Raw genomic sequence first — 71,337 nt, forward strand, 5'->3', positions numbered from 1 at the left:
AAATCAGGCTTTACACCAGTCCTCTTCATTAACTGATTAAATATCATACTGTAACTGAGGACATGAATGAACAAACAATATAAAAGAGGAGATAATCTTACTGGTGGTGTAACTCTTTGAGTTGGGTGAGTGATGTTTCCTCTGACCCCTGAAGCGTTGTTGGTCCTGATGTGCTGAATGTCTCTGGCTTTGGTACCAGCACTGGCTCTCGCTCCGGCAATAAATTTGGTTCGAGAACTGGCTCCGTAACTGGCTGTGGCCTTTCAGAAGGCAAGGTAGATGTTCTGTTACAATGCTTGCTTTAGCTTAAAATTCCACTTAGGCTACTTCTTTGCAAAACATTCTTAGTCTTAGGTGTGCGTTTTTATGTTTTTTTAGAAAATATTGCCGACTATCGGACAATTATAAATTAGGATTATGTTTGTGTCACCATTTTTTTTGGATGCTGTGATATGTATTAATATTCCTGCTTAAAAATGCTTTGGATCACAATCTGTTCAATCAATTCACAATATTTATTTTTTCAATTTAAACTTAAAACAAGTTTAGCAACTTTATTATAACAAGTGTTTATTATAAGAGGTGTGCTGAGTTTACAATTGTACCGTGGCTTTGTCAATTCCGCATCTGATATTCCATTTCCCTGTAGGGTACGAGCATCCACAAGGTTCAGGTTCAAGGTTCAAGGTTCTGTGTTCGGTCAGCACAGATCTTTTTTGAAGATTTTGTAATGTAACTGGATTTGGAAGATTGTATATTATTTCACCCCGATTCACATTTGCTATTCTTTCTAATTAAGACATTACATAACACAAAATATGCTTACATGATTCCACTCTTGTGGCATTCAAGATGTGTTGTATGGTAACTCTTAACAATATTTACTTGGATTCTTACTTTGGAAAAAGAAAAGCAGCACGCATCTGGACCATTGCCCCCTGCAGGAGAAATATAGAGGTAACAATACATATTAACAATACATTCAAAATATTAATTTAACAGTGCATACTAACAGTAAATGAACACTCTAAAACAAGCAATGTCCAATTGTTACTCAAAAGCAATATTCTGAGTTCAATAAAAGTTAAAGCGTGCTCTCAGTAACTTTTGTCTTTGTGCCATCTTGGACTTAAACTGACACCTAGTGGCTTGGATAGAGCATAATTTAAAATCAGTAAAAAAAACAACGACAACAAAAAATTACTGTGTGCACCTTTAAGCTCAATCGACAGCATTTGTGGCATCCCTTACAAGTCATGCCACTTCTTATAAATGTTTTCCAGAAGTTTGCAGGTCTTCACCAGAAGTGGTGAACCTCCAGCAAACCTTTGGCAACAATGGACAATTGCCGCAAGTTTGCCACAAAGCTCATTTGCATGTGAAATTTATATGTGGCGAATTTGCGGCAAGTTTCTGGCAAATTTGCCACAAACTCTTGATTTTCATAAAGGATAATTGATTACCACAAAATTTAAATTTGACTTGACCCTCCTTTTCTTTACAATAAGCACAAAGTTTAGGCACAAGTTGGTTTGGCGAAATTGCATGCACAAGTCACTATTCGGGTCAATTAATGTTCTTCTCTGTACTGTCTCCATTCTATTATACAGTCCATTCCCTGACATGCACCAGTGATATAAACAAAGATAGTATATTCATAAGAAGTTGGTAGTGTGAATAGACTGTATGCAATGAATTGGAAGAATAAAAATATGGATTTACATTATTTTTGTGCATCCTCGTTTAACGGGACATGTTCCTTTTATACGCATGGAAAATGTGGTTCAGGACATGGATGTAGACTCTGTTAAATTACAGAGAATGTAAGTATTATTAATAATTTTCCTCTACTGACACAAAAATAATATATATATATATATATATTAGAAATTTCTCACTGCCATTTTCAGAACACTTAGAATAAGGAAGCAATGATACATTAAAAGTTTTTTTTTTTTAAATGACTGAGGACATGATGTTGAAGACCCCTTCCAATATTCATTCAAATTTGATGAAGCGTTTACGATGTACATAACGTTTTCATAAAATTCAAAATGGCGGAGAGGTTATATGGTCAATGGTGTAAAAATTTGAATAATTGAAATCCACATCACCCAAGGAATCCAAAGACATCAAACTCAGAATTAAGGCAAACAGATCAAAAGTTAAAGTCTAAAATAGCCAATTTTGACATTTATTGACCCATAGGTGGCGCTGTCACCAAACTTTGCATGTTCCCTCATATCACAGTCCTGAAGCTTTCCAAATTTCGTTACAATAGGACAAAGTGTTGCTGAGAAATAGTCTCACTTCCTGTTTCACGTTGACCTTGTTAACTTCACATTGGCATAATCTTTACAGCTGCGCAAATGAAAATGGTTTCTGATCAGTTTTATTCGGCTCAGCCTTCAGAATATTTAGAGCTATTGTTTGAAGAATGTAAAAAGTTTAAACTGTAAACTTCATAATCCAAGATGGCAGCCACTGTAATGGGGCAGAGTTTTAATGTAAGGGGTTACTTTAATGTTTGAATCATCAGGAAGAGCGTAATCAGATAAAAAAAATATATATATATATATTTTCTTTCTAGGACAAATGGTTAAAAAGATACTCACGAAAGAGTACTGCATTTTTGACATGGTGGTAGTGCTATAGAGTTTGTCCTAGAGATCCTAAATTTGGTACGGAGGCAATTCATGCCTACCCCTATCAGTGTGCCAAATTTCTGCAGTTTCTTATGTATGGTTCATAGGGCTGCCATAGACTCCCAGCCAGAATAATTATAATAATAGTATCCCCTTCATGGCTTGGCCACTAATCATTGAAAAAAGAAACCTTGACCTTTAGAAAATGTAACAAACATATCATATATTTTAGTTTCAACAAACGTTTTCAACAGCGTTGGTCAGTGATGTTATTTGATGTTCTGTACTTTCAGAATTTGGGCATTATCTTTATTAACAATGACTCAAAACAGGAATAATCACAGTATCCTAACACTATTGACCATGTTTGAATGTATCTGTAGCACTTCTGTGTGGTGACTGTGTAGTTCTTTGATTATATGGTCATACACACACTGTTGAAAGTGGATAATTACATTTGTTATCTTCAGATACAATTTCTACTTGATCTAACCTTTAAAAAATATAATCAGGTTAATTCAGTCTTATGAATATTTTTTTTTACTTTAATAAGATCAGTTAATTAAAATGTTAGCATAATGAGGCACATCATTACAAAACTTATTTTTAAATTAACTCCTAAATAATATTAGTAATAATAATAATGTCAATTATTATTAATATAATAATTAATTAATAATAATTGTAAATTTTTATATAAAAAATAATAATAACTTTTATTATATTTGCTATTAATATAGAATGTATTAGCTAATAGTGATACAGATTAATCTCTTGCTTTGGCTTTAAAAATGTTGCCACCTATTAGCACCAATGTTTTCTTTTTTTTCTTAAAAAACAAAAAAAAAAAAAGACCAAAATTTGATAATGTTTCTTGACATTGTTTATTTCTGTATAGTAATGATATATTTTAAACAGGTTCAGATTAAATTGGAAATGTTTTGCTTAAATATGCTTTGAATACATAATGACAATCAACTGTGCAGTAAAAACAGCATTGTGAAAGAACTTACATATATATGTGTTTTTTTTTTTTTGTTTTTTTTAAATAAAAGCTTAAAAATGGTTTTAGAAATTGTTCAGTCCAATAGTTGAAAAGAGAAGAGCAGTTCACACGTTAGACACTGTCCATGGAGCTGCCCTCTGTTGCCATCGCCTTCAGGGTACGAGCATCCACAAGGTTCTTCAGTCTCTGAACCCATTTCTCTGATGGGTCAGCACAGATCTCCTTTGAAGTTTTTGTGATGAAACTGGATTTTGAAAGAGTAAATGGGTCATGATTTCACATAACTGATTCACAATTGCTATTCATTCCAGTTAAGACATTATAAACGATACTTACACAATTCCAATCCTGTGGCATTCAAGATGTGTTGTATGGTAACTCTCAACCTGCATTACTGGAATTCTTACATTGGAAAAAGAAAAGCAGCACACATCTGGACCATTGCTCCCTGCAGGAGAAACAGATAGGTAAAAAGCAATTAATTCAAAATATTAAATAAAATAACAGTGTATACAAACAGTATGTGAACACTGTAAATAGTGGAAACATGCAATTACTTAAAGGATCTATGTCTACCTGATCTAACCCTTAAAAATCACATTAGTTAGTGTTGGTTTCTAGGCTGATTTAGTCATATTAAGTATAATTTTTGACTTGCGAGAACCAGTTACCGTAAAAAGGTTACCTGACAAACCCATTTTGTAAAAACTATTTTTATATATATATATTTTTTTACAGTGAATTAAGTACATTTAATGATTTATAAAATGCCTTACAACTCTATTTACAATTGTTGGTTGGTTATCTAGCCATTCACAAAGAAAAATCCAGAAAGGGATAAAGAAAAAGACTAACATTCACTGCGAGTAAATGAGCAAATGGCGAAGAGCACCAGACAGGTGATGAAGATGCAGTAAGTTCTCATGTTTGAGTCTGTGGTCTGTCGTTGATCAGTGTATCTTGATGCGCTGTCAGTGGTTGGTTGTCTTGAATATGATCACCTAACAGATTCTATCCGCTTTATAAGGTGCGGGACCACGTGTGGGCCTGTAACTTTTCCACCACACAAATCTCCGGGTTCTGTCCAACGAGGAAGAGTTGACATCACATGCAAGGGGGAAAACCATTATGTGGTCTAAAGAGGTAGTACTTCCTGTAGTACCCCTCCTCAATTCTAAGAACTTAACCAAAATTGCTAACACAATTAATCAGAAAAATCTGGTTGATTATATTAAATTCCTTGAAGGATTCTCATAAGGACACTATTGCATCTATGACATATTAAGTCACTGTAATGTTGACATAAATATTGTCTATTTGTCTAGTTATGTTAACATTCAGTCATATTCAGAATAATTTAGCTTATTATTTGAATATACTGCATATTAATCATTATCAATGGACAACATTGTGTACGTACGTACTTCAAGTTTTTAAAATAAAAGTTTAAAGCTCAGTTAAGAAACTGTTAAGTGCAAGTGTTTTAAAAGCAAAGAGCAGTTCACGTTTAAGTCACTGTCCCCATATTGTCACCCCAAATTATTAAGAACCTTTGTAAGGACCCAATTGACTCAATGACATTTCAACATGTAGAAGCCAGTTTTATGCATATATGAACATTTGTATTTTCAGGTTGCATCTATTTAAAAAGATACCTCATACTCAAGAGCAATGCAATACAAGAAAAAGTCCCTTTCTGTAAACGCATGGTAGAAAATGAGTCTGGGGCTCGATGCAGGAAATTGTCGCTTTATTTTTCGGTGAAGGAGGAAAGGTGGTTGGACTGAAAGTGTTTAGTGTGGTTAACAGATCTGCACACAGTGTGATCCAAACTCATGCATATCAGCAGTTTATACCACACAAACAAATCGTGCTTTATCATGGTTTGTTATCATGTTTCAAATCAATTTTACCACAAACCTATGAAAGGACAATATGCTTAAAGTGAAAAGTCATCTAAAATATAAATTCTTTCTGAATTTAGTTACAATTATGTTCTTCCAAACACCTGTGACTTCCTCTCTGCAGTGGAATACAAAAGGATATTAGACCGAATGTTAGCCAGATTTAACATTCGCATTCATACAATGGCTTCTCAGGCTCATTATTTCTGGCGGGGCACAAACAACCACTTAACCCAACATATCAGGGGTTGTGTAAACTGAAAATTCTCAGTCATTTACATGTTTTTGAAACTTTGATTATCCCAAATGCTGTCCGTCATTTTGACAGATAAAAAAGGAAACAAGATATTAAGATGCGTATTTACAGGCACCATTGCCATTTACACCTGGTAAATGTGCATCGTTTCTGCCAATTATAATTGTATTTCATATAAGTGCATTAACATTACGTTTAGAGCAGAATTCTGTGATTTTAGTGGAGTAAAAATTATTAAAGAACCTCTCCAAACAAATACAACATAATTATTGCACATAAAAACTAATTACTCATGCAAATACAAAAATGACTAAAAGTATGCTTTCTCTCCAAAGCATGCTGGCATGATTATTGCAATCTCATTCATTTCCATTCTGTGTCATTAGAGCCATCATTGAGTCTGTGTCGTGTACTTTGCACCATCTCCTGGTGGATATATGTAATTAGTGTAAATCTCTGCCCATATTTGGATGACTTATGCCTTTAGTTGCAGCAATCTGAATCATAATACGATTGGTTTAGCATTCCATGATGCTGGACAATGTACTTCATAATTTAAGATCAAGTCATCTGACCCAGGAAAGCGAATGTGTTTTTAGCCAGATAGCACAGTATGTGATGTGTGAACATTGTACAACCCAATTCCAAAAAAGTTGGGGCTGGCTCAGGGACGGTCGAGGCTACAGGCGCTGGCTCGCTGACCGTGGCAGGCGTGGGCGCTGGCTCGCTGACCGTGGCAGGCGTGGGCGCTGGCTCAAAAGCCTGAATCAAGAGGGGTGGTTCCTCGGCAGCGAGTTTCTTCAGAACGAGACTCACGTACTCCCTCCACGTGTGCTCTCCGGGTTCCGGCGCTTCCCTCCGCTGGGATGATGGTAACCCGATCCAGTAGATCCAGTAGGAAGCGTCGTTGAACCCGGTGTGGATGGCGATCGTGGAGTAGAGACGTTAGTGCTCGCGAACGGTCAAATTTGCCTGGGCCAGTTCGGTGAAAACCGCTGCTAGATCCATTTTTGGTCGGTCTTTCTGTTAGGAGTGTAGGTGAAGGCAGACGAGGGACGAGGATCTACTTGCAGCAGTCTTTATTTAATAAAACCAGAAATGAGGACTAGACAGACTCAAAACCGGAACAAAGGAAATGCCTGCAATGGGGAAACAAAACATAAACACGGAAGGCATACATAGGGTTAACTGCGGGATAAACACTGACGGAAGGCACGGAAAACAGGCATCCACATACATCAAAGACCGACAGGGGAATGGAGAAACAAACAGGGTTATATACACAGACACAGGAAGATAACAAACTACATTCAGGTGCGAACAATGACAGAGTGTAGAGAACTGGGAACAATCGTGACGGTGACATGAAAAACACGGGGCAGACAACAGGGGATCGTGACAGTAATGATCTGTGCATCCAATTACATTGTGTGTGGGCTTGTTTTAACTGGAATCCCCTTCCCTAATGCTATGTGAGATTTTATGTTCTGTTTATTTTTCGTGAAATCATAAGCGAATACGAAGCTTGTAAGAAACACCTATTTACATGTAAACATGTATGTTAAAGACATTTAATTAGCTCACTATATTTTTGTCTGTGAGTAAAATAAACAGGTTGGTTGTATTCTACTCTTTGAGAGCTTCCCAATGACATATGACACATGGCTATTTGATTAGTTTGATGTTTTTACAGATTACAACAACAATGATAAAAATGGAAAACGTCTGATTTGTCGGCTAATTTAAAAGCACTTGTTTAGTTTGGTCATAATGCCTACACGCATTGCAAAGTACAGCCTCTAAGCTTTAAAATGATACCTATAAAAAATAGGTGTCATTGGTCAAGACTGTAGTTATTACTACTTTGATAATAATTTTTTTCTGAGCTTAAACATAACAATTACTCGGTTTTCTGTTTTGCGCTTACTTCTCTATAATCTTTGCAAATTTTAAAACAATACCCTGTGTGACTGCTGTGTGCATATTCCATTTCCCTTTTTGATTTGTAACTAGTAACACCTAATAAACAAGCATTAATAATAATAATAATAATAATTTATTAAGCAAATAGGTTTCCTAGAAATGAATGTCCACATATGTGGACAGAAAATCTATGTTGTGAAATTTTAAATAACGCTAAGCTATAGAAAGTCATTTTAGAATTGAATGCACTTAGCTGCATAGAAAGCTATAGGATGCTCCCTTGCTCCCTTGACCCCTATTTTGTGAATGACTTAACTTCCAGTTTTCTGTTTGTCTTTACTGGTCTTAGAACAGTTTGAAATGCACCTTATTTTCATCATAAGTCCATATAAAGCCTCTCAGCTTTTGGATGAACCCATTTATTCTCAATGTAAAAATGCAGTAAATATATCGCAATGCATTAACTAATGTTAATAAATAGAATAATTTTGCACAGTGATAACAAAATAAGATATAACAAAATGTATATTAAAATGAAGCGAAATGACCCACAGATGTATTAGAGTTGAATGTTATTCAAAATAATTAACATGTTTTTTCTATTTTTGACGAAATGCAGTACGAGTTTCCAAATATGTAGAGCGTTGAGGTGCAAATGTTTTTTTTTACAGATTTTTTAATGTGGCATATCAAACGAAACCAGAGACTCTCATCTTTAAAACCAAATAGGTTTCGATTAAAAAACTTAAAGAGATTTATTACCAGAGAAACATCTGTTGGCACTGTGTCCGTAGGTGCAGTGGCGGATTTAGGTATGGGCGACATGGGCAGTCGCCCAGGGCGACATCTTGCGGAGGGCGGCACAAGGCGACGGCACATTTCTACAGTGTAAAAAAATAACTGAGTTAAACATTGTAATTAATTAATCACATGATTTCATACAAGACCCCCCAATGTGCAAATTACCTTTTCACAAGTTGCATTCAGAGGGTCTGACACCCCCTAGGCCCCCCATAATTCGCACTGTGGATGCTATGTCCCTGAATGTAGCCCTAGTACTTATAAAATGAAAACTAGTATGATGGATAAAAATAGATATAGATTTTGCAACTCAGATAACGATTGTTTCTAACACAACCTCTGAACATGATGCCATGCACAAACATCCCTAATAATTTAATCTCAGCACAAAACACCACTACATGCACATCCATATCAAAAAGGCAAAAGTGACCGTGAATGCAAACCAGAAATAGGCAAATCATTAAAGTCTGTGCAACCACTGGCAGTGGTGGCTCAGTGGTTGAGGTTCAGGGTTACTGACCAGAAGGTCGGGGGTTCAAGCTCCAGCACCACCAAGATGCCACTGTTGGGCCCTTGAGCAAGGCCCTTAACTCCAGGTTGCTCTGGGGGGATTGTCCCTGTAATAACTGCACTGTAAGTCGCTTTGGATAAAAGCGTCTGCCAAATGCATAAATGTAAATGTAAATTTACAGAACAGTAAAACGATGACAACATTTTCATTTTTGGATGAACTATCCCTTTAACAGAGTGCATTTCTAGTGACATTTAGATTTTTCATTGCAGAGGTCCTTTATTTCTTATTGTCTTTTTATTTTTTCCATTCCATATCTTTTTCACACGTTTTAACTTTTCTGAGCTTCACTTATTATTGTTCCTCTTCACCAAATGCACACATTACATCACTTTCTCAAAAACCATCATACTTATTCACTGGGGAGGTTTGTAGACCTTTGTAAACCACAAATGACCACAAAGTGACATATCGCATCAAAGAGAAACATACATTAATATTTCCATTCTTAAAGGTGAAGGTGAGGGTGTGTCAAAATGTTTTAACTTTTCAACAAATGGAAACGTATAGTTATCTCTTATAGCAACAACTAATTCAGTAGTTGTTGCCTATTAAGTTTGGGATAAGAAAAAGTCTTATAAAATTAAAAATACACACTTCAACTTTTTGTTGTGCTGTTCATTGTGCCTCCTCTAAAACCTCCCAGTTTTTTGTGTAAAATCAATATGGAAGTCTAAAGCAATACAAGTAACATGCAGTTTATTAGGCTTCTCATTCTGAACCACGATTAGAATGTGAGTATGAACCACAGCACCACCACAACAAAATAAACAATACATGACCAGTTTAGCAGTATACTGTATATAGTGACTCATATTAATACGGCTTGAACCTAACAATTTAATAGTGTCAGTGATACATTCAGAATCACAATATTTTTGTTTCTCGTTACTCATTTTCTGCTTGCATATTCCTTCCTACCTGTTCTTGTAAAGTCTTACTCAAATATGAATGCATCTAGTAAGTCATTTTGGAAAGAAAGCATGCACAAAGAACATGACTCTAAACACAGACACATTTTTGCAAAAGCGAGATATGAAACCGCAGAGCTCTAAATAGAACCACGCAGGGAGGGCAAGATGATGAGAACTGCCATTGTATTTTCCCCTTTAACCCCACACAAGATACCTGGTACTCAAATGCCACTAAATTCCTCTCCTCTTTATGTACACTTACCCAAGACGTTAAAGAAATTCCATAAATGCCACACCAATTAACATTTATTTTAAAGAAATATAGCACAAACACTCTTTTCAAACAAAACTTTTGACAAAACTAAGTTTGTTAGGTTTCAAGTAAAATAAATAAATAAAAAGAATCATAAATGGTAGGTGAAATATTGTTCAAAAATAAGTAGAATATGTCCACAGTTATTATAAATTACACCTGTGGTTACTCTGCCAAAACATCTGAATGAATGAGAGGATCTGATCCACTAAAATCACATTGACATCAGCTGATTAAAAGTAGGCTTATATCAAAAATAGCCTATAAAAGTGAGTTCTGAGACAAGCTTGTTTGCAGATCCTTGATATTCACAATTCAAGTGTGAATTGAGTGTCCAAAAGCATCAAAATAGTCTACTCTTTGCTTTTGAGGGCCCACTATGCATATACTGAATTAATTTGGAACATTCTTAGTGCAAACGCATGTCTACGTCCTGAGTAAATAATGAAACAGAGGGGAATCATTTAAACTGCTACAAGTTAAGCCCACATGTTACAGATGCCTTTGGATTCACCGTTCACTTTGATCTCAGGAGAGCTGGTATGCTGTTTGCCACCAGAAAAGGATTTGACATTTTGTCAAAATCTCTCCAATACTACTTTTAAAAATGAGAGCCATGAACCTTTTGATCCTAAACACAAATGACTAGCCTGAAACATCAAAAACAGATGTCAGGATATCTATACAATTTAAGTGTCACAGGCTTGGACCAACAAAAGAAGCAGCCATTAGGCAGCGCTATTGCACCTCTTCTCATGAGAGTGGTTATGTTTCTACACAGACAGTAGAAAAGGGTGTGATTTACCCTATTATAGCTATAGATAATTATAGGTACACTATAGGTCAGGGTAAATGTGCATATTATTATAATTATAGACAAATTATAGGAATTAGTAAGAGTAAAGACCCTTACAGGTATATAGATATGGGTACATTCCCTCAAGGGTGTGTTTTACCCATGTTTTTGTAGTTCAAATGGTCAAGCATAGCACTCACAATGCCAAAGTCATGGGTTTGATTCCCAGGAAACACACAAACTGATGAAAACAAAACTGTACCTACAATTTACACTTTAATTAAAGCATCTGCCAGTCTGCTGCAGTAGAATCTAATTGGAATCAAACATAAACTTATGCGTAATTTCTTTGGATGAAACACCTCTAAAAAAACAAACTAAAACAACCTGTCATATCCTGTCACGCACACGAGCAATTTGTCTCTTCACACAGGATACAAGAGACTGATAAAATGGACTGGGAAAACAGGAATATGTCCATTTCTGAAGAAAGCTGTCTGTATTTTTGACTTTCCTCAACCCCTTCCTGATCTGTTTACGTAATATCTGCTGTCAGATTGACTGGGGTGTCTTTGGAAAGTAATTTTTACATTAGTTAGACATTGTTCAACATTGTTATCAATTGAACATGAACTTACCTCTCAACTACGGCTATGAGAAACAGACCTTTAAGGCTTACCTTTATCGAGCCCTTGTGAACCTAAATGTATCATCCATTGTAAAAAAAAAAATAAAAAAAATATTAAAGACAATTATATCTTAGACTATTAAACAAACCATGTACATTGTTGTATACGAGTATCTTTGATATTATATTGGAAAACATGTAAGAGGGTGTGATCACAAAGAACAATAGCTAAAGATATTTAACTGCATTGTCAAAATCTCCAAATATCTTCAGTACATACATTATAAAGGAAAATTGAATCCTACAGTTACTCATAATATTTTACAGTATGTCATATTATGGCACGTTTGCTGATTAATTGAATCAAATGATTGATGTGGTTGTGGTTTGATTATCTGTTTAAAACATCTTCATTTTCAAACAAAAATGAAACTTTTTAAAGGTTATGTGCAAAAAAAGTAACCACAAAAAAAAAAAAAAAATCCTGTCTGCCCTCACATTGCTTTATGAGGGCATGGGAAATTTCTAAACAAAGTGAACTGTTCTAGACACAAGCTATGCATTGGAATAGATTCAAAAGGACAGGAGACTGGTAAACAACTCAGTCAGAGGTATTTTGCCGACAAATACCAGTTTTAGCTGAGCCAGATTCTTTAGCCAACTGTGCTCTCAATTTAGGCATGTTTTAACACATTGGTTGGATTTTAGGATAGGTTGCACTTTACCTATTATTCCTACACTATCTATTTAATCTGATAAACCGTTACATTGCCTTGTTTGCTAATTCTAAATATATATACAAACACTTAGTAATTTTACATGGCTACATAGCCAATTCATCTGCAAATATTAAAGAGAAAGAAACTATAAACATGTCATTGCTCATGTGACATGTGTCACATGTCAACCGTTCATGTGCTTATTTGTTCTGGCTGAGGACCTGATGTCAAAGGTAGTTTAATGACTGCGATCCCTTAATGCAATTTTCCAACTTTAGATCCTCGTTTGGCCTGAGATGCCCTCTGAAGTCACGAGCAAAGCACGAATAAATGTGGGATTGATTTAACTATAGTAACTACATTATCAAAAGGACAAAAAACATTCTGGAGATTAATTCTATCAAAACTGAGCATTACAATGTATCTCAAGGACAAGAACACTTTATTACAGAAACTGTTAAAGAAACTAAAAAAGGAAAATACTGTCATTATATTTACTCACTCTTATGCAGTTATGTTATCCATGGAACACAAATGAGAATTTTCAAAGACTATTCATACATTTGTTTTTCATACAGAAATTTAAGTTAAATTAAATTTGTACCTCCACTGCATCTCCCAAATCCCATTCTCCATCATTTTCAATTTGCCATGTCACATTTGGTTATGACACATGAGAGGACAAATGCCGATTGCATCAATAAATAATAACATTAATTTTGTCCTGTTCCTCAAACAAAGCTATTTCAGAAGAAGACTTGAAATATAGTGTATGAGTCATATGGAGACAACTGTGCACAAGTCAGACTTTTGTAGTTTTATGTTGTTTTTTCTTGCAACCCAGTCTCATAGAATGAAAGTTACTATAGTATAACAACATTTTTACAAACTGACTTTTACGTGCCAAATTCTACTTTTCTCTGCAGTTTCCCAGTGAAATGAACACTAGAGGCGCTACAACAACTGTACGTTTCATTTACTTTCACAAAAATCATACTACGGAGTACTACGGTCGATTAGGACTTTATAAACACTTACGTTTTGCTCAATTACTCACACTGCTGTTACGATGCCGAAACACCTCTACTAAAACACATAATTTGTAAAACTATACATTTGAACGCTTGTATGACAGACCCACCCACATTTACAAACATATTCCAATGTGATTAGCTTCCGCTATAGCTCCCCTGACAAAATGTGTTAGACGTTGGACTCGTAGGACCTAGACTCGAACTCAGCCAAGCATGTTTGAAATGAAAGTAAAGCGAAAGTGTCATAGAAGCGACACAATTTGATTTGGTTGCTTCAAAAAATTTGCTTTTGATGTCGTATATCAATTTACATCACTACCTGTTAGGTTTAGGGATTGTTAAAGGTTAAGGATGTCTGTTTTGTTCATCTCTCATTTTCTTTTTTTAAAGCACTATTAGTTTGGGTTAAGTTAATGTTTAAAGTTAGGAAGGTACGTTTTACTCAATAAAACCCCAACTAATATGCACCTAAAAAAGACCTTGTCTGATTCATCTGACCATTTCACTCGTTTTTGGTGCCCCCTGCTGGATATGTCTTTATGGAACTGCAGCTAAACATGTAATGAAGCATGTAATTTTGTTTTGCGAAAATGTTGCCACAGTCACATAATGTTCATGAGATCAGGCTGCTTTTTTAGAGTTGGACAGCTGTTGTCTCTATGAACTGTCATTTTTGGTAAAAAAAAAAAAAAAAAAAGAAGCTGTTTGAAGATTTTGTCTTCCATGAAAATAATAACAGAAGGCAGTTTTGTATATATAAGCATAACACCATTTTTGGATTAACTATTCCTTTAAAGTTCCATTTTAGATTCAAATATTTACAAAAGGAGAAGCGAGTTAGGTTAACAATCTTTCAAAACATGTCCAAACACACAAATCTGCCTCTCTTTGCGACCCTTGACAGAGGAGTAAGGGCTCTGACCCTGGAGAGCACAGCTGGGAGTTTTTTTCAGCAGAGGAGAAATGAGTTTGGGAAAATTCCTCTGAGATGAGACCCTCAAAAACATTTAAACAAACCCTGACAAGACCAAAAGATGAGGGACACTAAAACTAGATGGATTCAACAATATATTGGGACAGAATGATCAGTACATGCTATTTTGATTACATTCTTGTCTTTAGATCTAGTACGGTAGATGTAGAAAGACAATGCGCAAAGGAGTTTTAATCAAACTTTTCAATTGCGTATTGAAGTTTGGTTTACTCACTACACAACACTACACGTCAACAATAATTTTTCTGAGTTAATCAGCTTTTGGAGGTTACATATTTTTACATTGACCCTGGAGATTTACCCAGAGATTTACAAAGTACCCAGAGCACAGCAGTAATGGTTGATAAATCTTTCAGTTGAAGCCTCATCCCTCTCAGATAGCTCAGATTACTCCCTCTTCTCCAAATGCATATTTTTGATATTTTTCATAATTTATCCCTTATGTGTTTATCTCCTCATCGGTTTTCTCAAACAAGTATAGCAGTAAAACTGCCAAAGGGAAAAATTACGTGTTGAACTTTGCACGCGCTCACAAGATTTTGCGAACATCTCTGTTCCATCTTCCACACATGCCTTAACCTCAAAAGTCAAAGGTCAATCTTTCGGTGCATCTACATCTCTGTGCCAGCGCACCTATAAAATTGTATATCCAATGGAAATTCCATCAAGACATTTCTTGGAAAAAAAACCTTTGAACACAGTGCATGTTTTAGTTGGTGTATAGATAGTAATGTAATGATCATATAGAAAGAAGTCGTCTCTGCTAAAAACAGATACTCAGTCAAACTGTAATGCATAGTAGTGATAGGTAAGACAGTGCCAGGCACAACTTCATAGATTTAAACAGATCAAATATGAGAAGTTAATGAAAAGAGCGAAAATAACATATGAATGTGATACACTGATACAGATACTGAGATACAGTATTAGATTTGAGCCGATGAGAGTCTCGGGAATTTGAGTAGTAAGGCTGTCAATTGCAATCGACTGGCTGTCCATCTGTCCATCAGTCCGTCTGTCTGACTGTCTGTCTATCGTACTATCATACTTTCACAGTAGCTTTAGCAAAATAATGAATCCAAAACACAGGGGTATTTGCAGGTTATAAGAAATAATGTGAAACAAAAACAAAGCAGAGCAGAGCAATTTTCTCAGGATGCTACCTATCATCTGTGATATTCACCACAACAACAGGAAGTGGGAAGAAATACATAACAACAAACTATAGCTCAGCAATGTGAAGACAGTGATATATATGAATAGACTATTATTTTGGTTATCTAGGCATGAGTGGGTTAGGTTGTATGTTTGGCCAGTGGAAACAAGACATTGCCTTTGTGCATCCTTCACCCATGCTGAGCAGAGAAGTTCAGTAGCCGGCCACGGCCAGATGAGGTTCCCTCACACTGCTCACATGGATATCGTTCACAGCCCACTCACAAAGATAGATTTCCACTGCATCCTGTTTTTTTCCCTCTAAACACTTGGATAAGAGAACAAATATGTAACCATGCAGATATCACAATATCAAGCTGCAAGTACAAATGTAACAGTATATGGAGAGGAGCTATTTTGGGTTGCTTAAAACTGTGTGCTTTGGAATGATAACTTTTAAAAAGCTGATATGATATCCAGCTAAGCTCTCGGAATATGTTGGAAGAATTTCTCAGACTCCTGGTAACAACAAATCCTTTACCTCAGAATTCAGGATGTTTAAAGAGACAATTTATCCAAAATGAAAATTCTGTAATCATTTATTCACTCTCATGTTGCTCCAAACATGTATGATTTCCATACTTATATGGAACACAAAAGGATATGTTACGCAGAATCTTAGCCTCCGTCACTATTCACGTTCATTGTATGGAAAAAAATACATACAAAGAAAGTAAATGAATACTGCACACAAATATAGACATCAAAACTGGTGCAATGCATCTTGAGGTGTCATATTTACATTTCTACAGAAGACATGGAATTTAGCGCATAAGTCATATTTACTATTTTTTATTATAGTTTAAGGGGCCATTTCAGTCATTGCTTGGAAATTATGCAAAATTTCTAATTTTATGTTCTAAAGAAAAGAGAAAATTATACGGATTTGGAACAAGATTAAGGAGAGTAAATGATGACTTATTAAATAATTTTTGGATTAACTATCCCTTTAAATCTAAAACGATTTCTTGTCATTGAAATTTCACATGTGTTACTTGTTGTCATACATTAGGGGGAGACAAATTCAAATAAAAACCCAGTTATGAGACAGTTCACACCATACAGTAGGTGTTTGGGTGATATCATCCTGATTGGATGATATCATAAAGAGCTCTTCAAAGTCAAACCCAAATGTAAGTAAGTAGAAGATATATACACTTTACTCATCTATGGAAATATCAATATCTTCAGTGGCAAGTAGGTCATTGGAGAAATATCCCCATGTTTCCTATCTATCCACGACCAACACAGACCAATACTGTTGGTAAATTTGCTGGAGATGATCACCGGTTTTGCTTAGAGACATTAAGAGACATTCTTCTTACATTCTTGAGAATAATCACATTTCTAGAGTATTTTCGGGTCCGAATAACACATTCAGGTGCTGAGTAACACACTCGTGAGGCCTCGTAACCTGGGTTCCACATTTCTGTCGGTCAGCTCATCATCAGCTCTATCCAGCAAGGGATCGCCATGTCTAAGATAATTAGAAACTTGGTGTGAGCTTTCATTAGTACAACAGCCTAGCCTTGACACTCGTGACACATTCTTCCAGTTTGTTAGTCAAAGGAAAATGTGAATGTACAAGATTCTGAGTCCTTTAGTCCTAGGGCTGTCAGTCTATTAAAAATTTGCATTTAATCACACAGTTAGGCTATATAAGTACTTATAACAATAGATAGGCACACAACTGTGTACAGAGGATAAAGGACCTTTTCTTAGCATCCACAGGCAGTCGGCCATTACAAATGATGTGCATGCACAGGGATTAGATTTCGCTAACAAAAGGTGCATCCCAAAATGCACACTTCTGCACTATTCCACGTCATATTAATGTGTAGTGCGAGTAGTATGTTAACACTTAAAATGATGTGTACTTTGCATACCAGGATGATGCACTTCTCAACCATTAAAACGTCATTGTTACTGTTGTAACCTCCATTACCCGAGGGAAGGAACGAGACGTTGTGTCGAATGAAGTGACGCCAAATGTACCTCTGAACCTGAGAAAAGGCCAATGTCAAGTTGGCAGACAGAATTTGCATGCTCCGTTCCGGACATATGGGTATAAAGGGAAGCGGGGCAGCAAGTGCCAGTCAGGATTTTGCACTGAGGAGCCGAAAATAAGGTACGGCCATTTACAGTGGTAGGTCTAGTGCTGTGGCAGGAGGGACACAACGTCTCGTTCCTTCCCTCGGGGAACCGAGGTTACAACAGTAACCATGACGTTCCCCTTCTGTTACTCACTCGACGTTGTGTCCCATATAAAAACGCCACGCACTGACCGTGTTACGTGAACTGTCGAGACAGGTGCCAGCAGGCTACTGCATGCTAGAGGCAACTGTGTCGCCTGCACGTAGCCCTCCCCAACGCCCCCAAAGAGATGTCACATACAGATCTTAGGTTCCCCGCACCCCTGAGGGGGGGAACAGGTGCTACATGACTAGCTTGGGAGCAAGTCCGGCAGCCGCGGCCTTCTCTCTCACCATGTCTCTCACATAGGACGTGAAGGGGCTGGGGCTATCTCACCGGGGGACAGGAGTGCTTTGGAGCTTTTCATCAGGAGTGCTTTGGAGCTTTCCTGGTCCTGGGAGACGGGGGCGTTGAGAAAGCGTGACTTGTCAACGTTGCGCATCTCAACCATGTTCAGCCAGAGGTGATGCTCCTGGACCACGAGGGTGGCCATCGGCCGCCAGAGTGCCTGTGCTGTGACCTTCGTGGCTCTGAGAGCGAGGTCGGTGACAGAGCGCAGTTCCTGCAGCACATCGGGGTCGGAACTAGTATGTGTGGCTATGAGCGGCGTCCTTACCAGAGTAACCGATCAAGTAGCCGTGAGGGGGGGACTCATCCCGAGCTCGGACGAAAGCAAGCAAGTGTGCTGGGGGGGGGGGGGGGATTTCGTGGGGATTTACCCGGCGAAACCGAGCCCGTCGTTATCCCCAAATCGCCTTCATCACCAGCCGGGTCGTCCTCAATCCCGTGGGAAGAAGGAACGACGCGGGGGCGGCTGAAGTGGCTTTCTCTTGTGATAAAAGAAAGCCGCGACCGCAATGTTGCCATGGCTATGTTCTCGCACTGAGAACATGAACCATTCATAAAACGCTGCCTGCGTGTGATTGCAATCCAGGCAAGCGAGGCAGCTTTCATGACCGTCAGAAGTGGAGAGAAATCAACCGCATCTAGGAACTACACAGAGGCGAAAAGACATCTTTAAAAAGACGCATCCTGAAAAGGACGTTTAACACCTGCTGTGTATTGCTCTTTTATTAGTGGGAACTCAAACTCTTTTAGAGGAAATAAACACTTTTTAGGAGGAGAAACACTCTTTCAGGCAATGAAAGCGCTATTGAAGCGCCCACGGGCGTAGACTGTACAGTGTGCAGAGAGAGAGAACACCAGCTGGAAACGTGCCGTAAATCCAACAGCAGTGCTTATTGCCAGTAGAGGTGAGTGAAACAGTGGTGAACTCAGCTTGCTGTTGCAAAACCGTTCGGCTTCGAAGAAAAATTCTGACTGGCACTTCCCTTTATACCCGTATGTCCAGGGCGGGGCATGCACATTCTGTCTGCCAACTTGACTTCGGCCTTTTCTCAGGTTCAGAGTTACGTTTGGCGTCCCAGGAATACCGCTTGTGTCACTTCATTTGACACAATGTCGAGTGAGTGACAGAAGGGGAACAGAGTGTGAAATGTTGGACACTTTATGCATTCAGCTTTCGGGGCTTACCCTACGTAGCGGAAGGGGTGGAGTTATCTGGCTGCATTGCTGGTCTGACTAAACAAATAATAAAGAATATAAGAACCCCCATGCTGTGTGACTATGTACAAGTGTTGAACTGAGTTTGATTTACACGCTAAAGCTATTGGTAAAAACACTGCATGTGTTTGAAACGTCACTTGACTTCAGAGGTGGCGGCAGCCGATTTTGCCGGGGCTTCAGCCCCAAATGTTTTGAGTGTAGCCCCGAATGTATTTTGAAAAGCTGACTGACAAATATGAAACCGGACAATAGACTATGTAAACCTCCAAAATCATAAGTTGCCTTATTTCATTGTGTTTTGGCTTTGCACATACTGCATACAGCCTGTAAAAATAGACATAGGCATAATCTAGCCTATAGAATAAGTTCCTTTGCTGTCGGTAGCCTATGGGCGACTCCGTTTCTTCCTCTCTGTTGAATATGCAGCAGGTAGGGGAGGAACTTGCACAGTCGTTGACATCAACTAACGTTACTTAGTGGCGAGATAACAGCAGTTAGCAGGAAAGACAGCAAAAATGAAGCAAATGAGGCTTTGGGGATTGAAGTCAGTGGGTAAGAATTCACATTTGTTTTTGTCCTGAAAGTCTGAAGATCATCATCTAGCTGGCTTTCACCCACAGTAGGCTAAACATCAAGAGGTCCACTACCGACTGTCATTACATGTTGTAGCCTCTAGACTCCTTGTTAGCGCATCTGCCTCTCACGCCGGAGACGTCGGTTCGAGTCCCATTAGAAGTGTGCTTTTCTTGTTTATCAGGTGTTGTTTCGCTAAGGATAACAATAAGCATTAGCATTAAATGTATGTGTGACTTGTTTTGTGATATTAGTTTGTAGTAAATATACACTTTGATTTGATTAAATGGTTTTGTAGAGTGTAGCAAAGATGAGCAACAGACTGAGGAGCCAGCAGCAGCAGCTGTGCCAGAATCAGGCATGGAAACTGCTAACAATTAATAAGTCACTTTACTTTAGAGAAAGTTAAAAGTGAAACATTGTTTATCCCAAAGCTCCTAATGAAAGGATTTTGACAGATGAATTATTCTCATAGAGATGATGATAATTATATACAGTTCGTTGCCATGGTGTGTCAATGTATTCATGTATTGCTTTAACTTAGGATCTCATACATCATTTTGACTATTGATTGATTTATATTCAATATTTTTTTACCTCACTTTACTCATTATAATATAACTCTTTTGTGATGACTTTATTGTAATGTACATGAAAATTCAAGAATCATGATAGATCTTAGGGCAATCCCACTGATCTGCTCTTCCCAATACATTTTCTTCAATGGTATTGGTCTACAATTTGACATATGTAGCACTTGATGAATTAGTTGTTTGAAGCTGATTTGCAATAAGTTACGTGCTGTATCTGTTCTTTTGCATCACAGATGATTCGAGGAGGAGAGAGAATAAGTTAGTCGAGGATACTAGAGTGGAAGGTTTAGGAACTGTAGAAACAGGCCCAGCAAGAGCAAAACTCAAAGAATACCCTCTCACCAGCTTTGCACTACAGGGAAGTGGTTGCTAATATGTAAATAAAATTGTCTGGGCTAAGCCCCGGATGTCCTTCAATCAGCTTTTAAACGGCGAATGCTTCTGTGTAGTAAAAATGTTTTACATGTTCCATTTGTGACAGTACTACATACATACATACATATTCACACTACATGGTTGAGTGCATAGTGTAGTCTAATGTCATTTCAACCTAAAAAAAAGTTAAGATTTCGACCAAAAGCACTGTGATAAATCAACCTAGTTTTATTTTCCACCTAAAAATAACAATGTTCTGTACTGACCAAATAATGAATGTTGATTCAACATTCTTTCAAAATTGATGACTGATACTGGCAGATACTGGCTAATTGATGACAGAAACTTACATGACATTATTGTGGCAAGTAAAAAGCCAAAATGTCTAGCATAAAAGCTGAAGTGCATGAATGGAAGAGAGCGCATGGGTCTCGAGATGTTTAAAAAAAAAAAAACTGTACGACACTGCATTATTTACAGCGGCCAAAGATGAAAAAAGAAAAGATATTCAGCGCATAACTCAGTGCATGGACCTCAAGGGAGAATTCTGCTTTTTCACTCCTTGACCCTGAAAATACATCCTCAAGACTATTTTCATTCACTTTACTTTTTCTCTCTCCATCTCTAATCAGTGTAAAACATACTTTAGAATGTGTAAAAGGAATATTCAAGTTAAGCTCAATAAACAGCATTTGTGGTTGATTATCACAAAAACATAACTGACTCATCCCTCTTTTTCTTAAAAAAATGGAAAGAAGCAAAAATCAAGGTAACAGTAAAACTCTTACAATGGAAGACAATTTTTGTAGAGTTTAATAGCAGATATGTGTTAAAAGTTTATAATTTTATAAAAGCACTTACATTTAAATTGTTCTGTGAAAACTTGTGTATTATTTGAGCCGTAAAGGGTTACAGGGTTAACTGTGTTTAGTCGTCATGGCAACGAAGTTGTAAAATTTGATATAATTTTACAAAGATAAGGTTTGTAAGTGGTTTATCACACTAAAAGCATGTTAACCTGCATACTGTTTATGTCTTGTGGCGATAATTTTTAAAGTATTTGAAAGCTTACAGATTGTCCCCATTCACTTCCATTGTAAGTGCCTCACTGTAACCCAGACTGTTTTTTTGTTTTGTTTTTTAAGAAAAAAGAGGGACAAGCCGAAATGAATGCTAATCAACATTGTGCCACAAATGCTGTCGATTAAGCTAAACTTCTATTGAACCTGGAATATTCCTTTAATTGACAGATCAAAATATGTTCGGGTGCCAACAAGTGTACATGGAAACAGTTGCATAACAGAGAATTATTGTGAAAAGAACTGAGAGTTTTTAATCTCTGATACATCTTATCTCACCATCAGCTATCTGTTTTCAGACTCTTTTTACTGGCACATTCCTTTTAACCCATGGACGATCTTAACAGAATTATTTATGAGGTTTATACTTGATAATGAGCATTGACATTTCTGTTATATCATCCTCTCTTACTTTGAAAACCATATAATATTATGTCACAATTGAAAATCATGATTGAGTTACTTCATTAGAGATAAGAAAATCCAGATGTTTTCTTCATTGTCCTGTTCCTATATATATATATATAAACATTACATTTGAAAAATGTCATATTTGTCTCCCCTTTAAATCTGGAGATTTCACTCTGAATTACCAAATGCTACTGAAAGAGAATGAAAATGAACGAATCATGTGTTTGAAAATTACTTACTTTTTCTTTTTTATTGAAATCACTTTCTAAAAGTTTAAAGCCTATTACACAATCTTACACAATTCAACCTCACACATTCCACTTACTCATTCACATGCACATTTAGACATACACAGACACGCACGTGGTTTCCATAATCAAATGTGATGGAGAGCTCGTCTTCCTGAGGGATTCAAAGGATGCAGCGGACGTTTGGGATCTACCTCTTGTGGTTCAACAAGAGAAGGATTCAAGCCCAGGGGTCCTAGTTAATTCCCGAACTTCCCAACGGCCAGTCCGTGCCTGTGATGACACAAAATTTACTGTAGGATTTCAGTTATTTGGCATAAGTTTAGGAAAATATTTTTACAAAATATTCTATTTGTTTTTGCCAAAGCTGATTCATGTTCTGTTTTAACCTCTTCAACTCTGGGGCATTTTTGGGCTGCCGGCTGAAATTTCTTACACTAAAATGTAAAAACTTCAGTCACAAAATGAAATGTAGTTGGTGCTCTAATGCATTTTAGCCCTCACAGATGCGCTCATCCTTAGACATTCAGTGTAATTTTCAGTTTATGCCCCACCCCATTGTTTCATCTAATTTCTCTGCGTGGACTAGAAGCACAGTGTCATTAGAAAGCTGAGATCCTCCCCTTTGTGGTGATTTACAACATTTTATCATCAATAGTGGATAAAAGATATTTCTGATGATTTGGTTGGCATGCATTTCCTGTTGGACCTTATATTTTGCTATGGATTTATTAGATATACCATTAGATTATTCACATAAGCAAGCTCACAGACAAGTAAAAAATAGAAAAGTACTTAAAGTAAAAGCAGATATAAAGCTTTTAGCTATTTGGGGTTTACAGCAGCAGTGATTGGTGCATAAATAGACGCTTGTATTTGATGTCTTACAGACATCATATTTCACTGTGATTCTTATAAAAATCTGTCAAACTGTGATATTAGGGCAACAAAATAACCCTAATTGTACAGTCATGTTCCTGAGAATGAGAGCTTTCATTTGATATATGGTTTGTCTATTAAAGTGCTATTTGAAATACTTTTATATTCATATAAATTGAATTCGTAGACTTGCACATTTTAAGTGTAAAATTGTTTGACTAAATAACACCCCCTTTTAGACCCGCCAGTGGGTCTGCAGTGTTGAAAAGGTTATACTGGAGAGAGAAAAAAGATAATGTAAGACATTGAGCTGCCTTACATAATAAATAGCATAAAGGGCAAGTCAAGTTACTCAAAATATATTTTGCTGTGGAACAAATACGCTGAAATGTATAAGTCTTAATTTCAACAATAGTGATTATGATGAGCTTCTTAACAAATTTAAAAGATAAAACCAATAATCATTCTTTGTATATATTTATTCCATGAAAATGAACAGTAAATGTTACATTTTTGCTGTGCATTCTGAGTGTTTAAGGTCACTGTCTTGTTATTTCAAGACCCATTGTTTTTCAGCTTCATTCTTTTGGCAGATAGTCTCACAGTCTACTCAAGGATACTCTGGTTTAACGTGGAATTTATGGTTGACTTTGTGGTGGCAAGCCATCCAAAAACCTGATGCAGAACAAGAGCCCAAAACCATACTGCTTCCACCACAAAGCATTACATTTGGTCAGCACTAATTGAGTCGCATCTGTCCACAACACTGTTCCAACACTCCTGATCCTAAATTTTGCCTGGAGACCTTTACTCATGGGTCTACAGTATAATTGTTTTGCTCTGGTCTGAACTTGTCAGGACGTCCTGGCCTTCTGTTTTCTTGTTTGAAATGATCTTTCAATCAGTGGAGTGTTTGACTTGGAAACAGCTTTCAAATTCTTCCCAGACACATATGCATTGGTCAATCTTTCTAAGGGTTTCTGAGAATTGATTTCACCAAGATATAGACACCTATAGTAAAATGGTAAAAGAGAGCTCAGGTTTCTGGTGTTTATGTAAGGCTAAATACTCTCTAATGAAGTTGCATTTTCACCTGATATGGTGCATTTGGTAAAGGTAGTGGTGTACTAGCTTATTCTGAATTGCCTGAGGAAATTAACTTTCTAATAGTACAAATGAGGGCCAAATTCATAATTTAAAATTTTATGTTTTAAAATTAGATCACACTTATTTTTATGAATTGTAATTTAAATTAATGAAATGTTCTTGAAAGGATTACAACATTTTACTATTGTACATACTTTTTCCACACCCATGTAGCTTGTCCATAACTGTACATATTTCAGTAGTTGGAGAGCATATTTCATGACTGTAGTGATGAAGGGTCAGGTGTTCCCTGCTTATCACATCCTGCTGTCAAAAAACTGACCAGATGAAAACCCACCCTGTTCTCGCATGTTTCCTATATACAGTACACGATGAAACAAACAGGAACTCATCACTCATGCAAACGGCCTTGTCAATGTAAGACAAGGATCTGCCAAAAACACGCATGACATAATTGCGTTGGAATGTTCACGTGAGAACAGGCGCACGTGCAACACACCCGGAAGTGCCGCACTGTGTACAACTGAGCAGCAAGAATGCTGTACAGAAGCTCATTTGGTTTTGGTTTAGATATGTATTTGTATCTGTTTGTGTGCTCATCCTGGATGTCTCATCCGAGAGAAAAACGTGAGATTATGTCCGTAACATGCCGACGCGAATTCGTCACACAAGAGACTGCATCAGGCACGGATTTAGAAAGCAGAGGCCCATGGGCACAAAATCTTGGAGGCCCCACTCCCAGAATTTTTCAGAAATATGCTTGTGAGGACAGAGACGTCTGATAGCTCACCCTTTTTATTTTCTTTATTTTACAAAACAAGGTATTGTTGTATTTGTGAGTGTACACAAATAAAAGTAAACCCTTTATAGTCTCTAATGATGTCTTACACTTATCTGTATGCCCCAAAATGACGGAGAATTTTATGTCTTTTCCGCTGTAATGACGTAAAAATCCAGCAGGAGGCGCTGGCGCGTCCGTCGACCCCAGCAGGTTAATCAGCAGAAGTTTTCTAAAAATATTAAAAACAACAAAGCTATACTTCTCTGCAGTGAACTGATGGACAAAGACTAAAGATATAGGCTACTTTTAAAATATTATGTGAAATATTACGTGAAAGTACCCTGAACTAGAGAATGACTCCCACACATTATGCATTGATAAGCCTAGACCACATATCTGGTCATAAAAATGAACAGTCAACATTAATACAACAACGTTACATGATTTAAAATCAACATATCATAATGCGGGTGCTGAACTCTAGCTAAATCAGAAAAAATATTTATTTAGGTGGGTCGGTGCACGCAGACGCAGATTTGGAAGGCTTTGGCGCCGATCCGGGCATCTATAATAATCAGGGTTTTTAATAAGGGGGAAAGTAATAGATAGACCTACATTTTGAGGCTGTCAAACTGGTAAGGTACATTAACCTACCCATCACATTTTACCCATCATTTTTATCCACGTTGTTTGTTTTTTGATGCCCTCAATTCTCTTTTTTTCACACTATCCTCTACCGCCGGTCTTGCCTCTATCAACAGTTTCCGCGGTAACCGCAGACTCATTGTCATCATCAGATACAGCCGACACAGCCAAAAAACTGATCATGATAATTTTTGTGTGCAATTAAATTATTGTTAACACACATACACACAAATACACATTAATTAATTAATTTAATTTGAATTTAATTTTTAATGTAAAAAAAAAAAAAAAAAGAAAAAAGGATGAAGCCACACAGTTAGAGGGGTCTTGGAGGCCCCCTACCGGTTGGAGGCCCCCGGGCACAGGCCCAATCGGCCCGGTGGTAAATCCAGCCTTGGACTGCATGCACTCTGCCCTCTAATGCATGCTTAATCGCTGGTGATGATTTATAGATACTAAATATTTTTCACACCAAAATTTATCATTTTGCTTTAGAAGACATTAATTTAACCATGAGTGTATGGAGTCATATGGATGAGGTTTATGCTGACTTCCTGTGATTTTTGAAGCTTCTAAGGTTGGATCACCATCCATTTGCAATTTAAGATTGTTTTTGTTCTGCTGAAAAAAGAAAGTCCTTTCAATGCAAGTGATTGGTGGTCAGAAATCTGAAGGTCCAAAAAGCAGATAAAAGCAGCACAAAACTAATCCATAAGACTCCAGTGGTTAAATCCATATCTTCAAATATTTTGAAGAATATTTCAGTTTTGTAGGTCCATACAATGCAATTGAATGGTGACCAGACCTTTCAAGCTCCAAAAATCACATAAATGCAGTATGAAAGTAGTCAGTATGACTCCAGTGGTTATATCAATGTCTTCAGAAGCAATAAAGTAGGTGTGGGTGTGAAACATAAATATTGAAGTACTTTTTTTTTCCTCTTAATGTTCTCATTCACATTCTTCAAATTATGAAAGTGAAAGTGGAGATTTTTAGTAAAAAAAAAAAGAGCACAGAAATATTGATATGATATGATTCCATTGCTTCAGACAATTACTTTTCTGCTGCCTTTGTGATTTTTGGAGCTTCTAAGATCCGTCCACCATACGCTTGCATTGTATGGACCAGCAGAACTGAAATATTCTTCTAAAAAAGAAAATTATGTTCAGAAAAGAAAGAAAGTCATACACATCTGGGATGGCATGAAAGTGAGTAAATCATGAGAGATGTCTTAGAGCTCAAGCCCAGTCCTGTGTTCGAGGCCCTCAGTTATGGATAGCATGCCAACTCCATTTACCTTAATGTGCTCCAGGAATGTATTAACCACTGAACTCGTGAAATAAATGTCTATAAAAATTCAATAATTTCTGGCTCAAAGACAAAAAGATACATTTCATTTAGCTGGATGAAGTATCATAAGGCAAAATAGCATGGAGCTCCACACTCATCATTCTCATATGGACTGAATTCAGTAAACATGTAACAGAACTCAAGTAAAAAACACAATACAAAAGGGACCCTTTAAATGAGTTAAATCTTTATTTAGTTAAATAATGTCCACCTTTCTGAACAGTAGTGTTTCACATAGTTTGTCCTCACTGGTTAAAACACATAATGCACAACAAAGCATCTGAGCTTTGCACAAGCACACAAGCTACTTCACAATGCATTTGCAAATCATATTGCAACCACATACATATACACATATAGCTACATACTTGGTCAAACACACAAATGTACAACCCTACATTATGGCAAAAAGAGGGAAAATCTCATGTGCAATTTATGAGCAAAGTTGGAATTTTTCATTTGAGACTACAACTTAATCATTAATGAAAGTCTTTGAAGAATGTTATTGTTTATTTTATTAACAGGAAATGACATTGCAGAATATAACAATGTGTTTCGAACATCTCTAATGTCACATAACTCTGACTGAGGTGGGTGTGTCCAAAGGCACCAAGGCAGCTTATAGGCTCAATTCTTCTGCTTATGATTATTACAAGCTCTGCTAGATTGTGGCGGGGAAAGCTCATTATCATAAATAATTCTTCATTTAATTGATACAGTCACACTGTAAAAAATGTTAACCTGAAAATTTGCTTCATGTGGTAACATCTAAATTAGATGTTTTTTTATTTAACTCAAAAATATTATTGAGCATCACTCATTCAAGCTGAATATATATTAGGTTACACCAAAAAAACAAATTTTAAGTGTTAGATCAGGTAGAAAGACCTTAAGGTAACAATGGCAGGTTACCAGTTTTTACAGTGTAGTTTGTTACACGCCTTGCAAACAGAATTCTGCAGACTGAGTCAACTGTTGAGTTGTCCCAACGGTGTCCTAACCAAGATCAGTTGAGATACTTCACTTGAGTAAATGGTCATAAAAATCAAAGCAGATCAGATTCAAGGACCATTTAGGTCAAGCTTCAGTGCATAATACCGGACAACCCCACAAATTCCCCTCAAAATCCAAAACAATCTGCTTAAGGAACTGCAACAGCTCTAGATAACTGCTTGTCAAGGGGTGGATACAGACCTAAAGAGTTCAGAAAATCTTTAAATGCTTATATGATTCTTATTAGGGAAAGTGTAATAGCATAATATGACTAAATACATGATTAGATCCTAAGCCGCTGCTTTTTCAATGATAATGCACAGAGTGCGTGAGCATCGAAATGCTCAGCCATGCTCATTTGAACGGACAGCACTTAAATTACTATAGGTGTAAAAGCTGTATCATTTATTTATTTTTTAATTTTTGGGAAATCAAATCGGAATTCTTTCTGCACTCTGACTATAACCCAGGTTAGGTTTGATATTTTAGGCAATATAACATATACGGTATACTATTAACAAGGATACTAGCTCTACAGGTCCATCAAAACACTAAACATTGAGTCTTCATACAAGGCGTCTATACAGTTTTAACAGTCTCTTGGTCAGGCTAGAAAGGACTCGCATTCATTAAATGCCGCCTTAACAAGAAGAGAATAACAGTTACACCCACGTATAAAATAAATTTAGCTTTAATTGTTACATTTAATCAGTTGTGCACTTAGAATGTCTAGCGATTCAAAGATTCATAATAAGGCTTATTTCACACGTCTCGTTTCTGCAGCATGTAAGCTTAGCAGCAGCATAACTGCAACAGCAGGCACGTGTTGAGTGTTTTTGAATGTGTGTAATAGAATCGCAGCTCTATATAGAAAATACAGTGACATATGGGTTACCACATTGAGTGTTTAATATGATAACAGCAATCAATTATAAAATACTGGAATATTAGGTTATTGGGATATGGCTGAATGATTAAATCAAAATAAAATTGAAATCGGGTTATGACCTAGTGCGAATATCAGACCACTAGGGCTGCGATTTAATTAAATAGTCTGTATGGGCTGCCCACTGTGCTACGTTTATGTGTGCAGATCTGTTCTGTTTGGTTCTTTTTTTAAGAGGAATACACCCTATTTGATTTAATAAATGCAAAACATGATTTACTTTTGGTGAAAAGGAATCACTTATAAAAAAAACGTTATATGTTTATCATATCGGGCTTCAAATCGCAATGTTTTTCATAATAATCTCAATTCGATTTTTTGGTCTAAATTGTTCAGCTATAGATTGGGCCATTACAAATTATTTCAAAATTGTATAATCATTATAAAATCTAATTTACATAAGGTGGGGGAATAACAAAATTCAAATGGTTATTAATTTACTGTATGCAGAACCCAAACTTGAAGCTATTAACTGCTTAAATCGTCTGGATTCAGTCAGGCATAATAAATATAAAGTTTGACCGATGAATTTTCATGACTTTTCCAGTTGTTTGTGATTACTGGATGAAGGAGATTGCACTCAAAAGAGCAATTTATAGTCTATTAAATATTTTAGAGCTCAGCATAACGAGAAAAAACATATATTTGCCATTTACAAGTTTCCATTTTTGTTTCATGACTTTAAAATATTGTATTCATTTCCATGAGTTTTCCAGACCTGGAAATCACAATTCTTAAATTCCCTGATATTTCCAGGTTTTCCATGACCGTGAGAAGCCTGACTATTTTATGTTGCTTTATAAACCCATAGATTACAAAAAGACACTGTTGATAATTAGGTTTACAGTGCATTTGTACCACATTTTTACCAAATTCAGCATGCAACGCACAGCAAAATTTGGCTCAGCGCTGAAATTGTTATATCTGCTTGCGTACTGCAGACACGAAATGTGTGAAACAGGCCTAAGGTTGACATTTTGTTCCTGTTTTAATTAATATCTCCTCTCTTCTGAGACAGATACAAATCAGTTTTAATAAAATAGATGGATGAATGATCTGGCTTTAGAGTGATTATAGCTGAACAGATGAGTGAAATACCATTGTAAGCATGTGAAATTGTGCCATAAAAATTTGCAAGTCAGCAATGATTTTTATCACTGCAGACAGCATGATTTGTTCATAAAAAATAATTAATGAAACAAAACCAAAAACATAAACAATTTGTTGGTGGATCATATTAAATTCATTCTTTCTACTAAAACATAATCACATATATCAGAAGAGTCACTGCTTTTCTTCTACTGTATACAGTATGATAAGAAGAAAAGTAATCCAGCCATCTTCCATTCCACAAGAAATTAATTGCAGCCTGAACTCACAACATCTGCTTTTCCCAAAAATAAATCTTAATTCTGAACCATGTCAATAATGTATGTTACTCTAGAACTTTTCTCTTGGAAGGTGGAACAAGATGAGATGGGAGTTCACTTGGAAGCTCGTGACCTTCTAGTTTGACCTTGATGAGATGGTTAGCCAAGGCAAACTCCTCATCATCAAGCATTCCATCTTTATCAATGTCAGCCAGCTTCCAAATCTTACCCAGCACAGTGTTTGGCAGCTTGGACTTTACCATCTCCTTCTTGGCATTGGCACCAGTTACTTTGCCATTGACGGGTGAGAGAGTGTAGAAAATTTCATCGTACATGGGTTTATCGCGAGCCACCACCCACTCCGCTTCGTCAATGCCCTCGCCGGCTCCCTCACCATAGCCGTGACCAAATGGCCCGTTCATGGTTCCCTCAAAGGCACCACCCTTCACAACCTGTTTGGGGCGCTGGGTCTCCTCTTGCCGTACCAGCACCATTAGTTGGGCAATGTCATGGGCCAGCATGTCATCCACGTTGTCAAGTAGCTTCATCTTCAAAGGTTGGAACTTGTTCAGGTCATGTGCCTGAAGCTGCTCCTATACAGTAGGAAAGAAAGCAAGAAAAAACAATTGTAGGATGTAAACTGATTTTAAATAAAAAAAATTCCATCATTTGGGATGTGATTTGTATGGAATGTACAAGGTGTGCAATATTATTTGGAGTTATACATGAATACACTTCCACTGTTGCTTATGTTGTCTTATAGGCCTACACCTCGTAAATTCACCATCACAGTAAGATGTCATGATGGCTGAAATTTCCAGTATTCTGTCCTCTCTTTCCATGTTGACAGCTACTCTCAGTTGTTGTATGAAAAAGTTTCTTTGCATCATGCTGATGCTTACGACATTACTATAGCAATTGATGTAGATTCACCAGATATTGTAAACTTTAACAAACAGATAAGATTTAATCTGCAATACAACAATGCAAACGGATCTGATTTGACAAACAAAAAGTTTATGTGCAGTATGAACAAAGCCTAAGACAGCTGATTTTCCAAAGAAATTATAATCAAATTTAGCCCCAAATGGAAATGATCAGAATCCAAGAACATTTGAAGAGAACATGACCAAAATAAGCAAATTTGACAGAACAGATCCTGCGGACACAGTTGTTTTGGTGTTGAATTCCAACAGCTTTGAACACAGTTGCACAATTGGTTGGCATCCAAATTATATTTGGCAAGTAGCCTCAAAGTTCTGTTGTCCATGTGTACTAAGTTTTGTTATGCTTGGATATTGCAAGATACAGGCCAGTTAGTCAATATGGGCCACTCCCAAAAACATATTGGCTTATATCTTCTGAAAGGTCAAATAAATAATTTGTTTTGATGATTTTTTGTTAGGAGCATTTCTAGATGATACATTCCAAATTTTATACAAATCAGACAAACAGACAAGGATGCATTTTGAAAAATAAAATAAGTGGTATAAAAGTTATCTTGAGGAAACAACATCCACATATCCAATTGATTTAAAGATACTGATGGATTCAGAGGAAACAGTAATGGCTTGTGTTGGGAAAATGTGTCGTGTAGATTTCTTGCATGAAACAGTGTAGGACAATTGATGCAGATTTTCAATGCGTACTGAAAATTATCCAGTGATAGTGGAAAAAGACCCTTTAAAAGTCATTGTAATCTGATTTATAGTCAAAGTGAAACCACATTCTTGAATATGAATTTATGTTCATGTGTTAAATTGACCGTACCTGCATTTTCTTCAGATTGGGAAAGTCTCCCGGGGAAATCTGGTGTTCTCTCTCAATGCGGCTGTAGATTTCTCCCAGGCTGTTAATCAGCTCCTTCTTTTTGTTATCTTTCCCAAAGACTGTGGGCATGTCTTTCTTCAATGAGCTAATGATGTATGCATGAACCTGTGGGAGTAGAAAAACAAAGTTCCTTGAATGTTTGTAGAGAAAACGAATCATCAGATTCACAGTGTGAATCCCACATACAACATGTCCAGGTCATATTTCACCCTGAAATAAAAAAGGAATAATGATAACAATGATACTTTCTTATAGTTAAACTATATTATAATATATTTAACATAATTAAAATGCTATCTTTTTTTTAAGATCATTAAGATTTTTTTGCATTGTGACAGTATTTTCATGACATTTAGACACAAAACTGTTTTACTGTACTAAGGTGAGAATCTTTACAGTAATAAAAAAAAAATCATCCTATCTGGAAACTATTCATTTTATTTTTTAAATCAGCATGATTTAATGTCACAACAAATGGGTCAATGTAGTGATGCACATTTCCCCCCAGAAAAATATTTTTTACCTTGAAAAATGTTTTTTGTTCTCTTTTCTTTACTTTTTTTTTTTTTGCTACAGTATAAATGTTTTCAAAAATTATGTAACCAACATGGACACAAAAATTATAGTTCTACGAACACAACTAGATTCTTAAAAGATTTCTAGCAAGAATGTTTGCAACTCGTAAATCCTGATATGTCAACAGCCCAAATAAAATCATGATGTAAAAGTACTTTACAATTTAAATAATAAATATTTATATTAATTCTTTATATGAATATATTTTACTTATACTTTTGCATTACAGCATTGAGAATGAGATTTTCTCCCATTACAGTAATGATAATTAAGGAAAGGGGAAATATGGTTAATTGTCAATAAAGAAAAATCTTAATGATCCTTAAAACAGGTATATTTTCTTAATGACCGTTTTATTTCCTTTTGGGACGACATTTGGCACAGGCATGTTCTTGACAGACTTTGTGAGATTCACCCAAATGTGTTTTTTTTTATTAGTCAACAATAGACTGTGATATGGAATATAAAAAGATACAGCTCAAGACTACTGAATTCAGCACAAACATACAGTACATACCAAAACATTCAATACAAAGCTGGATGGTAGCAAGACTACACAAGTTACTAAATTAGTTGTAATCTACAGCAGAGGGGCCCAGTCCCAGGGTGGATGGAAAGATGACTGTACAAAAATATGACAGGCAGAGAAGCACATCTCTGTGATCAGGGTGAGGGACAGGAATATATAGAGACAAACTAAATGTTATTTTTTAATGGAACCAGCTGGATCTGGAGTTATATTTCGAGTTTGACAAGTGACCAGTATCAACAGCCCCCAATGTTTCCTCTGCCAGAGAGGGGTCTCTTTGCTGCAGCCCATCTGTTTTAAGCAACATCCGTGCCGATGGGGATAATAGAGGATTTCAGATGTAAAAAAACCTGACAACAGAGAGTTTAAGTTTGGTTTTAAAATGACAGCTTTAAATGGTCTGCACTTGTATAGCGCCTTTTTAACCTTTACAGTATTCAAAGCGCTTTACACTGTGACTCATTCACACGCCGAGCTGCCGTGTAAGGCACTAGCCTGCCAATGGGAGCAACTTGGGGTTCAGTGTCTTGCCCAAGGACACTTTGGCATGTGGAGTTGTGTGGGCCGGGATTTGAACCACCAACCCTGCGATTAGTGGCCGACCCGCTCTACCAACTGAGCCCCCCCAGCTTTATATTTGACTACCTAAGTTGGTGCTCTTTTTTATATGCAAGTGGATGACTGCTGTTGAAAAACAACATTATATTGTACCACAGGAGTAGTGGTGGCGTAGTGGCTAAAGCACAGGGCTGTTAATCAGAAGGTCACAGGTTCTAACCTCACGGCCACAACCATTGTGTCCTTAAGCAAGGCACTTAACTCCAGGTTGCTCCGGGGGGATTGTCTCTGTAATAATTGCACTGTAAGTCGCTTTGGATAAAAAGCATCTGCCAAATGCATAAATGTAAATGTAAATATTGTGAAATGAGACTTAAACCTGTGGACAAAAGACAAGAAAGTCTGTTCTATTTGCTTCGATCATTTCTTAGATGGTTCCTATGTTGTTAAGGTGTAGAGGGTCATTCTTGCATCAGCACCATTAAAATGGAATTCCAAAAACAATAACAGATTTCAAACAGTTTTCCCACATTTAAAATTTTAAAAAGCCCCCCCCCCCCATATTTTAAAATCCAAACAAATACCCCCTTAATCTTAAAGCATTTAAGGCTATTAGATTTTCCCCATTACTGTGAAGGACATTGTTAACTGTGACTTTATGGTAAAGGACATCATGACTCACAATCTCTCAGAATATTTCAGCACGTCCAACAATCCTCACTAATCATCTGACCCCTGAGTCAAAGTCAAGGACTTTCTTTCCATTTTTTAGTCTAGTCATTATGATGCAGCTAAATTCGTGTCTTCCATGACTGAGATTTAATAGAGGGTCGATTCAACAAAAACACTCATTCACCATAGAAGGATACATTCTTTTTTCACTAAGTAACATGATACTAACATGATTTTTGGACATGGTACCATGGTAAAGTAATATAATGGCTTTCTGGATCTTTAAGTTACCATGTAAATACTATGGTAATATGATTACGGTAAACATTCAGTACTATGGTATACAGTGGCCCTAAAAAGTAATCACATGTGTAGTACATAACATTAACTATGAATCTGTTCCACAAAGTTTGCCAGAAACTGTCCGTATACTTTCTTCTCTCCCTTTTGAACAGTTTATCTACTGTATTATTTTATCATTTAAAACCTAACAAATGTCTTTTATGCCAAACATTTTGCTTGAAAGATGTGAATGTACATTTATACATTTTTAACTGTGACTAATGTGTCCACATACTGATATTTTGGTGCCACTGTATATCAAAGTGTGATGTATTTATCATCTAATACCAAAGGGGAGTCGATGACTTTCAGTTCAGTTTAGATAAACAATTTAGCCAAAAATCAGGGTCAGAGCCACAGCAGCACATTGTGCAGTTTAGAAAATGGCCTCATTATTGAGCAAAGGCTTGTGAATAGATCAGACACACAACAGCCTCATAAACACAAACAATACATGAACACACTGCTATGACTTCTACACTGAGCTATATGCTGGACCACATCAAAAATCATAAAGCAATGCCAACAACATTAGCTGAATGTAAACTGAATAAATGGAGAAACGGAAACATTAAATGTTCTCAATCACTGCATCAACTCATCGAACGGACAAATGACTACCCATACTAGACTCAAATTACAGCAGTGGCAAATTGCAGCAGCCAATCGCATGATTGATTACAGCAGCAGCCAATCACAGACTCGGACCAATCACATACTTGCTATTGCAGCACATGTACAGTGTTTGGGATTTCGCGGGTTGAGTTTTTTTATGTTTATTTTCTAAACAACCACAACAGTGACCACATGGAGAAACAGCTGCCAGTTATGGGTTGAGATGTGTCCTCACCACTATTTGAAATGGCTTTCACCAGGTATGTGTATAATCCTGTTGAAATGTCTCCATGTTCTTGAGTAGGAGTTTCTAGTTCACCTGTGTATGTTTTGACTGGCGATCCGGCTCTGGAATGTGTTATTTTGAATGTTATACGTGTTAGTTGAGGCTGTTATCAGTGTTGTTTAGTATCAGTGTTGCCCTTTTCCGTGTTCCCCGTTGTGATCGCCTTCTTGGCCGTATTGTTTGTGGGTATGTAGAGTGTGTTGTCTTTTTCTCTTTCTCTCCTTCACTCGTAATTGCTCTTGGTTGTGGGGTATCAAGGTGCTGATTGATGATGGGGTACACTACGCACACTATGTTTCCTCCTTAAATAAATTGAGTGTTCCATTGGGTTGTGTGATAGGAGACGGGTGTTCGTGAGCTGTGTCATCTTGTTCACGGGTGCTCAGGTGCACATTTCAGCTGGAGTGGAAAGTTTGTGGTTGTCGCTGTCTGAACTTTGGAGTTCTCTGTATTTTCATATACAGAACTGTCAATAAATGTGTCTGTGTTTCTGCTACTCTCGTCTCCCCGTTTTTTTTTTTTTGCATTTAATTTTTTAATTGTAACACTCATCCACTAACGTACAGATGCAATCTTGGTTTATTAAAATAAAAAGTTATATTTGGGCAAATTAGAACACTGACCCACTAAAAACTACAGGCAAAAAGTTACCACTAGATCAATCACTCATGTTCTTAACCAAAGTGCTGATCAATGAATTAATCTGCTGACTAACAAAAAGACTGATAGTGGCAGATGTAGAGATGAAATTACCATATTATATGAAATATTTATTTGATAGTGCTTGAATTGGTCATTAAGAATGACAGTATATCAAAACATAACAATTTAAAAAATCTTTTACTGTGGATAACATAATTAATATTCATGAATTTCGCAGTATTGCCCCCAACAGTACAATTTTCCATCCAATATGCGCTATATTTCAAATGTATTCACATGGGATTTTAGAGCCTCTGTGGAGGGGATTTTCAGTTAACAACTACAATTCTGTGCGTTCCTCACACAAAGCTATCATATGTCTTTAGAAGACTTTGAATATAGCACAAAATTCTTAAAGACTAATATTACAGTGCTTTTATTGTATCTAGATGTGGGCATTTGGCATCTAGATTATTTGCCAAACCTCTAAAAAAGGCACAAAGTATTAAAGTTTACCTTAGCGAGCCGAGCTCTCTTGATGAGATCGTTGAGTTTGCGGAGGGCAGCATTGCGTGGCAGTGACTGGATGTCCTTGAACAGGTCCTGCTCTTCCGCCTCAAACAGCTTGCGATTGTCCGGGATCAGCAACGGATGTGACCAGAATGAGCCAATGTAGACACGGATCACCTCAGGTGTGTTTACGATCTTTCCCAAAGACCACATGAGGGCACCATAGACACGCATCAGTTGCTGCGTCTCGATCTGGTCGGCCTTGTTGAGCACCACACGGATCTTGTCCTCGTGATTTTTGAGAGCCTTGATGACCTCCGAGAATTCATCCGAGATGTCCAGCTTGTGGGCGTCGAAAAGCAGAATGATGCGATCCACGCGCTCGGCAAACCATTCCAACACGGCAGCAAAGTCATAACCTGGAGGAGAGATTGGAAAATAGATCGTTATCCTGTTTAGTATATTTGGTTCAGAGAGCCTTCATGCCCAATGGAGACATGGAGACTGGATAGGCAGCCAACCAATCATAAAAGGCCATTGACCTTGTTGGATCTGGTGCTTCATAAAACTGAAAGTCTGATCCAACAAAACTGCTAAAGCATGCTGTTGACTCTCTTCAAGGTGTTGTTAAAATGCACAGGGCTGTTGTGGATTTATGATCTAATGTCTGCCAGTAAGTAATGGCTTCTGAAGCTCAACTTCTAATTACAACCCTGTCTGGGGTTGCAGTGTAACCTGTTCAAAGAGTAACCTGATTCAAGAGGTTAGTCAGAAGATGGTTCATTTTAAAGCTGTATTGCAGTAATCAATGCAATAGTACATGATTTGATTAGATGGATTAAGGACTATTTGCAAATGGCTCTCTTTTTACGGCATTTTTTTTACATTACCTGGATGACTGCAAGTTCAACACCCTTGCTACGATGACAGGTTGAGATCTTGAAAGGGGAAGTCAGCTATAAAGTCAAGAAAGCTAGAATTCTCAAATTAAACCTAATCCAATTGTCTGATTAGTCATTTAAAATGCACAAAAAGATATCTCATTATGGAATTGCTTTACTGCAGTGCAACAGAGGACAGAAACATACATTTCTTAAATAAAATTGATACAGCATATGGTGGTTTGCTGGTCTTAGCTGGTCTAGCTAGCCACCCAAAAACGTATTTGGTGTGAATGACCCCTCATGCTGGTTTAAGCTTTTTTTTCTTAGCAGAGCTCTGTCTCAGGAACTTGCAAATGCTAATATTTCCTGTACTATTTTAATAATTAGCAGTTGAGATACAACTGGTCAAAAAAGTATACTCATTTTGTATCCATATACCGTGGTGAAATGGTTTTGAAGATCCCCAACAAAATGCGATTTGGCTTAACATTTTGAACTTGCTATACCCAACCTGTAAGGCAGAGTTTCAGAAGAAAGGAGAGAAAGTGAGTAGAAGAGTAGTCATTCTAACAAAGCTCTGCTGTTGAGTCAATGCTACAACATGTAATATTTTTGTGCTGATGTTTACCTGCATTAAAAACATTCAGCCCAGTGTGTCAGTTATTTATTACAAACTGAGTTTACTGGACTGTATGGGGAATTAGTGTTAATATTTCAAATCAGTGACATGGAATATGGCCAACATAGCGATTGCTTTCACAGATCCCATGCCTACAGGAATGGAGGATATCATTCCTTCCGATTTGCCAGTTTCACAAGGGGATGCTTTATTGTCACCTGCAACACTGTGGTTTATGTCTTCAGTATTGTTTAATTGTAACTAAAGACTTGGACTAGCATATTTAATATAAAAGGCTAAGAAAGACAGCATATACAGTATCAGACACATGAGAGCAGGGCCACTGAGAGCAGGACAATAACAGCAGTGAAACTGGTCACGGCTTTGGTATTACAGCTGCGAAGTTGAAGAGGGACAGATCTGCGGGTTAATATCAGGAGACACTGTGATTTTCACAGTGCACCTGGACAGAATGGTGCTAGAATTTCAGTGGCGTAATAAGCTACAGGTGTTAAAACTATGCCGTCGTAAAGTGGTTTGGCAGTATCTACAGTACAATACCTCCATACAGACATTTATGCAGGCAGCTATAACCAAAGCCATCGTCTGTAGCAACTGTTCATGGGGAGAGAAAGAGATACAAAGATGTCAACTTGCAAGAACAGAAAAAAATACATAAATAATAACTAGAATTGTCTCAAATTATTCACTGAGTAGTACAATTTTAGGTAGTAGTATGGCCCAAGGGAGAGAAACACAAACTGATATGAACAGAAAAAGAAGATTAAAAAAACAAAGTAAAATAAAAAAGTAAAAATGGAAATGGTTTTGGTTTAGGCTGTGCTGCATGTCTAACATTCAACATCCTGCACTTTCAATAAAGATGCTAACATCGGATGTTAATGCAAAGACATGCACAATCAAAACCTAGTATTCTATGTTTATGAACTCTCAGAAAACAGACCGACCAGCAGACAGAAAGTTGTTACAAGGGCTATATATTGGTAATGTTGAGTCTTAAGTCCAATTACACAAATGTGTGTTTTCTCTAACAGAGGGTTTGTATGTTGCTTTCAAACACCTACTTCAAAAGCCTCTTAAATAATTATTTTTAATTTTTCCATTTTACACTTAATTTAAATTACACTGATATTTTTGTACTGGCATACATTCAGGCAAGTGTTAACAATATTATGAAGACAGATTTTTATTTATTTTTATTTTTTTTTTTATCTGTTCATGAGTCAGATGCGTGCCACATTTTATTGGGGCAGGTTGTCACATTTATTTTATATGTCATACTTTTATACAATCAATCAATTACAATATTTTTAGCCAAAACAATGTTTTTATATTTTTGTATGTAACCTTTTCCATTCTTGTTGTTTCATAAATGGTTTATGCCTCGTAATTGTTTTAAAATGTTACATTTTGTGAAAATAAATAGGCTAATAATATAAGAACTTCACATGAAACCTACACCACTGGTTTGATGGCAGGTTCCATTGTAATGACTTTTCTTAAAGGTTCAATAACGGTAAAAATTTTAAATAGCTTCTTTGTAGCCAAGACTTGAGGGTATATGGCTAGAAATAAATTTACTTTCAAAAATATACCTACCCAGAAAAAATATTCAAGATAACAATTAAAACAGTGTAACAACAACCTCTAGTCTCCACTTTGTAGGCCTTAAGACTGCTTGTAAGAGGTGCTCATGTGATTTGATATTATAAGTCACTTAAGACCTTCTAAAATCAAGGTACGTTATGTAAGGTTTTTAACATATGGTTGAAATCAAGGGCCTATACCGTTTCTAATCAAACACAAATATCAGCAAGTGTGTGGCTTTCAGCTCAGAGTAATTTGAGCGGAGACATTATTTAACAACATGAACCACAACAAAACACTCATCTTATTAAATTAACCTAAACAACAAACAGAGCGATTTAAAATGACCACCTTGTACCATCAACAACAAACTACAGCAGAGCCACTGAAACTATGCCTCATCCGTTACACTAAAAATATAATACAACAGAACCAATCTAGTGATTGGACTTGGCAGGATGTATATCCTTGAGGAAAGAGGGACTATTTTAGAGCACCTGAGCGTGGTGGAGAGTTGGGAATGATAAAGCTGCTTTTGAGAGCAGAGCTGGCATACAGTCAATGGAGCCTACAAGCTGCACTCGCAGGAACATGCTGCACTGCCAAAGACTTGATAATAGAGTGAATGTGAGAGAGAGAGAGAGTATAATGGGTCTTGCAAAAGCCATGAAAGGTGAATAATGAAGCCAGCAACCATTCTCAACAAAATATCCCTCCAAGGCGTCCATATAAACAACAGGCCAAGCCCTGAGAATTTATGAAAGTAGTTATGCAATATCTCCCAGTTTACTTGCATGTAGATCTCCAATAGTTTGTACTGCCAATAAGTCTTTATCAAACACTTTCCGTCAAATGATAAGTAGGGTCAGGAAAAAAAAAAAGAGAAAATCAGAGGGAGCATACTAGGAGAAATTAGGCTAGAAACAGGTTTGTGGGCATCTGACAAACTCTATCATGCTCCTATTTAGAAGAAATGGTTGCATTCAGTAACCAAAAATGCAGTTTATGACCTAATGGTTTCTTTGTGGTGTTATCCTCTCTAATGGATGGATGAAAAAGTGCTGATGAGTATTAGAATTGTATAGATGTTTTTAATGGTATGATCTGGATGGGGAACCATCTCTCAGTGCTGGTGCTCTATATGCTATAGCTTTGGATCAGGTTACTCTGACAGTGATACTGCAATATATCGGGTTACACTGAAGCGGAGTAAGTCTCACCTTGCCAGACTTTTGATTATATTCACTAGAAATAACTGAGACACTGGTAGTTGATGCTTTTTAAAAGTGGGGAAGTGCAGACTATTGTTTTTGGTGTCTGAAATGTTGCACCCAGATGCTGCTCAAACTACTATTCAAACGGTTACATTTCTTAGCAATAATAATTAACTAAGCTCAAAACTGTTTTTGGGCAGAAATGTGTGAAATATCCAATTATGAATGCTGAAATAAATGTGTTACGTCAGATTGCAAATTACTGCTTGTGTATCTCAGATCACTGAACACACTATCGCTGTAAAATTGTGTACATCATTATTGGCCATTTATTGCAAAGACCTGCTTATTTGAGAGCTCAACAAATCATCAGGGTCCCCAAGGTCATGGAAAACCTGTAAATATCAGGGAATTTTTAAATTATGTTTTCCAGGCTCTGTAAAGTTTGGGACATTTACTCACCTAGATATTGCTCTTGTGAAGAGTAAACATTTCACACAAGACACAGTAATGTTTGATTTGTGATTGACTTGTTCTTTCAAGTCAATTAATTTCAATGAATTAGTTAAAATGGTTCACAAATCAGTTGGCATGCCATATCGATATATCAATTATTGATCAGCACATTATTTAATCTATATATATTTGAGGCATTGATATATTAACATTAGCCGACATTTAAATTAAAAGCCTAATTAGCCTGCTTTCCAATTCACTCAGTTGGGTTTCTGCTGAATGTCTGGCGTAATAGTGTTGGGAGACCACAAGTGGATGATTATAACATACACAACATAGGACCGGTATATTAGAGCTCCTTGCACAGGACAGATACACACAAAAGTTATGAAGGTTTTTCTACTTCTTCAAGAATGAAAGTGACATTGATGAGTTTGCAGGTTAGTGTATGAAACTGGTTTAACTGTGTGTAAACGATTCCAGTAGGAAGTAAGCAGGAATCTGGGTTGCAGTCCAGGTTAAATCAACCTTTAATGGAGTTTCAGAAACAAAGTCTTTGGCTTTTCAGCTTCACAACATGTATCTCTAGTCTCTATTGTTTAGCACACACAGCTTTACTAATTACACTAAACAGCACAACATCAGTCACAATAACAGTTTTTCGGCATTCAGGTTCGGTGTGTCTTTTCAAGCCCGTCTCCGTTGTCACTGTAATTAGACACAGGTGTTAAGCAAAAATAATCACCAGGTGATGGCCCTTACTGCTTCCTCTCTCCCCAATGACCACGTCCCGCTCCACACTTTGTCCTTTGATAATGATTTGGGTAAAATTTAATTGAAAACTCTGCTAGTTAGGCTCTGTGGCGCTGCAGATTTTTGAGCAGCCTTAAGATACTGCGAGCCCACGATGTGTAGGTACATGCGTCATTGAAAATAATTATTTTTAATTTTAGAATGCACCCTGTCATCCGCCAGACACGTTCGGTGTGAACCCCCTTTCATTTACCTTGCTGTTCACACTTTACCAAAGTTGTGTTGAGAAATCTGTTTAATAAAACCACACAGAAATCTGATATTCAGTATATCGATTATCATAGGAAAATTCTTCCGATTATCGAAGCATGAAAAAGGCATCAATCCCAAGCCTACAAATCGTTCTTAATGATTCATTAGCCAATTAATGATTTAAAAATGTAAATTTCCAGTCATCAGAAATACATTGAAAGGCCATGGAAATTCACTGGTCAAAAAGAGTGGGCACCCTGAATAATTTTATAGAGAAGCTGGGCTACTAAAATACACTGATTCAAAGTCCAATGTCAAATAGGCAATCAGATGCAGATCCAATGCGAATAGCACCCTAACTCCCAGAAATTGCATTGAACCTAGCCAATCAGATTGGAACTGCCATTTTCAGTCAGTTCTTAACATTTTGACCATAATATACATCAGACAGTGAATTTAAACAGTACATAAGTGTGCTGTCTGGGACAAAGACTGAGTAGGAAGGTAACAACAGCATCTAATTACAGACGCACACAGCCAGCTTAAACAAACACAGGCACATGTGATGACAAAGCTGAACACACCTCATTGCACAATTCTGCGAACAAAACTCACTGAAAATTTCAGCCTACTTATTTGATTCAATTCATATGATCTTCTCTCTGCAGGATGAAACGGGATCTGCTTCTTATAGTCATGGATAGGAGTACCTTTTTGACATGAGACTGCTGGAGAAATTCCACAGTTCTGCTTGACATAAGCAGAGAATAGAGGATGCATGAGAGACATTTTCTCATTAAGGCCTGCTAAATACAACCATCACACTGACATGCAAATGAGACTTTCTTTTGGAAAAAAGAAAAAGAAGAAGAGACTCCTTATGAGAGAAAATGAAACACAGAGTACCGTTCTGGCAGCACATACTTAGATTCAGTCTTAAGACCGGATGATTGCTAATCTGCTCAAGACTAATGCTTTAAAAGTACTAGAAAGTATTTTGATGTAAAGGCGTCATTGGTTGGCACAAAACTGCTTGCTTTTATCACATATGTCCATGTGTGAAAACACTCCAAATGGCTCAATCCACTATGCAAAGACAGCTTAAAAAAAAAAAACGTACAAATAAAGAATTGGCTTCAATCGATAGCTCAGTAAAGGGAGTACAATATGCGCACAGGCTAAAAGACACAGAATTACAACAGTAATTATTGTCACTCTAAACCCTTTTTGCCCAGGTGTATAGTGCTTTTAACGATTTAAAAAGGGACAGTGGTAGTATTTGGGAAACCAGTTTGGAAACAATGACTTTTTTCAATTCTGTTTGTTGCCACTAGTGGTGCAAATATGTACACACTTCACCTATAAAATTCTGTTATGCTATAGGCGATAGAGCAGGGCAGGTAGCTTTCTACAGAGGCTCCAATGTTAGGGCTGATTTTACTGTCAAATTAAAATGCCTGCCTTTGAGGCTACATTTACAACTTTCAGGGCAGGCATGAGTTTAATGTTCTCTGAAATACCATCTATGACCTTGGGATGCCTGGCTCTTGGCTCTGGCCTTAGAAACGTGAGTGTCTATAATCCCAGAGCTGTATTAGTTCAGTCTGTGAGGCTAAGTCTAAGTGTGGTGGGAGCAGTGTCAGTGGGTAAAAAGAAAAATGCTGATGCAGGAAACCCAGTGGTAATTCTACGGGCCTTTTCTGAATGAGAGATGAAGTAACCATTTGCTAAACAAGCATGTTGTTACAGGGAGCGTGTAGAAAGTTGTGATATAATAAAAACAGTGAAAAGTTACTATAGATAAATTGTCAACTTTGTGCATTGTGGAGCATTGGTTTCCGAAGGAAAGAGATCTGACAATATTAAACTTGTGGTATGAAAAAAATATAAAGGTTAGCCTGCCTTGTGAGATAACATCAAGATCAGGAAAAATACTTTTCATTATCTACTTGTTTCTAACATAAACCTACCGATTCACTTTAGAAGACATTCATTGATCGACTTGAGTCACATGGATTACTTTTATGCTGCTTAAATATGACTTTTGGACCGTCAAAGTGCTGGCATCCATGTACTTCCATTATAAGGACCTGACAGAGCTCTATCTTCTTCTAAAAATCTTCATTTGTGTTCTGCTGAAGAAAGACAGTCATAAACATCTGGGATGGCATCAGGGTAAGTGAATAATGAGATAATTTACATTTTTGGGATAAGAACAGATAATAATTTTTTTTTTACTTCTGTTCTGAAACCAAATCAGTTTCAAAATATCTGGCATTCATCACTGTAAGTAGCAAAATGAAAACCTTAAGCACACACACAAGAATGGCTCTAGCATCCTTTAATACAAATACAGCTGTGGTGAAAGAATCAATTACAAACAGATCCTTTGTGCACACAGCTCATCTATTACTTTGGTTGCATGCACATGCATTTACAATGGTAAACTACACCATTTTTAGCAGTACCTTGATGTCCTTGAGGATAAGAGTAGACAGTACAGGCATCTCTGAATTCACTACTCCACTCTACTACAATTGCATTTACATTGTAAGATCATATGATCTTACATTGGTGGGGGTCATACTGCAGGTTCTTAAGAAACACATTTTGGGCTAGGATAGACATTTGTTCTACTACCACCACCACCACCAAATCACTTTAATTAAATCACTCAAACTGCTGAAATTTCTATTTGTTTGCATATCTTTCATGTTTATGGTTTGCTATTGGCAAACCATAAACCATTAAAGCCTGTTGCCTTTACTTTTGAATCTGTCCTTACGGTTTATGAACAAAAAAAGTTCCTTTATGTTGATAAAGACTCATCTCTCATCATGCTCCAAGTCTTTCAACACATCACAATTAAAAGCAGATTGACTGTAGTAACACAATACACCACACACACACACACACACACACACACACACACACACACACACACACACACACACACACACACACACACACACACACACACACACACACACACACACACACACACGCGTTTCATGAGAAAAACACATACTAATTTACAATGAAAAATTATACTCCTTTTTCCTGTAGAGGGATAAAGTCAATGTGGAATTTCCTAATGCAAATAGTTTTCCATTGATGCCACAAGGAGCAAGAACTTGCATTCAAATTTGAAGTAGTAGATCACTCATGAAAACCTTAACACTCCATTATACTTTCAAAACATTGTCATTTAAAGAGATAGATAGATATTGTTGAATTCAAAAGCCTAAACCATTTTCTATCTAACTAAGGTGTCAATCAAGACACACCCCAAATCTAAAACCTTACCATTTCAGCAGATTTATCATTGCCTCTAGACTATTACTTACAAAATGCACCACCAAAATAGAACAAACACACCCATACATTTAAGGGTTTAAAATAAAGGTGTGCCCCATTCTAGTAAATTATATTTGAGGTGTTTTGAAAAAAGCAAACAAGAGACTCCACACCCAAGGTTAAGGAAGTGCCTAATTGCATTTTCGTCCCATATTCAACAGCTCCTGGTTTGGTTATATTCTTCTCTTCACATCTTTATGTTTATGCATTTTGGCAGGCTGTTACTGTACCTCTGCTGATCCTTTGTTTCTCTCCACTCAGGATTCCTGGCGTGTCAATCACACTGATGCTCTCCAGAACAGGGTTGGGCAGCTGGGCACACACAAATCTGTATGTGAACCCAAACATACCAGTCAAACATTGTAGAACTCCAAATAGCACATAGACTGACTGTGGGAGGGTGTGGCCAGGCCCTGATTCTGCACACCTGACCCCTAATTAAGCTGATTAAATCAGAGAGGGATAAAGACCCATCTCTGCCCTTCGCACTGTCACACTGAGTGTAAGTGCTGCTTTCACAACTGCCATGATGATTTTTCCTCATTAATGTGCTACCATTATTTCTGGATTGTGCATTTTAATTCACAGAGTTCTAACAAAGTGTGATGATAATTAATTATAAATAAACCATTGTTTTTTAAAGCAGTATTTTCATGCTTAAAAACGATTTCCAGATGGTTTATATTTGGTCAATAATTGGCTGATAAATATCGGCAGCCGATACATCGGTGCATCACTAGTAGATATGTTGGTACTTGTACAGTGAACATAACATACAGAAATAAAGCAGAGTGCCATTAATCATCATTTTGTTACTTTCTACTCTTCTAGATTCACAAAGCTCGACATTAAAGATTTTTTTTAAATGTTTGTAACCTGAGAGGCATTCAGAACAAGCCAAAAACTAGTATGCATGGGTTTTGTGGCTTGCAGTGTGTGAACTAGGCCTAGAAAAGTGTGGCTAGACAGACTTTGTTTTCCTAATGTTGTTTACTCTCCTCTTGGAAATTTATAATAGAAAACTTTGGACACAAAACAACTTAAGAGCAGAGAAAAGCACATACATTTTTTTCCACAAGACCACAAATAAAGTATAATATCTAGTAGTTTAGGCTGAATATGAAAGTTTTAAGCAGGAGATTTCAATTTAATTTGGGAAAGTACGCAATGCTGCCTTTAGTACAGTATAAGCTGCAAACAATTGATTTATTTAATCTACTTAACATCAATTCTAGTAACTTTTCTCCATCTAATTACAAAATGCAATTTTTCAGGCATTAATCTTTTAATTTGTAATTCAGTCCAGAGGTTTACACCACACAGACTTGTGTAAAGCATAAGAAGCCGCTATTTGTGGCTTCATAAATGATGGTCATTCTAAAAATACATCTGAAATCCAGGGCAGTTGTCTCAAGCATTTCAAATGACATAAACCTACAGCTAAACAGGGTGCATGACAAATAAATATCTCATGAGAATTTTTATTTTAAATGCGCCAATACCAAACAAAGTGGAGGGGGGAAAATGCATTTCTTGGTGCATGTTTCTGCTCTTCTGTCAATGCATGAGAAGTAGTAATTTCAACAAATATGCAAGCTATTGCAAAAGGCAGAGAGACAATTTTCTCAAGAGTTTTTGCTGGGATTGTTGATATGCCCAAAAAAACTGCACAGCCAGCCAAATCCTGTCTCCTAACTGCAGTACAAACCACCTGCAAAAATAATCACATGCATAAAGCATGCAGTCGTATCCTTATGATGTTTTATGTAGAACTGTCACTCCTACAAACTAAGGCTACATTCACACAGTCAGCACAATACAGTTTCCTGTACATAAAACACCTTACATTAGCGGTTGGAAAACTGTCTTTAAAATTGAGCATATGAAGTCAAGTCACTCTTTTCTATTTTTGGGAAAACCGTGAATAACTCCTGTAACCAAACTGACAGTAATGAACGGTAAATATTAAATATGGTGACTTTCGAAGCACTGAAAATATTAAAACAATTGAAACAACATTATTTAATAAACAAACTAATGGGAGCAGCTCCAGTGGAAGACAGCAAATGGATCTAACCACTTCAGATGACGTTACTAGAACTCCACATAAAAAAAAAAAATCAAAGTGGCTATAAAATGAACTGTGTGTGAACAGAACTGTTACTATGACTGTTACAATTCAAACTGACAACCATTTTCTGCTGCTGTGTGAATGCAACTTTTTTGGTAAATGCAAGACTTATATTTTTGTGTATCTTGCTGATAGTGAATGACAGCTTGTTCATGGTTTAAAATGAGGGTATGCTTGTTAGCCGACAGGAGGACAGGAGTGGATCAGCCAACATGAGAAAACTCAATCAAGAGAAGGAACTTAGCCCCAGCCCTCTCTGTGATGTCATAATGAGCCAGGAAAACCAGGTTACTGTAGATTTGCAACCCAGAACTTTAAATGTTTGGCTCTAAAATTTGGTTGAACCATGTCCTAGCTATGAAGGCCTACTATGGGATATTGTAAACTCTGGAGACAGTATTCCACTTCAATAAACATGAGATCTTAAATAAAATTTGCTGTTTTATTATGTTTTATCCCACCTGTTAAGAAAGGCATTGCCAAAGGCATTGAGTTTCCGAAAGGGTTTTTTGGGGTCCACCACCAGTGCGTTTCCTGGAATTAGTCCCTCCACGGTGCCATGCATCACTGCTATGAAGGAGTCAGTCGTGGGTTCTGGACCAATCCGCATACCAGGGAAGTCCTGCTCCAGGAGATATCTAAACAGAGAGATGCTCTAGAATTAAAGGAACCTTTTGTTGTATATTATTATGTCAAAAATATTTTTGATTTGAGACGTTCTTATTAGAGATAGACCGTGTGGCAGCGGGGGCGTGGTGATGCGCCCGTTGGGGAGAGGAAGCAGTAAGGCGTTTGCACCTGAGCTAAATCATGTCTAACACCTGTCTCTAATTCCAGTGAGCACGGGGAGAGCGGCATATAAGCAGCCACAGAATCTCCAGAGCAGGGGAGAGAGTGACAAGGGAACCCCGTGTTTCCGAGAAAGACTTAGATTAAAAACCCTGTTACCTGTTGAGTTATCACAACCCTGTTTCCTGTGTTTTCCTTCTCTCGAAGCGAGAGCTTTCAGACCGATATATCTGTTTTACAGATTAATCTGTGCCTATAGTTGCTTTTTCTTTGGAACTGTAAGTTATCGGTAAAAACGTATGCCGATAGTTTTAAAACATTTGTATTCCTCTATGTTCTTTTGTGGCTGGCACTGAAAGATTTTACAGTTAGAAGGATGGCTTGGTTCTATAATATAAAAGCTGCATCTAGTGGTGAAATAAAAACAATCATGTAGGGATTTGCTGTATCTAAATCTTTCATCTTTGATTATATACATCCATATTATTCAGAGTTGTTGGACTCGAGTCACAAATTTGATGACTTGCGACCCGATTCGACATAATCTAAGAAGATTTGTGACTAGACTTAGCCTTTGATAATAATGACTTGGAAATAACTTCTACCATCTAAAACCAAAGATCAGAGTTGTACATTTTAAACTGCAAGACAATGCTCCATGCCCCACAGCCAAGTCAATCAAGGTGTGAGTGGAGGACCACCGAATCAAGCACTGTCATGGCCAGCCCAATCTCCAGACCTGAACCCTATTGAAAACCTCTGGAATGTGATCAAGAGGAAGATGGATGGCCACAAGCCATCAGACAAAGCCAAGCTGCTTGATTTTTTGCACCAAGAGTGGCATAAAGTCACCCAAAAGCAATCTGAAAGACTGATAGAGACCATGCCTAGTTGAATGAAAGCTGTGATTGAAAAACAGGGTTATTCCAACAAATATTGATTTCTGAACTCTTCCTAAGTTAAAACATTTGTATTGTGATGTTTAAAAACAAACATGAACTTGTATTCTTTGCATTATTTGAGGTCTGAAAACACTTTATTTTTTGTTATGTCATTTTCTGCAAATAAATGCTCTTAATATTTTTATTTGGAATTTGGGAGAAATGTTGTCAGTACTTTATAGAATAAAACAAAAATGTTCATTTTACTCAAACGCATACCAATAAATAGTAAATCAAGAGAAACTGATAATTTTGCAGTGGTCTCTTAATTTTTCCAGAACTGTATATACATAAAACCTTCATCTGGTGTATATATTGGCTATAAAAGGCTTAATTTAGTAAATACCTTAATACAGAGCATTATAAGGGAGGAAAGTCTCTGTTTTCATTTTGGAAATAAGAGTCTCCTGTGTGTTTAATAAGAGTCCCCTGTGAGATTTGTTTATACTTAAAAGTCCCTGCGTTATAAACTTTTATAATTTTTTACTGTTAATATTGGGATTTTAGTTGAACAATAAACTGCATCTGGGATTTTATTAATTTTGGACTCTTGTAGCCTTTATGTCTTAGTACATGTACCTGTTATAGTAAGGAAATACTATTAATAAAAAAAAAATACAAAATAAACGTTTGCAAAATTCAGATAACTCGGTCGACCTCTAATTCATATAGCATATTGAAATTCCTTTCACTGGACATGTGCAGCACTGAGTACATACAGAATGGTATGCATACTATGTACTTAAAGAAATACACATACTTGGTGTATACCATATAAATGCCTGAGATTAATGGTATATTTGGTCATTTAATTTAGTCATTAGTAAATTGTGATAATATGTATTCATTTGGTAATTAATTTTTGGAGAAGATTTTATGCCCAATAAGCATAAAAAACAGAATCCCATCCCAAATGAATGCCATTAATTGAGCCAATGTTGCTATATTGTGCCACAAATTGATTATTTGTAGCTGTCGCTGCATATTTTTTATTGCGCCAAGAGAATAAATATGCAACATAATTAAAGGACTGTACATCCACACTTTGGCATTTAGCCCTGTTAAGGATGCCTCACGTGAGACCATGTTAACATGATTCAGATGTTTTCTGCTTTTAAAAGGAACATTGCCTTTAAGATCACACTCTGATGGAGAATGTGAGTCTACTAGGATAACGTTTACTCTTCTCAGCAGAGAGCCCTCCAAACAGACCCTGCTGTGAACATGTGACTGCAATGGAATACAATACAGGTCAAAATGACACTTTAAATAACTACAGGGCACTCAGCCTCAACTGGGAACTTATTAGCTGCAGTTTATGGCTGTAATACAAGAGTGTTAACAGAGAATAGCTTTTGTATTAAAGCATGTGACCAACGATTCAATGTAAAACATGAAACTTCCCAGAGATTATAATGAAGTGTTTCATGGGCTTTCTTACTTTCAGAAAATATTCAGAAAGAAAGTTGAGCCTATTTTCTTTCATAGTTATGTGTTCAGTCAGCAGAACAGACAGTGTGTCCACTGAGGCTCTCATGACCCTAATGAATAATGCACAGGACGAAAAAGAGCCAGAGTGAAAACATGGCGGTGAATTTATTACTGCCATACAGGACAATACCTCACTCATTTAAAACACAAGAGTGGGTGAAAATACTGCTCTGTTATTCTTAAAATCTCAAATGAAGTGCTTACATAAAGTAAAGTACAGTGAATGACATCCAATTCATGACAGTAATCAATCAGAAAAATGCTGGAATCTGACAATTGTGTCTCTGTAACCAGTTTGTATTACAAATATTTGTACTAAAAATTATTTTCACAGAATGGGTAGCAGTGGCATGTTAACTGTATTTTGGTAGCTGTATGTTCTCTGTCCTTATATGAAACTACAGTAGCTAGCTTGTTTTAACCTTTTCAATGTTTATTTCATTTATTGCCTATTTGTTATTTATCTTCTGATGTAATTCAGTGTTTTTATTTATTCCTAATTGTTCACTTCCATCCTTCATGAAATTGTTGAAGTTTAGAAAAACTCACCGCTGCCCTGGATACAATGTAATCTAGTGTCTTGTCACTCAGAAGACTGACAAATTCAAATATTTACAAACCTACAAACAAAACTATTACTATTACTATTATTTAACTTAAGTATTTAACTTATCATTAGCAGTTTAGTATTTAAAACCTTGGAATAACAGACCCCAACAGTGCTTCTTAAACTTCTAATAAGGATCACCGATATGTCTTAATCCACATTTACATCTCTTAACTTTTCTGCATTCTGGAACCCATTAGTGAGAAGTTACCATGGCAATGGTGGAGTCAGGGGAAGTCTCTCTTGTTGCCCGGTAATCCTTTGTATTTTACTGCCTGTCATTTTAGACCAAAGCAGACCCGCAAGGCTTGAATCACCCATCAGACAACCATCACACCACAGGGACATGGTCTGTTTACAAGGTAACCATTTCTGTCAAAGCTAAAATTAAGATCCCAATTTGAGAACTCATGTTTAGTATGGTGTTAAGATCAGAAATTAAGCTCTCAGAACTCTTTTGGCTAAAACTCCAGGTAAGTTGGATTTTTCGATTTTTTTTAACATAATGTTTTTAATCTATTTGCCAACTTGCCATTTTCCAACTGAGTATTCATGGAGCAAACAGAGCAATTAATCTTTATAAAGACATGTGGTCATACCACTGTCCTCCTTGTGCACTAACAGGTCAGAGAGCCATTAACAAATCATATACGATTGGAAGGAATTTGGCATAGAATTTTCAAAACTGGTATCGGATGTTACATACAAATGTGAGTTCTGCAGTAATTCAAACCAATTCAAAATATTGAACAGGGCGTGGTTGAGATGACAAATTCAATAAATCATATTTGTGAAATATTGTCAGATTTACTGAAATATTTTGCCATAACTATGTGACAAATATTATTAGGCAACACTTTAAAATAAGTTTCCATTAGTTAACAATTTGTTAACATGAATAGCAAAGAACAATACTTGTAAAGCACTTGCTAAATGTTAATTTAAACATTTACTAATACATTTTTACAATTAAAAGTTACTATTTAAAAGTACCATTAGTTAGTGCAAGACAAACTAACTATGAACAATTGTGTTTTTATCCATTAACATAAACCAAGTGTAATAAAAGCTGTTGTTTGTTGAATTGTTTGTTCATGATACCTAATGCATTAACTAATGTAAACAAATGAAACCTTATTGTAAAGTGTACACATTTATTAAATGCCAGATTGTTAAATTCTCCAAACAGTAGTATCACTTTATAATAATGTTATTTTTTTTTTACATTAATAAACAAAATTACACTAAATAACTATCTGTAAACACAGTACTAAATATATATTCAAATGATTAGAAATGTGATTCAACATTAATTCATTTTTGGGCCTCAAAATTTAATTTAAACCTGGAAATAAACATATTTAATTAGTGAACATGTACAATTTAAGTCAAGTAATAATACATTGTCACTAATGTCATTCGTGACATTGACCATGTTAACTCCATTGCACCAAAGGTCAGATTTCTATGCTTCCACTGAATAACACAAGATGCTCTTTGAATCATTCTCAGATCATGCTGGGATAACATGAATCATCAGGTTTTGCACAAACCTGTGTAGTCCATGCCAGCTCCAGTGCATGCTGTCATTGAAGCAAAAGGGGGGCCTACAATGTGCTAAAACATTATCATATGTTCATATAAATATATATAAAATGGGGGAAATTGTATTAAATTAAAAAAATGCTAAATATAAGCATTTTCAATAGTGCTCTCACACGTTGACCCAACTGTATCATGTTAATTTAGGACTTATTTATACAAGTTATTATTACACAAAACAGTTTTTGACTGGTCTGCTTTAGCAGTCAGAACACCAGCACCTATTTCACTGGGGCCAAAACATACAAGGTTCAGCCTACCTTATGAAGCTGGTTTTGCCAGTGGAATACTGTCCCACCAGGAGAACCATGGGCTTATTGTCAAAGTCTGCATCCTCCAAGGCGGGTGAGTGAAACTCGTGGAATTTGTAGTGTTCCTCCAGTGGAAGCAGTTTGGTTTTGTAAAGCTTCTTGAGTCCTTCACTGACAGTCTGGAAGACTTCTGGATCCTTCTTCCTTCTGTCATCGGTTCCCAACCAGCTGAACATGATGCTACTCAAGTATAGGCAACTTTATATTATATTTCTGTTTTTATTTTAGAAATGCACAAACAAATTGGAGAATTGGAGTGTATACAGATGAACGACGCTGGAGATGCTCGTGCAAAAATTTATTTTGCTGACGTCGATTTATTTTAGAGTCCAAATATTATACTGACATTCTTCATTGAAAAGATTCCAACGTCTCTAGGCCATTCACGACACAAAATGCACACACGAATACAGCATAACTATAAAATATGATGCATTACAGAATATTCTGCTTATGTTATGGTCAAAAACATGGCCAAAATAGGCAGCCGAAATATTCAGTCTTTGTTGTTGGAATAAAACCTTGCGCCTCTAGATGATACGATGCATCATCTTGTTTTGTGCAACAAACACGCGATACAATGTCACTATTTTGAAAGAGAAAAGAAAACAACCGCCAAATCCTCAAGTAGAGAAGATTTTCCCACGATGACAGGCTTCCACAGGCACTGCAGCAGATTTAAATGCCAGTGCGCTGGAGAAACCCGACACTGGTGGAAATGCCCCACTGCTGGCAAAGCCCCACCCCGAACTCGAGAGATCAAGTCCGCGAAGGCAGCGCCATTGTGGCGGATGGTGATGGTTGGTACTGCACCGCTCCTTTCAACCAGAGAGGTTATGGGGTTGAGATTTTTAATTTATACAGTTATAGTGATTGATTAAAGAAAATAAAAAAATTACAAGTATTTTATTTTTAATATATTATTATTATTATTCATAATATTTACACACTGATATATATTCATTTTACATATAACTTAATGAAATATTATGTTATAAAAAGTATAAATAATGTGTAAATAAAAGCAACAATCTATGGGAAAGACCTATATATCTTATTCACATATATGATTTGAATAAAAGATGAAAATAACATAAACAAAATCCAAAATAAATAAGAAGTGTGTTATATTTTAGTATCTTCAAAGTATTCACCCTTTGCCTAGAATTTGCAGACATGTACACTCATTTTCTCAACCAACACCTTGAGGTATCACCCTGGGATGCTTTTTAAACAGAATTGAAGGAGTTCCCATCTATGTTAGGCACTTATTGGCTGCTGTTCTTTATTATTTGGTCCAAGTCATCAATTTCAAAAACTTTTTTTTTTTTTTATCAAATTTTAGTTTTATAATGAAATAAATTAATATGGTGGCACAATTATATTTTTGTCTATGAAACAAATTTTAAACATTTAAGCATACGCCTCCAGATCAAAAGATTTTTAAGATCATGAGATACATTTCAGTACTGTTTCAAAACGGTAGTGTATATACATAAATAATAATAACAATAATATTTATACATTTGTATATCATAACAATTCCATGTATAATAGAATAATGATTATATTAATAATTATATCATATATTTATAACAATATTATGCATTATAAAGTATTGATAAAAGTAATAAGAACAATGTGTTAATAAAGTCAACAATATAAGCTCGACCTATAACTCTTATTCATATACTGTATTTAATGTGTAAAAAAGTAAACCCATAGTGGTAAGAAATGCCAGAGATTACTTTGCCGTTCAACTCCATCTGGTGGTGGTAAGATTGTGTAGCGCAACAAACCCAAACAAAGACTCAAAGTGCTCAGTCTAGAGTTAACTTTATAAAGATTCTCATGTATCCAGGTCAACACATAAAAACATGCGAATTTCAGTCGCTACAACTGGATTTTTATTTTTATTTAATTTTTTTATGATGATGTTTCAGTGTTTTTTTTTTTTTTTTTTTGCTGTATAAACTTACCATAGCAGCCTATGATATTAAAGGTCATTGCTGGAATAATAAGAATGCCACTTTGCACTATTGCTTTTGCACAGATTTATAATTACTAGGCTATATTACTACTACTCTATTATTACATAATTTGTAAACCTTTATTTAACCAGGAGAAAAACCTCACTGAGATTAAAATCTCTTTTACAGGAGTGTCCTGGCCAAGATAGGCAGCCCAATTATTCAAACACATATACACACATATAACAATAAAACAATACAACACACAATAAAGTAGGATTAAAAGTACAACCTCAGAAGCAGTTGCAAATCATTAAATCTTTCTCTAGCGCTTGTATAAGTGTTCTGAAATTGCTGAAAGGCACCAAATGATTCAGCCTCAATGTCATCTGTAGAGAGTTCCATTCTGAAGGTGCAGTATAGTTAAAAGCAGTTTTTCCTATATTAGTTCTGACTCGAGGTACATGCAGATTGTAAAAAAACTGTGAGCACAGTGAATAGTTTCCTAATACTTTTTGCTTAATATAATAAACACATATTATACATATGAATATTAGTACATAAATATTAATATTATACATATTAATGCATTATATTACCTCAAATAGCTAGTAATATTATAATTTATACCAATTTAGACCAATTATAATTTTCACTCTGCTACAATGTTGCACAGTCACTTGTCACTCTTCACTTGTCACTTTGTTACTAAACACAGGCTTCAGATATATTAATTTCACAATATATCGGCCCTCCTGTGTGTACAATACGGAGAACTGCACAGTTTCAATCGTTTTCTTTTCTTTAAATTACCAGTCCTGGTAAAACATAACTTTGTTCTGCTGTATTTGGTAATGTGTGTATCTTCTCTTCATTCCATTTCTGTTTTGAAATAAAAAAATGAATAACGAAAAAAAAAAAATCTTTTTTTGTTTTGTTTTTCTGAACATGAAAAAAAACAAAGGTAAACAAATTGATTCAATTTTAAAAAAGTAGAATTCTTGCTTTTTTTTTCTATTTTTTGTTTCTCATTCTCCCTTTTCAAAACTTAAATTAAAGAGAAAAAAAAAAAAAAATTTTTAATTTACATAATTCTTCTCATCAACACCTACAAAAGTTACCAGCAGGAGGAGTAAAGATAAGAGACCTAATATATATTTTATATGGGGTAAAAGGATGTGAATATTCAGATTAGACCCAACGCCGATATTATCGTATCAGCGTATATGTTTTCCGATATGCGCAGATATGAAAACTTTTTTTCAGGACATATAATGCAGAAGACAATGCTTGTGGTGACTTAGAATTGGTGTCATAACGTAGTTTGTCCAGCAGAACATGCTCCAACTCCATTGTTTACAGAGCTGAGCTGACGGTGGTTCTGCAGACAGTGCGGAATTAAGTGGTGTCTTCACGGTAAGTTGCTAACTAGTTTGTGAAATACATACTGGAAAGTTAACATTGACCTCATAATTTTTTCTTTTCAATATAAATAATATAACGTTAACCCTGTCCCTGACAACATGTCACATGTTTATCACATCTGTTTGCGGTTTGCCAGCTATAGTTTGTCAGTGCAGTCAGTAACATAACAGATTGAAAGGTAAGCAGAGCATCTTTTTGCAGCTCAGCAGACAATGTTGCAGTGGTGGATTGTGTCTGTTGAGTGTTAATTTTATGCTACATTGTTACCTAGAGAAAAGTAAAGTAAACTAAAGTAAGTAAGCAACGTCCATCTTTTACTCACCGTGACAACGAGCTTATAGCTAACTAGCTTACCATATAGCTACTTTCATACCTTGTCAGCTGAGTGGAAGCTAATGTGTGAACATGTATTCACTGAACTGTTTTGTTCAGGATTCACAGTTTGGTACCCCCTTCAACCGAAAAATTCCAGTCATTGCGTTTACAAAATGTAATATTTACAAGTCTGGTTTTCCACCGTTGAATGTTTCCCTTGAACTTGTATAGCAAAATATGGTGTTACACCGCTTCCGCTGTTTATCTCATGACTCAGCAGCAACAAACCATCAGTTAGTGTTTGTGACTGTTTTGCTATACATTAACAACGAAATATTGCTGCTGATGTTTTGATAAGCAAGAAAACAGTACTTTAGTACAATTTAGAAGTACTTGTACTTTATTTGAGTATTTCCATGGCATGTTCTATTATACTTCCACTCAACTACATTTCAGAGGGAAATATTGTACTATTTCCAATATTGACAATGTATAATAAATATGTCAAATATTCTAAACATATTTGTTTAAGAAAGCAGCCTTCTGAGTACCTCTGCATTTTCATATCGGCGCAAAATCAGTGCACAATCCACATAGAAAAGGTCTGTTTTTATTCCAGCTAAAAAATGATCTATCTCGGCCACCAAATCAGTAATCAGTGAACTTTCCCCCTCTAAAATTGGTATCGGTCTCAAAAATCCCATGTCGGTCGGGCTCTAATTCAGATGATAAATAGTAGTATACTGTATAAATTTGGCATTTTGTGGAAAAACTATAGTTATCATGGTGATTTTAAGTAATATACAGTAAAGGCACTTTTAAGCGGGAAGGAAAGCCCTATTCGGATGGTATAAGTTTACAGACATATGTTTCTGTTAATACTGCAGATGTCTGTAAATTTACCATTGATTTGCATGGAACTTAAGCGATGTCCGCAGAAATCATAGAGATGGGTGTGTCTTCTGCATTTGCTCACTGTGGACACAAATGAATGTTAAATATTACATGAAATGTTAGATTTCAAACTACAGTTATATTTTTCATGTTGTTATGCATTTAATAGTGTTGTTTTGGAGCTTAAGTTAAATTAATTAACACAAAATGTATTAAAAAGATTGCTTGGTTTACATGTGGTCCAAATGTTACAAATAAAGTTGCTTCATAATCTGAGGATTTGTCTAGTCCAGTGTATGGAGGATGTGTTTTATTTACATTATAGAGCTACTTTGTTTACTATTACTTTTATCACAGACCTTGTTACAATTATACAGGGTGTTATGAATGTAACATTGTGTCCTTCTAGTTTAATTATATCTGACTCAATTAAGTAAAAATTTATCTAATGCATGTAAAGACAGTTGACATGTTAAAGATGTATGAGGCAACATTTTACAGCAATAGCCTAAACTTTTTCTCAATAAATGGGCAAAACCCAGAAAATTATATAATTATCACTGGTCACCCAACAGCAAATTCTTTTAGGAGTAAATAGAATTTTAAATTTTGATAAAGAGTGTGTATAATTTAACAAAAAACAGTAATGTACTAAATTATATTATCAGAGAAACATTTATTAAAAAATAACGACCTGGGTTTAAAATATACTCATTATTCCAAATGTATCATCTATGTGGGGGAATGTTGTGCTCATAAATTAAAGACCAAGAGAGGAGCATTTCATTTTTTTAATGAAAGTAATTTCGTTGATAATTTCATTGTTGTTTGCTTCAACGTCATATTAACGTGTCAATCAAGTCAATCTTTGAAACAACAGTGCCACCTTGAGGAACAAAAAGCATGTACCACATAAATTATATTCCCCGTTGCAGCGCTGAAAATAAATATAAGAGGACTCATTTGTATAAGCCCTAAGCTACGAAAAAACAAAACACAAAATAGAACAATAAGCAAAACAATAGATATGAACTTACATAGATACGAAAATAATGTGATTTTATATCAAAACAACGTGATATTATTTATGGACGAGCAAACATTATAGGCCTATAGTATCTCGGGACGCTAGCGAGCCTATACAATTTTTGTAAAAAAAAAAAAACCTTGGTTAGAAAAGAATGCAATTGCATTTTTACATTAAATTATTCAAAGAACAGATAGATTGTGGAATGAGGTAGAGGGGGTAGAACGAGGTCCAGGTGTCATGACAAATTGATGATAAACCCCATGGGGGTAACCGTTTGGAATGCCTGAGCAAAAACATGATGCCGTGATAGCATGTCATTGAGGTCTAGGCTAACTGAAAAACACAAACAATGACACATCTTTAATTTCACAGCCTATAACTTCATTTATATATTTTTATGTGTAGCATCTGATTTAAAAGACACGGAATGTCGTATTTACATAGTTAAAACTGCACATACAATAAAGTGAATTTATACAATTTTTAATCAGGCACTGAATAGAGTACCCATTACTAGCTCTTTGAGCCAATGGAATCGCTGTGATGTCATATTGGGACTTGATTTACCAGGCGGACTCCTCAATTTATTATGGCACCTGGTCGCTAACGATCTTAGGTAATGCAAGGGATAAAACAAGTTCGGTGGATACAAAGAGATAGTATAATTGCAATCACTATCCACTCCGTACTGGGGCTCATGCTGGGTTGCGCAGCTTCGCGCACTTTGAGGGATGTTGTTAGTTGAACGCTAAATTAAAGTAAGTAGACAATGGGGACATTTTGTCAGATGTGAGGAGCATCAATAGGCTATTTCTAAAACAGTCTAGACTCTTAGTCCGGTTGTTGGATGAGAGAGAGAGAAAATGTACAGTAGTTGTATTAAAATTTGAGCAGCCGATTGAACAATTTCCCTGCGTCCAAAACCGTGTGTTGTCACAGTTTGTACTGTATTTGATGAGAAAGGCAAAACGGTATGCGAAAGGCAGTATGAATAGAATTTGGACATATTAACATCTGGGAACGTATGCATGGTCCTGTTACCAGTGTATATATAACATAACAACAACAACAACAACCATGAAAATAATCCTTTCAAGTTCGGCTAAACAAGCACCATTTAAGCACAATGAGCAAGGTTCTTTGTAAGAACTTCCTGTTAAAAACAGCCTTCTGCCCTGCGGTTCTCTGCCATTTGTTTTTAATACAGCGTTTGAACGTGACGTCTCCTCAGCTCTCGATGCATTGTGGGAAAGGATAGTGTTCAAACAAATCAATATTTTGGATTCCCGCCGGAAGTAGCTGGTCATCCGGGCATTTCTCGCTTACTGATTTTTTAATACAATGGATTTGGACATAATACTCCACTGGTATACTGGTTTTGGCATACTATATAGCAGGGATGTATGGATTTTGCAATCCGTACAACTGTAACAGCGGTGGACTTTTATTCTGTCTCATGGCATTGAGAAAGAACTGGTTCGGGTTGACCAATCAGTGGAAAGGGCCATTTCATGCTCACCCACATGTGCAAATCAAATATTCATGGTGTTTATCCATTTCTTACCCAGGACTCAAAAAATAAAAATCAAGCAGAATTCTTGTTTTTCCACTTAAAAAAAAAAAAATACAAATTAATAAATGCATAGTTCTTTATTTCTTTTCAAATTGAAAATCAAACTATCAAAACGTACACAGACTGTACATATTCAGCTGTATGAATCCTAGAAGTTTATTTAAATAAATTAAATTACAAAAATGAAATTAAATGAATTGAGTTTGTAATCCATATATGGTTCAGTGTCTTTAAGAAAGCACTGAATGAAATAACAGGGAAATAGGACAGTCAATTTTTTTAATGATATGTTTTCACAATTATGAATAAAAGGAGTAGTTCACCCAAAAATAATGAACTATTATTCTATTATCATTTACTCACTCTTATGTCATCTCAAACTCATATGACTTTCTTCTGTAAAACCCAAATGAAGATATTTTAATAGAGAAATTATGTCTGTTTGTCCTTGGATACAATGCAAGTGAATGGTGACCAAATTTTTAAGATCAAAAGAGGTTGTAAATACAGCATAAAGGTAATCCAGAAAAGTCTGTGTATACATCATTTTCTGCATTCTGAATCTGGCCCAGTTTTTCAACATATACTCTTTTGACCACGAGCAAATACAACTGTGTTCGATGCATGTGCTCAACAACTGCTCTCTGATACTCTTTAAGTAAATTCAACAAGAGGTGCATGCCCCAACGATGTGCACAGACAAGGATTATCCACGTATTGAGAAAAACTGGGCTGCAAGTGGACAGTCAGCGCAGACTGAGATGATGAAATTTGCATCAAACCAAAGTATTTGGACAACCGAATAATACTTTAGCCTTAAGACTCCAGTGGTTTAATCTATGTCTTCTGAAGAAATCCAATCGGTTTCATGTGAGAACAAATTAAAATGTACATCTTGCCATTGAAGTCACTAGGCACAACCATAATGTCAAGCTCAATTGCCCTTCTTAGTGCTTGACAGAGTGTTAAATGGCAATAAGAATTGTAATCGACAAAGCAGACTGAACTATTCCTTTAAGTGACTCTTGAAGTACAAGAGCACAAGACAGCACCACCAGACAAATCCAGTAGATGGCAGACAAAAATAACAAAAACACTGGTGTTCATTTTCCCGAAATTCTTTCAATTTCATCACCATTTTTTAACATAATTGAACCTTTATGGTAAGTTATGCAGTCAGTTGCAAGAAACACCTTAAAAAATAGTGACAATAGATATTACAGTTATAACATCTAACATATCAAGAAGGTCTGATATACTTTAGAAGCCATAAAAGGTGCTGGTGTTACTCCTTAGAAAGATGAAAGTCGTAATGATAATTAACACCTTTTTAAGAATTGATTCTAGTAAAATAAGAAGTAAAATAACAAACTGTATAATACTATTTGTGCAATAACATGTGTGGACACTTATTGTACTTTCAAACTAAGAAATTGTACATTTCTATGAGCTATGGAAAAATATGTTGATTTAATGTAAAAGGAAAGCAAGGATATTATGTTTTCTCAATCCTCATCATGGACTGGGAAAGTTACAAACATAGACTAGTACAAATCACACAGAGTAGAAACTGTGTCAACATGCTTTGACCACTAGATGTCTCTCTCACTCACACAATGTGGTTTGATCATCTATTTCAAAGTGTAATATAATAATCAAAAACTTTACTGGAGAAGCAAAATGAAAACAATCTGCAGTTGTAATTGGATTGCATTATTATCCCATTCTTGTGAATTAAAAGACGAAGTCAGATAATAAATGTAATTCTCTGTGAAGCAGCCACATCATTTAACTAATGGAGAGCACAAACAAGTTCGTCTCTGTATTTGTGATGAAAAGAACATGGAAGCAAACAACCATGACACACTTTTCTAGATGAGGAACTGAATATTTATAATTAAAAGTGGAAGAAAATGGAAACTATGCTGTTTAATATTCAGGGCTTGTATTGTCTCATTGTGTTCTTGTTAGTGTCTGATGAAGCACAACAGATATGACGATGCACTTCTGCTAAGCTCTGTTTCTTTTTCCATGTACATAAAGGCCCAAGGCTGTTCATATTGCTCTCTGAATTCCCATTAAATGAGCCACCTGTTGTTCGAAATTATTATGACTCAACAGTATTTCGCTTAATGGGGAAAAAAAGCAATACCGGCAAGTAGATATAACTGCAGGCCAGAGACCTCCAAATGGGGGTGGAATCTCCAAAAGAGGGTGGGATTACATTTATTACTCTAAAAGTGTGCAAGGTTACTCCAAAATGGGGTTGTGCCAACTCCACTTCCACTCACTCTTTAGGAAAGGGATAGGTAAGCGGTTCCCTATATCTTTAATAGTGATTTGGAGCTCCCGCCCATTTTCAGAGCAATGTCTGCAGATACAGAGCCAGGCCAAAAAAATAAATAAAGTCACCATTTGGATTTAAATAAGCATATATTTAAGAGCTTATGATTGGATCATTATTGCAATAATTAATGTTTCAGCTGGCAACAATAATTTTAACCCTAACTGATGCAGTGTGTTGCTTCTCATTTCTTTAACAACCATGTCAGAAGAGGTATCCTGTGGTCATGTAAAAGTTGTTATTCTGTTTCAGAAGGGGCAAATTATTGGATTGCATCAAGCAAAGAAAACAATGAATGAGATTGCTGAAATAACTGGAATTGGGTTAAGAACTGGCCAACATATTAGAACCGTCAGCTTTTCAGAAGAAATTTGGTCAGGAAAAAACCTTGAATGGTTGTGATTGGAGGTCACTGAAACACTTGAAGTTCCATCGTAAAAAATAGACCGTGAAACTCATGGCTATGTTTAATAGTGAAAGTAAAAGCCTTTCGATTTGTAGGCTTGGGATTGATGCCTTTTTCATGCTTCGATAATCTGAAGAATTTTCCTATGATAATCGATATACTGAATATCAGATTTCTGTGTGGTTTTATTAAACAGATTTCTCAACACAACTTTGGTAATGTGTGAACAAGGTAAATGAAAGGGGTTTCACACCGAACGTGTCTGGCGGATGACATTGTGCATTCTAAAATAAAAAATTATTATTTTCAATGAAGGTATGTGCCCACACAAAATCTGCAGCACAATGGAGCCTAATTAGCATAGTTTTCAATTAAATTTTACCCAAATCATTATCAAAGGACAAAGGTTGTTGACTCTAGCCATCAGTGGATGATAAATTGTGTACCGTAATTTCCGGACTATAAGCCGCAACTTTTTTCCCACGCTTTGAACCTCGCGGCTTAAACAATGATGTGGCTAATATATGGATTTTTCCCGCTTTAAGATTTTATAAAAAAAAAAAAAAAAAAAACATTGTGTGACGTGCTCAGTTTTTTGGCGGCGTGAAGCTTTCATTAGACCAATGAAATTGCCGAACGGGTTAAGGTCAAACAACTTTTTTGTTTACTGTTTAGATTAAATCGAGCGCGCTCAAACTTCCCATCATTCTCATTACGGTAGTAATTTTGTCACCCTCACCATGGCAAAGACATGGAGAAACGCATATGATGCTGCTTTCAAGTTGAAGGCGATTGATCTGGCTGTTGGAAAAGGAAATAGAGCTGCTGCACGGGAGCTTGGTCTTAATGAGTCGATGATAAGACGTTGGAAACAGCAGCGTGAGGAATTGACTCAGTGCAAAAAGACAACTAAAGAGGCTATTCAACTCCGACACCGAAGGAGATGACTTCAGTGCACAGGACGAGGAAGCTAGTGACCAATGACTTTCTTGGTAGGCTACTGTTTACTTACTGTTTGTAATGTTTTATTACAAGCCGTGTGTTTCAAGTGCCCTGCTTCACGTGTCCTTGTTGGGAAAACTGTCACACGGGCACCAGTGTGACAGTTTTCAGCAGGGCACTTGACGTTCCAGGTAAGGCTTTTAATGGCCACAGCAATGTTTACAATCAATTTTATAAAGTTTCTCAATTCTTCTATGCGCCAACACTAGACTGACGTGTGTCACTCTCTCAGCTCTGTGGCTGCTGCCTTTTTATGCCGCTCTCCCCATGCTTACTGAAATTAGACACCAGTGTTAGACATAATTTAGCTCAGCTGCTCCCGGACGGGCGTTTGACCACGCCCCCGCTGCCACACCGTGTTTCGTTAAAGCCTATTTATTTTTGTTACAAGCCATGTTTCGTTAAAGCCTGTGTAAAGTTCATTTGTTTCAATGTACCGGTAGGCACCTGCGGCTTATAGACAGGTGCGGCTTATTTATGTTCAAAATAATATTTTTTTTAAAAATCAGTGGGTGCGGCTTATATTCAGGTGCGCTCAATAGTCCGGAAATTACGGTATATGCATCTTTCATATAGCCTACACAATGTATTTTCAGTTACAAGTATTTATTTTTGGTTTGACTGCTTGAATGAAACCTCTCCAAAGATACATACAGAGAAATTGCATAATAATTTCCAATCGGTCAGTTTGCGCAGTGTGAAATGGGAAGTGGTTGTGTGTCTGTCATTGGGGAGAGCGGAAGCAGTAAGAGCCATCACCTCCTTACAGTGACTACGGAGATGGGCTTGAAAAGACACACTGAACCTGAATGCACAAAAACTGTTATTGTGACTGAAAAGCTGTTACTGTGACTGACGTTGTGCTGTTAAGTGTAATTAGTGAAGCTGCGTGTGCTAAACAATAGAGACTAGAGATACATGTTGTGAAGCTGAAAAGCCAAAGACGGTGTTTCTGAAGCTGAAACTCCATTAAAGGTTGATTAACCTGGACTGCAACCCAGCTTCCTGCTTACTTCCTACTGGAATCGTTTACACACAGTTAAACCAGTTTCATACACTAACCTGCAAACTCATCAATGTCACTTCATTCTTGAAGAAGTAGAAAAACCTTTGTAACTTTTGTGTGTATCTGTCCTGTGCAAGGAGCTCTAATATACCGGCCCTATGTTGTGAATGTTATAATCACCCACTTGTGGTCTCCCAACACTATTACGCTAGATGTTCAGCAGAAGCCCAACTGAGTGAATTGGAAAGCAGGCAAATTAGGCTTCTAATTTAAATGTTGGTTAATCGTTAATATATCAATGCCCCAAAAATATATATATAAAATAATGTGCTGATCAATAATTGATATTTTATGGCAATCAAACCGATTTGTGAACCATTTTAACTAATTCCTTGAAATTAATTGACTTGAAAGAACAAGTCAATCATAAATCAAACATTACTGTGTCTTGTGTGAAATGTTTACTCTTCACAAGAGCAATATCTAGGTGAGTAAATGTCGCAAACTTTACCAAGCCTGGAAAACATTAAAAAAACACCATTAAAAAAATGCACTGATTTTACAGCGATAGTGTGTTCAGTGCTCAGAGATTTACATTTATGCATTTGGCAGACGCTTTTATCCAAGCGAATTACTGTGCACTTATTACAGGGACAATACCCCTGGAGCAACCTTGAGTTAAGTGCCTTGCTCAAGGACACCGTGGTGGTGGCTGTGTGGATTGAACCAGCAACCTACTGCTTAACAGTTTAGTGCTTTAGCCCACTACACCACCGCCACACTTTAACATGTACTACAATAAAATGTAAGAGTTTTATAATGGAATTAGTTTAGGAATGTTGGCCGTGTTCGACCACCATTATATGAAGGATAAATGACAAATGATCAGATTAGAAATCTGAAAAGAAATTCTTCATCATTAAATATGTAATACAACAGGCTCATTGTATCTGCTTACAATTTAGAGATTTTAGTTCAAGAAGGTAATTATGATTAATTCAGCAATTATTGAAAGAATTTAAGTGTACGTCTGATCACTCGGCCACGCTGAGATGATATGACACATCTGTTAACTCTTTAGAGTAATACTTTTCTCATGGCCATCAAAAATAATATCACTGATGAAGAAATATTGCTCCAGTTCGCAGCATAGATCTTTAAGAATCAATTGACAAGATAGTTTTATCAAAATATACCACAGTCAAGTTCTCTTTGAATACAAACAAGACTTTATTTCTAATCTACAACATAAAAATGAACTAACACACATAGACAAACATAAACAGGTTGGTGAGTGAGATGTAACAGAAAGTCAATGAAATGATCTGTAAAAGAGAAAAAGTTTATTATTTCTATAGACCATGCCCTGGACCATCTATACTTCATTTAGTATACCTTGTTTCAGTTGGGTTACCCAAAGTATTTAAATAAAACACCAGCACTTTTTAGCAAAAGTATGGAGATGTACTTGCATTTTGTTGCATTGCTTTGGTTCTTTGGCTGGGTCAGTAGAAAGTTCTGGTAGTTCCGTCTATGTTTTGGACCTCTGTTAAGATTCGTGGATGCCGGAAGTTCAGTACTGGAATGATCAGGTGGGGCTTTGAAGTGAGGCCTCCAGCAAGGGAGACTCACGACATCCCGTCACGTGTGTGTGAGTCGTAGCTCAGAGAAGAGAACTCTTTTTGGAACTTTGCGTTCCAAGCTTTCCTGAACTCTACATTGTGCAGAACCTGGGCAAAGGGGTGCCAAAGTAAAGCCTGCCAAAGAAGGGCTAAGAGCCCAGAGAGAAGAGAGCAGAGAGAGGAAGAGGCCATTTTGTGGTCTGTCCTGCATAACGCGGCGGCTCATTTTAGCTCATGCACGTTTTATGGCTGACCAACGGAAAGATGCCCAGTATGCCAGATTACCAGTCCAGCCCTGTATTGTATAATTCAGCATCATGTATGCACAAGGTCAGAGTAATGTATTCTTTGATTCTAACCACAGTTGGTCACCATGTGATACATCTTAGCATTAGGTTATGTGCATTCAAAAATGTAAAATGATGATACGATGGAGTCTATTTATAGTGTTATAGTTCATAATATATGTATATGCATTGTACAAACCCAAGAAAAGTTCGTTTTATGCATTTGGAGATGATAGAAAGTTTTTCAAAAGTTCAGATCCAGCGAGAGTCTGTTCAATCTCTCTGTTTTGGATGAGTTTTAGCGTGTGAGGATTATACTGACCATCACCTCTGCCCTTTAGGGGCAGTGGCAATTTCCCAGGGCCAGCAAAGCCTTCTCTGCTGACCTAACATGCCATATAAATAAATATTTTTTCATATTTTCATTCTCAATTACCTTTTTGCCTATGTATTTTTAATCGCTTTCTACTCTTAATCTACAAATAGTTAAACAAAATGTTTATCCTGTCAGAATTTATTCCTTGATGCTTACAAGCAAAGTGTGAGTTGTTTCAGAAATTGCATGCCCGAATCTGAAGCAGCGGGTGAGTCTGAGCTCCACCCCGTCAAGCCTTCAGTATTTCTTCAGAATCCCTCAACAGTGCAAATGAATGAACTAAAGTCAGATTGTCAGAGTCATCAGCCAATCAGATTGATTTATTTGTTCTTGGTGGGTATAATCTTTAGAATATGTCCCGGTCAAGGCCTTATAGCTGGCCTTGAGTGATGCAATCAAGCTTTAAGTGATGTACATAATTCAAGAGTGAAAAGCGTATGATCAATCTGTCTGACTTGTCGGCTGTCATCACTTTTGGTATTGCCATTGAGCAAGAGATCCTTATTGATTTAAAAACACGAGATGTTCTGCATGACCGTGTGATTGCTTAATTTAAAAACAGCAAAGGAGGACAGATTTTCCCTTCAAGTAAATTGGTAAGTGCTTTTTGCATTGTAATAGCAACATCAGGAGTTTTCTAAGTATAAATTAGGCTGCTGTGTCAGTGTTCGATCAAGTTTTGAAAAGTAGTGCTGCATTCCATTCAACTCGGAAAGTCAGATTTTTACAAATTCCTACTAGAAAAAGTGCAAAGGAATGCATCTTGAAGTCAGAATTACAACTTGTAGGCTCATGCAGAAATTTTCAACTCATGTTGTGTGATATGCATGATGTCACAGAAACATGTCGACAAACCGGAGACGATAAAAATGAACTTTAAGTAATATCGATAAATGAGTTTTTTTCCACATTATGTGATATTAAAGCTTGTTTAAGAAGCACCTGCAGAAATGGGTGTATAAAACATGGTAAATTATAATCTGTTTTGATAATCGTACGCCTGAAGCACAAATGCTAGCGCTGTAGCATTGTTTATCAGTTGGGTTAATAGGTGACATCTCCAATGAGAATCAAACCCCTGCTTAGGTAACGGGAGCACAGAAGTTTGTTTATTTAAATGTCATCTTCCGAATATCAGGGAATGGAATGCATTTATGGTCTGAGATATCAAGTAGGAATATCCCTCATCCAACTTGAATGGAACGCAGCATGACCTGTACCCTGATTATTATAACAATAATATAATTATTATTATTGCAAGCAACATTTTAATGTCTGTTTGAGAGAAGTTATTTTAAAAAACAGTCATTACTGCAGTTAAAATTAGGCTTGCTTGAGCATTAAGTGTAATTTTAAGTTCTGGCTTTCATGCATGGACGTGTTTTTAAAATGTCAGTTGGTGTTACTGGTTAGCTGCAACAATCTATGATGTCCAAAGGCATAGGGTGTCTTATTCATTGTTAAACTGTGTTTTCTTAATGGCATGAATCACACTGAAGGCCTAGACTGTAAATGCATGGCCCACCTTTGTATAGGGTTGAGGGTCTCCTTGCTGAGATGGCAGTATCAGTTATGTGATGACCATTAACATGAGGTTTTTGTGGTTTACAACATGGATGAGGAGGGGTCTTGGTGCGTCCACAGAATTCTCTATGTTCTCAAGACGGTTGACACTCAACAGAGTAGCATTTATGGACACTCTTCAGGCATCTTTAACTGCTTACATCTGGTTTTGGTAGACTTTTTGGCATCAGCAGTCTTCAATTTATGACATTGAGGAATTTCAGGGGACTCTCTGTGTCTTAGTTTCAAATCAAATCACTTTATTGTCACACTACCATGTACACAAGTGCAACAGTAGGTGAAATTCTTGTGTGCAGTTCCGAGCAACATAGCAGTCATGACAGTGACGAGACATATACCAATTACAGTAAACAAAATACTTGCACAACACAATTTACATATCAAATGTACACATACACAACACAATCATTTTATACAATGTACAGTAGACAATACACAATATAGGATACACAATATACAATACAATATGTAAAGAGTATATGAGTTATATATTTATTTCATATACTCTGAAGCTGTCATGTAGTCGGCTGGTGCGGGTCCTGATGCTGCGATACCGCCTGCCTGATGGTAGCAGTGAGAACAGACCATGACTCGGATGATCCTCCGAGCTTTTTTCACACACGCCTTGTATAAATGTCCTGGAGGGAGGGAAGCTCACCTCCGATGATGTTTCTGACAGTTCGCAGTTTTGATAACTTGGAAGTAAATATCACTGTAAATCCCGGATTTAAGTCATTCTGCATAGAAATTGTTAATTATTCTGCTCATATGATCCTACAGGACAAAACAGCTGTGTGGCCACTAGAAAGCCACTTGTTAGTGAGGCTAATCAGAAAAAAATACGACTTAACTTTGCTAGAGATCATAAAGATTGGACTATGGAGCAATGGAAATAGGTCTTGTTGTCTGAGGAGTCCAGATTTACCCTATTCCAAAGCGATGGGTATGGGATCAATTCCATGCCACATATATCTGCAAAAATATAAAGTATTGCAAAATAAAAAAAGTATTGAGCAAACAAAAAAAAAAAATTTAAAACAAAAATTAAGTATCACAAACGTAAAATAAAGTATCGAGAAAAAAAAAAAGTTTTGCAA

At 36.5% G+C, this 71,337-nt stretch overlaps 2 protein-coding genes across 2 annotated transcripts; both read right to left on the bottom strand.

Moving 5' to 3' along the window:
• Positions 1-3,569: 3,569 nt before the first annotated feature.
• On the bottom strand, positions 3,570-4,626 carry LOC127622476 (C-C motif chemokine 3-like). The gene is made up of 3 exons (XM_052096576.1): positions 4,507-4,626; positions 3,988-4,099; positions 3,570-3,895 (listed from the first exon to the last, which is right to left on the bottom strand). The coding sequence occupies exons 1-3, from the start codon at positions 4,574-4,576 to the stop codon at positions 3,763-3,765; spliced, it is 315 nt and encodes a 104-aa protein (XP_051952536.1). The 5' UTR covers positions 4,577-4,626; the 3' UTR covers positions 3,570-3,762.
• A 23,069-nt stretch (positions 4,627-27,695) lies between these two features.
• Positions 27,696-55,064, bottom strand: LOC127622337 (EH domain-containing protein 3). The gene is made up of 6 exons (XM_052096411.1): positions 54,356-55,064; positions 49,127-49,303; positions 46,765-46,862; positions 37,398-37,810; positions 32,602-32,766; positions 27,696-31,424 (listed from the first exon to the last, which is right to left on the bottom strand). The coding sequence occupies exons 1-6, from the start codon at positions 54,580-54,582 to the stop codon at positions 30,897-30,899; spliced, it is 1,608 nt and encodes a 535-aa protein (XP_051952371.1). The 5' UTR covers positions 54,583-55,064; the 3' UTR covers positions 27,696-30,896.
• Positions 55,065-71,337: the final 16,273 nt, after the last annotated feature.

Source organism: Xyrauchen texanus, chromosome 28 (genome assembly GCF_025860055.1).
Source record: "Xyrauchen texanus isolate HMW12.3.18 chromosome 28, RBS_HiC_50CHRs, whole genome shotgun sequence".
In the NCBI taxonomy this organism is placed as follows: domain Eukaryota; kingdom Metazoa; phylum Chordata; class Actinopteri; order Cypriniformes; family Catostomidae; genus Xyrauchen; species Xyrauchen texanus.

Excerpts from the sequence above, each read along its gene's own strand:
- LOC127622476 (XM_052096576.1), bottom strand. The coding sequence starts at position 4,576 with ATGAGAACTTACTGCATCTTCATCACCTGTCTGGTGCTCTTCGCCATT. Across the intron at positions 4,100-4,506 it reads CTCATTTACTCGCAGTGAAT|GGAGCAATGGTCCAGATGTG; the intron begins GTTAGTCTTTTT and ends TTTCTCCTGCAG. Across the intron at positions 3,896-3,987 it reads TGCCACAGGATTGGAATTGT|TTTCATCACAAAAACTTCAA; the intron begins GTAAGTATCGTT and ends TTCAAAATCCAG.
- LOC127622337 (XM_052096411.1), bottom strand. The coding sequence starts at position 54,582 with ATGTTCAGCTGGTTGGGAACCGATGACAGAAGGAAGAAGGATCCAGAA. Across the intron at positions 49,304-54,355 it reads GGCAAAACCAGCTTCATAAG|ATATCTCCTGGAGCAGGACT; the intron begins GTAGGCTGAACC and ends CTCTCTGTTTAG. Across the intron at positions 37,811-46,764 it reads GAAACAAAGGATCAGCAGAG|GTTATGACTTTGCTGCCGTG; the intron begins GTACAGTAACAG and ends TCTCTCCTCCAG.